General features: G+C 36.6%; 1 long non-coding RNA gene across 1 annotated transcript; it reads right to left on the bottom strand.

Annotated features, from left to right (window-relative positions):
* Positions 1-31,237: 31,237 nt before the first annotated feature.
* On the bottom strand, positions 31,238-44,644 carry LOC120135647. Its single transcript, XR_005517281.1, has 3 exons — positions 44,575-44,644; positions 36,863-36,866; positions 31,238-31,250 (listed from the first exon to the last, which is right to left on the bottom strand). It is a non-coding gene; the product is annotated as an uncharacterized LOC120135647 (long non-coding RNA).
* Positions 44,645-72,089: the final 27,445 nt, after the last annotated feature.

Raw genomic sequence — 72,089 nt, 5'->3', positions numbered from 1 at the left:
AGAAATTTTTTACTCAAGACTATATCGAGTAAATTTTACTTGTTTGGCGTCAGCTGCAAATGGGTTAGTAGGAATGGAAAGTAAAATATAATTGAAATGTGGCTTAGAAATAGAAAGAAGAGAATAAAGGGGTTATTTACACAAATCACTTTAAAACCTTCTATCACCACAATCAAATTTAAAGGCTTACTTGAATGGATTGATGATGAGAATTGTTGATGAGTGCTTCCAACTTTTCTTTCTTTCTTTTTCTTCTTTTCGAGTGCTTTCAATTTCTTCTTTTGAGTGCTTTTATTTTCTTTGCTGATTTTTCTTGCTTTCTTTCACTTTTGCACTTCACTTGCACTTCTTTTTGTATATTTTTTTTCTTTTGTGTTGTTGCACGTTGCTTCTTCCACCAAAGCTCTGATACCACTTGATGTAAGGTAATTATACCTTCTCGTTTGATTGTGGATCTAGGAAGGAAGCAAAACAACCTGCAAAGTGAATGGCTCAAAAATAGAAAGGTTAAGGTGGTAAACGTAAGGGTGAAGAGGTGGGCTGTTTAATAATTAAGAGATGGAAGCGGAAGTTGATGGATATGGCTATGGGTTTGGATATCGAAATAATGGAATGGATGTGAGGATAGTATCTTGAAGAATGCTCAAAGAAGAACCAATGCTATAGAGAGCAAAGACCCAATCTTTATATTGTTTCTTCAAGGGGTGGTGTTAAGTACTTTGACCCACTAGTTATATGAACTAGGAACCAGAAGTATCAAGATGAAAGAAGAGGGTTGACGCCAGAAGTATAAAATACTTGATAAGTCGATAAAAAAGTCACCAGGACTTAAGGAAGAGAATAATCTCACTTTGATTAATAAAAAATGGTCTCCTACAAATGAATTGTGATTTCCTCTTTATAGGAAATGGAGGGGCATGGCCGAATGGATACATGGTGGTTCGGCCAGCCCTTGTGCCTCTATAAAATGACATAATTAAATGCTAAATGACATAATGTTTTGGTCCTTTATTAAGGGAAATAATCATTGGCCGAATAGTCCTTGTGTCCCCTAAAGTTGGCGCCAAATTGAATGGGTAATGATGCTTGGCCGAATAGGGAGAGAGCTCTTCACCTTGGTGCCTAAATAAACCACATACAAGGCACATGGGGCTGTTCACATGCAAAACACATGGCTTGGCCGAATAGGGAGAGAACTCTTCATCTCGGTGCCTAAATGATTCTCATGCAAGGCACATGGGGGCTGGTCATATGCAAGGCACATGTGTGTTCTAGGAAACCTTGTGGTGCAGCCTTGTACATGGAATGATGGCTGGTCATGTGCTTTCTCTCTTGGGCGTGCATGTGTCTTCTTCAAGCTAGCTTGAGTTGTGAAGCTAGCTAGCAAGCATGGGTTGTTTGTGAACAAACTTCCTAGCTAAGTCCTTGTGAGCTCCTCAATATTATGTTCAGCTACATTCAACTACCTTTGACATCACTTTTGGCAACCCAGCTCCAAATAGTCCAACTAGCTAAGTTTAGCTAACCTTAAGCTCCTCCAACTGAACCGAGCTTCCCTTAGTGTTCCATGAGCTGCCTAGTACTTTGTAAGCTGATTGTGAGCTGCATATGAAGTCCAAATTATTCACCAAGCTATCTCAGCGTTTATTATGCTCCAATGTACCTACATGTGTAAGGAAACAAGGTAAGTCCATGGCATTGAGCTGATATGAGCTAAATACCTTGCTGCCATGCATGAATATGGTAATGTAAGCTAAGTTTGAATGTCATGAGCTAATTATATCCTCTCCTAATATGTGTAAGGTAAGATATAAAGCCTAAGAGCTAATATGAATGCAAATGAACTAATAAAATGCATTATAAGTATGCTGCCTTGATGTATATGTTATAATCATGCATAATATAATTATATAGCTATCCTAACATGCTTAACATAACAAAATAACAATGTGCAAGATGTATTCATACTAAGTTATTCTTTATCTATTAAAACATTATATAACTTAACAAAGGAGGGCGTTAAGTTATCAATTGAATCAAAAGCTTCTAAACACTTAGTTAAGAGAACTTCCCTGAATTGTTTGGCTCTTGATCTAGTAATGGGTCCATGTGGCATGACTTCCGGATCTGGTGTAGGTGTGATTATATCATGAAGGGCTATGTCTCTCCCGTTCAAAGGACATGTGATGATATCCAAACATTGTGTCCTCCCATCAAAGGACGTGAAGTTACCAGATTTGAAGCTAAGATGTTGAACATATCGTGTGAATCATCTATTGGAGGAAAACATAAGGATTCAATCCTTCATACATCAAGAAGTTCTTCAATGAGAAACTACTTTAATTTGAGGACAAATCGCCTAAAAGAAGGAGAGGATGATACGATCCAAACTAGCTCCAACTTTCTCCATGACTTGAACACACCATGGATGTTCTTCAAAGCTGTTTCTAAGGGAGTTCTTCATTACCCTATCTGATACTATATCATTTATACATTTTATTCTATCATAAGCATGCATTCACATGTTAGTATAAATTATCATATTATTATTTCCATCCTATGCTTATTTGATCATGATTTTCATATTATTCAAATATATGCTATGATTACATATCATTTCTTAGGATATTATTATTACATGTTTCCATTTATCATTTATGAATACCATGTTATATGATATTCATGCATACAACACATACCCATATCTTTATGATTGATACACAATGTTATAAGCATGTTAGGATAGTCTTATAATCATATTAAGCATGATTATCATATATACATCAAGGCAACATCATTATAAATCATTTCATTAGTTCATATGCATTCATATTAGCTCTTATGCTTTATGCATTATCTTACACATATTTTGAGATGATATAATTAGCTCATAACCTTCAAACATAGCTCACATCACCATAATCATACATGGCAGCAAGGTATTTAGCTCATAACATCTCAATATCATGGACTTACCTTGTTTCCTTGCACATATAGGTACATTGGAGTGTGATGCACGATGAGGCAGCTCAGTGGATTATTTGGACATCAAATGCAGCTCACAAATAGCTCACATGGAATATGGCAGCACGTGGAACACTAAGGAAAGCTCAACTTAGGTGGAGGAGCTAGCATGTAGCTGAACTTAGCTAAAGGAGAGTTTTGGACCAAAGTGCTGAAAAGTGGACTAAAGGTGGCTGGAAGTAGCTGGGAGAGTAGCTGAGGAGCTGAGAAGACCAAAGCTAACTAGCTTGAGTTTACCAAGCTATAACTCACCTAGTTAGCTACCAAGACACTCATCTAGCTTACCTTGAAACTAGTTCATCTCTAGGCTGCCCATTAGATGCCATGTCATCTAGATACACGTTGGAAGCTAATTCACGGCTAGTTGTTGCCTATTTTCATTCCATGGACTTCAAGACCTCATCCTATGGTTGCAACCTCATCAAATCATAGCAAGAAGACCCATGTGCATTCATGTAGGCTGCCATGTGCATCATTCAAGCATGTGCACTTCATGTGACATCAAATTGGTGCCAAAACACCAATGGATGCTTTCTATTCGGCCAAAGACTCTTTCCTTTTCATTTTGGCGCCCAAATAACTTCCAAATGCATTTAAATCATCTTTAGGGCCGAACCAACACATAACCATTCGGCCAAGAGCATGTAGTTTCATTAAAGTCTTGTTTTTTCATTAAAAATCATGTCATTCTATGAAGGTACAAGGGCTGGCCGAACCAACATGTACCTATTCGGCCAAGTCCCTTCAAAAACTATAAATAAGCCATTATATTTCATTTGTAATCAGACCTTTATTTTAATTAAAGTGAGATTATTCTCTTCCTTAAGTCCTGGTGACTTTTATCGACTTATCAAGTATAATTTATACTTGTGGAGTCAACCCCTTCTCTTTCACCTTGATACTTCTGGTTCCTAGTTCTCTATAACTAGTGGGTCAAAGTACTTCATACCACCCCTTATAGAAGCAATATAAAGTTTGGGTCTTTGCTCTATATAGCATTGGTTCTTCTTTGAGTCTTTTTTAAGATATTATCCTCACAACCATCCCTTTGTTACATAAACCATAACCATAGCCATATCAACCATCTTCTGCTTCCATCTCTCAATGAAACAGCCCACCTAATTATCCATACGTTTACCACCTTAGCCATCTCTTTGAGCCATTCACTTATGCAGGTTGTTTTGCTTCCTTCCTAGATCCACAATCAATTTGTTAAGGCGTCATAAGAGCCTTACATCAAGCTACTTCCCATGTGTTTGAGCTGAAGGTGAGCTGGCCATAAATGAAATACATGAAGATGAGTCTTAGGACAACTCCTTATGAAAGGGCACTTCTCGGATTGGCAACTCTTCGCGAAAAGGTACGAATTTGCAAAATTTGACCTAAACCATATTTGTTGTGCTCTTTGTGGTGAAGATGATGGTGAAACTCTCCAGCTAAAATGAGGTCTCTAGCTAGCTTAAAAGTCCAGCTCAAGTGAGCTATGAGCTCAGAGGTCAGCTGACAACTTTGTCTCAAAATGTCCTTGAGCTGTCCCGGAGTTGTCCTAGTCAAGTTTCCTTAGCTCAATAAGTCCAATTCTAACTTTAACTTAGCTCTAATGATTTGGTCGAACATGTACCTATAAAAGAAAGCATATAATAAGCTAAATAATATAAGATATAATCATGTAAATATGTGGTTCATAGATTATATTATATGTTAACACAAAATATAATATATAATCTATTGTTTGGGGATGCATTTCTAAATGATTCAAAGGTTTTAATGCATCTGGTTGTAAGAGCTTGCCTGAAAAGTTTGGCTCTTGATCGAGTGATTGGTCCTTGTGGCATTACTTTTGATGTAAAACTCTTCTGATGCCTTAACAATTGATTGTGGATCTAGGAAGGAAGCAAAACAACCTGCAAAGTGAATGGCTCAAAACAGAATGGTTAAGGGTGGTAAATGTATGGGTGATTAGGTGGGCTGTTTAATTGAGAGATGGAAGCGGAAGATGGTTGATATGGCTATGGTTATGGTTTATGAAACAAAGGGATGGTTGTGAGGATAGTATCTTAAAGAAGACTCAAAGAAGAACCAATGCTATATAGAGCAAAGACCCAGACTTTATATTGCTTCTTTAAGGGGTGGTATGAAGTACTTTGACCCACTAGTTATAAAGAACTAGGAACCAAAAGTATCAAGATGAAAAGAAAGGGGTTGATGCCACAAGTATAAATTATACTTGATAAGTCGATAAAAGTCACCAGGACTTAAGGAAAAGAATAATCTCACTTTTTAATTAAACAAAAGGTCTGATTACAAATGATGAATGCTTTCCTATTTATAGGAAATGGAGAGACATGGCCGAATAATTACAAGGAGATTCGACCAGCCTTGTGCCTTCCTAATATGACATAATTTAATGCATAAATAACTTGAATAAATAGGTGTTGGTTCGGTTGAAGTGTAGGGGTATGTCTCATGGCTGAATAGCTCTTGAAACCCTTCAAGTTGGTGCCAAATTGGAAGAGTAATGGTGTTTGGCCGAATGGATAGATGGCCATTCATCTTAGCGCCTAAATAAACCATATGCAAGGCACATGGGGGCTGATCACATGCAAAACACATGGCTTGGCCGAATAGGGAGAGAACTCTTCATCTTGGCACCTAAATGATCCACATGCAAGGCACATGGGAGTTGGTCATATGCAAGGCACATGAGTGTTCTATGAAGCCTTGTGGTGCAGCCTTGTGCATGGAATGATGGCTGGTCATGCTCTCTCTCTCTCTCTTGGGCGTGCATGTGTCTCCTTCAAGCTAGCTTGAGTTGTGGAGCTAGCTAGCAAACATGGGCTGTTTGTGAACAAGCTTCCTAGCTAAGTCCTTGTGAGCTCCTTAACATTATGTTCAGCTACATTCAGCTACCTTTGACATCACTTTTGGCAACTCAGCTCCAAATAGTCCAACTAGCTAAGTTTGGCTAGCCTTAAGCTCCTCCAGCTAAATCGAGCTTCCCTTAGTGTTCCATGAGCTGCCTTGTACTTTGTAAGCTGCTTATGAGCTGCATATGATGTCCAAATCATTCACCAAGCTACCTCAACGTGCATCATGCTCCAATGTACGTACATGTGCAAGGAAACAAGGTAAGTTCATGATATTGAGCTAAGACGAGCTAAATGCCTTGTTGTCATGTTTGATTATGGTAATGTGAGCTAAGTTTGAAGGCCATGAGCTAATTATATCATCTCATAATATGTGTAAGATTATGCATGAGGCTTAAGAGTTAATATGAATGCATATGAACTAACGAAATGCATTATAAGTATGCTGCCTTGATGTATAAATAATAATTATGCTTAATATGTTTATAAAGCTATCCTAACATGCTTAACATATTAAAATAACAATGTGCAAGATGTATTCATACTAAGTTATTCTTTAACTTCATAACTAATATCCTTAGCATGATATGTATTATAATAGTATATATTATAAAGCTAGTATAAAGTGAATGCATTATAAAGATGTTTAAGAATACTCCCTTTATAGTTGAAAACGTGCTTGTATCTCCCCCCTTCTTTAGGGCGATTTGTCCTCAAATCGAGTTAATTCTGTCCTTGCATAGTGTCACGTATTTTTGCTAAAAGAAAACATCCTTTGAACGATTGTGTCTTTCCATTAGATTCCCTTTCGTAAGATTTCCCTTTAGGTCTTTCTTTGGAATATGATTTACCAACAGGTACCTTTTGGGAATGATATTTATCTAGGGATATCCCTTTTGGAAGTGACCTTTCACGTGATTTGTCCTGAAAAGTGAGGAGAGAAAAGGTTTCATATGAAAGGGTACTTACCTTTTGAAGATTAAAACCATTGGTGAAGAGTTGTGACTTTAAGTCCCAATCATCACCACTTTTCATAGGAGACCCTTCATTTTCCAGAATTGAACCATCATGTTTCTTTATGAAGAAGTTTGGTTTCTTGTTTAGTTCCTCTTCATTTTTTGTTGGGGTTTTGTCTTTGCGCCATGCTTGTACACTCTTTCGTATATGCAATTGATCTTGTTGTACTTCTTTAGGCGTTAAAGGAATCAAGGTCACCTTGCATCCATTATGCTTAAAAGTGTATTGATTGTGAAAACAATCATGAATGGCCCTTTTGTCATACTGCCATGGTCTCCCAAGTAGAATGTGGCTAGCATGCATAGGGACAATGTCACAAAGCACCTCGTCCTTGTACCTTCCAACTGAAAAAGGAATTAGAACTTGTTTGGTAACATTTAAATCACCTCCTTCATTAAGCCATTGAAGTTTATATGGCGTAGGATGCTTTGACGTTGCCAATCCATGTTTTTCAACCATAAGAGTGCTGGCTACGTTTGTGAAACTTCCTCCATCGATGATCATTGTGCAAGCCTTATCCATAACATGGCACCTTGTATGAAAGATATTGTTTCTTTGAATATCATCTTGGGATGTTTATGATTGTAGGCACCTCTTTGAAACAAGCATCTCACCATGATCTGCATTTTCTTCTGCTTCTTCTTCTTGTATTGTTTCAGGTTCCTCGTCAAAAATAGGCTCATCAAAATCCGATACTGATGTGATCCTGTCTAGCTCCAAATTTCTCCATGATTTGATCACACCATGGAGGTTATTCAAATCTGGTTCTAAGGGAGTTCTACCTTACTTTATCTTATATTTACTTATTTATGCACTATATATTATTATAAGCATACAATTTCATATTAGATTATGCTTGAATTATCATAACATGTGATTCATTCATTATGTCCTATGGTTTGCATCATTGATTGATATTCATGCATATAATCTATAGTTGTAATAATAATATTCATTCATTATCGTATGATGCATGAGTTATTATTATAACCTATAATTCACATCTTTATAATATGCACATTCTTATTACTTTATAATAATTCATATACTTAGCTTATATTATGCTTTCTTTTGTAGGTGCATGTTCGGCCACATGTTGGGAGCTGATTTAAAGCTAGCATGGGAGTTAATGAGCTAGGAAAACTTCCATAAGATGACTCGGGAGATCATGAAGAACAAATGATGAAAAGTTGTCAGCTGACCTCCGAGATCATAGCTTACTTGAGCTGGATTTTTGAGCTAGCTAGAGACTTCTTTTCTGCTGGAGAGTTGCACCATCATCTTCACCACATAGAGCACTACAAATATGGTCTAGGTCGAATTTTGTGAATTCGTACCTTTTCGCGAAGAGTTTCCAATCCGAGAAGTGCCCTTTCACAAGGAGCTGTCCTAAGACTCATTGACATGTATTGCATCTATGGCCAGCTCATCTTCAGCTCAAACACTTGTAAAGTAGCTCCAATAATGAAAGGTTACCTTCCACATAATGTGACCTTTCATGACAGGTTGCTGCACATTGAAGGCCATGACACCTAGATGCATGTTGGAAGCCAAGTCACGCCTAGTTGCTGCCATATTCATTCCATGGACTTCAAGACACCATCCTATGGTTGTAACATCACCAAAGCCTTGCAAGAAGACCCATGTGCGTTCAAGTAGGCTGCTATGTGCATCATTCAAGCATGTGCACTCCATGTGACATCAAATTGGCGCCAAAACACCAAGGGATTCATCCTATTCGGCCAAAGACTCTTTCCTCTTCATTTTGGCACCCAATTAACTTCCAAATGCATTCAAATCAACCTTAGGGCCGAACCAACACGTAACCATTCGGCCAAGAGCATGTATCTTCATTTAAATAATGTATTTTCATCAAAAATCATGTATTTTCAAAGGGGTTTCAACCTTGGCCGAACCATCAAGTATCTATTCGGTCTAAACCCTTTGAAAACTATAAATAGGCTATTTCATTTCATTTGTAACTCAACCCTTTGATCAATTAAAAACTCATTGTGAGATATTTCTCTCTTCAAGTTCTTTTTAGAACTATATCGATTAAGCAAGCTTTCTAAAGTTTGTGGCGTCATTCCTTCCCTTGATACTTCTGGTTCATATCTCCTATAGATAGAGGGTCAAAGTCCTTAATACCATCCCTTATAATGACTTATAAGAAACGGGTCTTTGCTCCTTTATAGCATTGGTTCCTTCTTAGTCTTATAAGATACTATCTATTCATTACCACCTTCCATCATCACTATCACGCCAACTCCATTCCATTAATATTTCCATCACCATTATCCATATCCCTTCACACCCATATAATCATCCTTCATCATCAACAAGGCATTCGTCCATTTACCACCATTGGAGGCCGAATCCATCATCACTTGAAGGATCATTCTACAACACTTCCGCAGCCCTTCTTTGATAACTATTCTATCCATTTCAATTCTTTCCATTTTGATGTGATCCAATTCAGCATCATGATTATCATGGCTATTCCACCCTTACAAGGGAAGAAACTTTCTAACTTTACAGACATATATGTTTATTTCATAATTATTTTCATACATATAATATCTATGGTTATTATAATAACTTAATCATTAATATATGAGATATAAGTTATTATATACTATAGTCCACATTATTATATAATACATTGTATAAGTTCATTTACTTAGTTTATTTCTTTATATTATGCATGTAGGCACATTCGGACAATACTTGGGAGCTACATTGGAGCTAAATGGAGCATGCAAAAGCAAGGATACTTACATGGGAACGATCAGGGGAGCTTAAGGAGCAATTTGGTGAAAAGTTGTTTTGAGGCCGTGAGCTCATAGCTGGATTGAGCTGAAGATTTGAGCTACAAGATGAATTTATTTCAGCTGGGGAGTTGCACCATCATCATCACCACTTAGGACACTTCAAATATGTCCTAAGTCAAAATTTGTGAAATCGTACCTTTTCGCGAATAGTTGCCATCTCAAGAGGTACCTTTTCACAAGGAGCTGCCCAAACGTTCATCATGTTACAAGTCATCTAAGGTCAGCTCACCACCAGCTCATTCACACCCGAAGTACATCAAACATGAAGGGTTACCTTTCTCAAACATTGTGACCTTTCATGAATGATGCTGCCCATGAAGATGCCTTTTCAACAAGGAACACATCGGTGAAGAGATCACGCCTATTGGATGCTTAAATCATCAAGAAACATGAGCTAGAGGCTCCATGCCTATTCGGCCACATCACATGCCATACACATGAGAGCCTTTGGCGCCAAGCATGAAGAGACACACCACCATTCGGCCAAAGGGAGAAAATGGCGCCAAGATGAACCAACATACATATTCGGCCAAGGGAGATGTCTTCCCATCCTTAGCCAAATCATTAAGGCCTTTCATGAAGAGTTAGCCGAACCATCACAAGCCCAAAGGACTTATTCATTCATCTCAAGCATTATGTATTTTCCTAGAGACATGTATCTAGCCGAAACAACTTGTAATCATTCGGCCAAGCCCTCTCATTTCCTATAAATAGAGTGGCTTGCCATCATTTGTAGTCATCTCATCTCATATATAAAATTACTCTTGTGAGTTATTTCTCTTCAAAGTTCTTTGTGAACTTTATCGATTAAACAAGTGTAGTTCCTATACTTGTGGCGTCATTCCTTCCATTTTGATTCCTAAATTCCTAGATTGTTATCTAGTGGGTTGAAGACACGATCACCACCCCTCAAGCAAGTTTGTAAAGACCGGGATTGTGCTTCATAGCATAGTTTCCTCTTTGGCGTGTTTGGGATACTATCACCACCATCTCCATTTCGTCATTTCCATCATCAACAACACCCATCAATCCATCAATTCCGCAGCCATCTCTATTCTTATTCTTTCATTCCATTACTTATATTATTATTCATTTCTTAAACCCATTATTAATCATATTTCTGTCTTATTATTTTGCAGCCCAAGCTTATTAATTCAAGGACATCAGTACTTGTCAATCCTAGATCGGGACACAATAAGGCTATCTACTCTTCTCACCAAAGTGTGTAGATTCGCCTTACGTCAAGCGGGTATCAGAGCATAGTTGGATTGACAACAAAAGTGTCATTTGGCGTGCAAAGCAAAAAAAATAAGTTCAAAAGAGAAAAAGACTCCTTCAACAAAATTGGAGTGCAAAAAAAGAAAGAAAAAGACAAAAAGAAGAAGAAAAGAAGAAAAGAAAAGAAAAAGAATTCAAAAAGAAAGCAAAGCCAAGGAAAGTGCTCTACCATTGCAAAGTACATCAACGAGGCCTATCTACACTAAGAGAAGATAACCTTATTGTTTCTTGAGAAAGGTTGCAGTAAGTGTTGTTTCTTGAATTGTAAGTCACCTCTTCCTTTTCTATCCTTTCATTTTCCTTGTCTTCAACCATTTTTATTTTTTAATACCTTTAAATCCTTTCTTATACTTTACATTTCTTCTATTCTTTCTACCCTAACCTATTTGCAGCCGACGCACACAAAGGAAGGAATTAACTTGTTATAATCTTGAGTAAGTTCTTCGAAGGACTTAGCAAGAGAAATTTGAGTGGAAAAAGGCTATTGAGATAGTGAGATCGAAGGGGAATTGTTAAAAGCCAAATATATATTCCCGAGAGTAAATACGAGTGTTGAGTGGAGTGATCTTATTTTTTTCTTTGGAGTGAACTTGTGAGACTTTGTGAGTGTGCTGGTAAGGTTTATTTTTGTTTTATTTACTAACCATGTCTCAAAGTCCTAAAGGAAATGCAGGTCAACCCAACTTGCAAATGCAAGCACTGATTGGAGAAATGATAAGGATGTTTCGAACAGAATTTGATGCTCTCCATGAGAAACTAGACCAAAGACGAGATCAACCACAAACCAGAAACAATGATACTCCTCGGAGGCAACAACCTCTTCCAGAAGATGATGTCCCAAATCCTTACGATGAAGAAGAACCAGCATTGATACAAGGACCTAGGCGTGCCAATGTTGATGATAATATGAGCAACATCAAAATCAAAATTCCTCAATTCCAAGGAAAGACTGATCCAGAAGCCTATCTTGAATGGGAAAGCAAGGTGGAACATGTGTTTAGTTGCCATAACTATTCCGAACTCAAGAAAGTAAGATTGGCAGCTATGGAATTTGTTGATTATGCTTTGATATGGTGGGATCAACTTACTATTACTCGGAGAAGGAATGGAGAGAGACCAATTTCAACATGGCTCGAAATGAAAGGTATCATGCGTAAACGTTTCATTCCTACTCATTATCATCGGGATATGTTTCAGAAATTGTAGAACCTAAAGCAAGGCCAAAGGAGTGTAGAGGATTACTATAAGGAAATGGAAGTGGCAATGATCTGAGTCAATATTGAGGAGGATCGCGAAGCAACCATGGCTAGATTTCTTGCTGGACTCAATCCTGAGATTGCCAACACACTAGAATTGTATCATTACATCGAACTTGATGAAATGGTGCAAATGGCTATGAAAATAGAAAGGCAACTTCGGAGAAGACCTATCTCTCGTACTTCAGTGCCTACATCTTCAAGATGTAGTCCAAACAATAGTTTGAGGAAGTCTACCCCTATTCCTACCAAAGAGAAGGCTGAATCGTCAAATGCTTCCCAAATTAATAAAGAGAATCGAGGAAAAGAGATCCCTGAACGAACAAGAGACATACGTTGCTTTAAGTGTCTTGGGAGGGGACATATATCCACACAATGTCCCAACCGAAACACCATGTTATTACTTGGAAATGGTGAGATTGAATCTGACCATGAAGAAGAAGAAGCTGCACCGACACCAACAGAAATTGAGGAAGAAACCGAAATTGGTGCTCCGGTAGAAGGTGAAGCCCTAGTGGTCAAGAGAAGTCTAAGTGCTCAAATAGTAGAAGACAATGCACAAAGGGAAAACATCTTTCATACCCGCTGCCATGTGAAAGAAAAGGTGTGTTTCATGATCATAGACGGTGGAAGTTGTACTAATGTTGCAAGTACCATCATGGTGGAGAAATTGGGATTGCAAACGTTGAAACATCCAAATCCCTACAAATTACAATGGTTAAATGAACGAGGAGAACTTAATGTCAACAAACAGGTGATGGTTCCTTTCTCCATTGGCAAGTACAAGGACGAGGTTATGTGCGATGTTGTTCCTATGCATGCTAGTCATTTACTCCTTTGGAAGACCATGGCAATATGATAGGAGGACCATTCATGATTGTTTTACTAATCAGTATTCATTCAACGATGGAGGGAAGAAGATCATCCTAACACCTTTGACGCCTAAACAAGTCCAAGTTGATCAAATCAAGATGAAACAAAGTGTTGAGGCCATGAGGAAAGGAAAATCAAAGTTAAACCAGGAAGAAAACATTCCAAAAACAAGTGCTTATACCTCTAAGTGCTTGTCACAAAGATGCCTATTAACAAGATGCAAAGTTGATGCTGATTTTTCTAACCTTAACCAAACAAAAGTTTCCTTTGATTTGCATGATGAACCAAGCAACACAATCCATCAATTTGGTAAACTAAACGATGTGATCTTTCAAGAACCAAAAGGTGCGACTATTGAAGAGCAAAGAATGGTAACTCTTCATCCAAAGGACGTGACCCATCAAGAATCAAAAGACATGCCTATTGAAAACCAAAGGGAAATGATTTTTCATCCAAAGGGCGTGACTTATGAGGACATCACCATTCCAAGAGTCATCACCTTTCATGAATTAATGCAACTATCTATGGAAAGGGGCATGAATTTTGGAATACAAAAGGACATCAACATTCAAAGCCAAATGTCTTCAATAGACATGAACTTTGAATCTACATCTTTCAGGAAGTATTTCTTAACTTTAATTTTGTTTGATCACATTCATACTAATGAAAGTTTTATTTCTTTCCAGATCAAGAACTCACAAGGCATTCTTTCAAAAGATATGAATCTTTTTATAAAGGTACTTATCAAATGGAATGACTCAAGGAAAGGAAGATCTTTCGATTTGAGGACAAATCGATTAAAAGAAGGGGAGGATGATGTGATCCAATTCAGCATCATGATTATCATGGCTATTCCACCCTTACAAGGGAAGAAACTTTCTAACTTTACAGACATATATGTTTATTTCATAATTATTTTCATACATATAATATCTATGGTTATTATAATAACTTAATCATTATATATGAGATATAAGTTATTATATACTATAGTCCACATTATATAATACATTGTATAAGTTCATTTACTTAGTTTATTTCTTTATATTATGCATGTAGGCACATTCGACCAATACTTGGGAGCTACATTGGAGCTAAATAGAGCATGCAAAAGCAAGGATACTTACATGGGAACGATCAGGGGAGCTTAAGGAGCAATTTGGTGAAAAGTTGTTTTGAGGCCGTGAGCTCATAGCTGGATTGAGCTGAAGATTTGAGCTACAAGATGAATTTATTTCAGCTGGGGAGTTGCACCATCATCATCACCACTTAGGACACTTCAAATATGTCCTAAGTCAAAATTTGTGAAATCGTACCTTTTCGCGAATAGTTGCCATCTCAAGAGGTACCTTTTCACAAGGAGCTGCCCAAACGTTCATCATGTTACAAGTCATCTAAGGTCAGCTCACCACCAGCTCATTCACACCCGAAGTACATCAAACATGAAGGGTTACCTTTCTCAAACATTGTGACCTTTCATGAATGATGCTGCCCATGAAGATGCCTTTTCAACAAGGAACACATCGGTGAAGAGATCACGCCTATTGGATGCTTAAATCATCAAGAAACATGAGCTAGAGGCTCCATGCCTATTCGGCCACATCACATGCCATACACATGAGAGCCTTTGGCGCCAAGCATGAAGAGACACACCACCATTCGGCCAAAGGGAGAAAATGGCGCCAAGATGAACCAACATACATATTCGGCCAAGGGAGATGTCTTCCCATCCTTAGCCGAATCATTAAGGCCTTTCATGAAGAGTTAGCCGAACCATCACAAGCCCAAAGGACTTATTCATTCATCTCAGGCATTATGTATTTTCCTAGAGACATGTATCTAGCCGAAACAACTTGTAATCATTCGGCCAAGCCCTCTCATTTCCTATAAATAGAGTGGCTTGCCATCATTTGTAGTCATCTCATCTCATATATAAAATTACTCTTGTGAGTTATTTCTCTTCAAAGTTCTTTGTGAACTTTATCGATTAAACAAGTGTAGTTCCTATACTTGTGGCGTCATTCCTTCCATTTTGATTCCTAAATTCCTATATTGTTATCTAGTGGGTTGAAGACACGATCACCACCCCTCAAGCAAGTTTGTAAAGACCGGGATTGTGCTTCATAGCATAGTTTCCTCTTTGGCGTGTTTGGGATACTATCACCACCATCTCCATTTCGTCATTTCCATCATCAACAACACCCATCAATCCATCAATTTCGCAGCCATCTCTATTCTTATTCTTTCATTCCATTACTTATATTATTATTCATTTCTTAAACCCATTATTAATCATATTTCTGTCTTATTATTTTGCAGCCCAAGCTTATTAATTCAAGGACATCAGTACTTGTCAATCCTAGATCGGGACACAATAAGGCTATCTACTCTTCTCACCAAAGTGTGTAGATTCGCCTTACGTCACATTTCCTTTCTTAATTATTCATTTACTTAACCAATTATTCTTCTTTTGTGCAGATTACTTTTCAATTCAAGGTGTAGCATTTGGTGTCTCTCCTAGATCGGGAAGTAACAAGGTTGCCATCTTCTCCATTATTGAAGAAGCATGGTTAGCCTTACATCAAGCGGTAATCATAGCTTTGGTGGATTGACATTCAAAGTGCTACAACAAAAAGCAACGAGAAAGAATAAAAGAAAAGAAAAAGAAAAGAAAAAACTCCTACAACAAATTTGGATTGCAAAAGAAAGAAAATAAAAGAAGAAAATTCAAAGCAAAAGAAAAAGTGAAGCAAAGTTGCAAAGTACACTCAAATAGAAGCATATTACAATCTGCCCAACATCAAACTTGAAGGAGGTATCCTTGTTGTTTCTTGTGAAGGAAGATAGTAAGTGTTGCAACTTGAGTTATAAGTTATCTTCATTTTTTTTATCATTTCATTTCTTTATTCTTTCATCTTTTCTTATTTCAATACCATATTTTTTTCTAAACCTTTTTCTATACTACCCTTATCATAACCATTTTCTATTCCTAACCATTCTAAACCGACGCACAAACTAAAGAAACTTGCTTAATCTTGAGTTAGTTCTTAAAAAGGACCCACAAGAGAGAATTGAGCGGTAAAAGGCAAACGAGAGGGTGAAATCAGAAGGGGGATCAGAAAAAGCCAAGAATATATCCCTGAGTGCAAACACGAGTGTGAGTGGAGTGACATTTTAATTTCTTTGGAGTGTTACTGTAAGGTTTTGCGAGAGTGTTCTTGGTAAGGTCCTTTTACACATTTTCATTCTTTATTGCACTGACAATTTTTCAACTTTTCAATGAAGTATGAACAGCAAAAAATGAATGCATTTCACACTCGTTGCCATGTAGATGGTAAAGTGTGTCTTGTAGCTATTGACGGAGGAAGTTGTGCAAATCTTGCAAGCACATACATGGTCACGAAGTTGGGACTTACAACATTCAAACATCCCAGTCCATATGTTTTGCAAGGATTAAATGAAGATGAAGAGTTAGAAGTCACAAAGTAAGTTGTCATCCCGTTTTCAATCGGCAAATATCAAGATGAAGTTCTTTGTGATGTTGTACCAATCGATGTTGGACATATACTTTTGGGAATACCGTGGCAATTCGATAGACGAGCAATCCATGATGGGTTTACAAACAGATTTTCTATAACCCATAATGGCAAGAAATTCACTTTGACGCCACTTTCTCCTAGTCAAGTGAATGAAGAGCAGCACCATTTGAAGAAAAGAATGGAATAATTCAAAAACATTGAAATTAATGAGAATCAAAGAGTAGATGAAGAAAACATTGGAGTTGAAAATGAGAAAGATAAATTTGGAGAAAAAGAGGAGAGTGAAGAACAAATTTTATCTAACCTTTCTTCTTTCTATTTTGCAGGGCAATTTCAGAGACGTATCTTTTCAAGGTGATGATTCAAGAATCATGGCTTTTGGAGGACTAAAAGATGTGACTTTTGAAGAACAAATAGTTATTACTTTTGGTGGTCAACGAATCATATCTCTTGATGTTTCAAAGATAACGTCGTTTGAAGTTCCAAGAGAAGCGTCACTTGAAGTGCCAAGAGTTGTGTTCGTTGAAATTCCAAGTGCATTTCCAATTATGAAAAGAATTCAGCAACCAACTCCCATTAAACATCCGCCCTGGTTTCATATGTCCATTCATCTTGTCAATAGTTTTTCATTTACTTATTTTGATTCATTTTGCAGCAATTCAATTCATGTCTGTGGCATTATCTTATCAATTTGTGATGACAAGGATGATTCAAAAGACACAATTTGTCAAGGGAAAGAGCCAAGAGACATGAATCATAAAGGCTTAATGGACGTGACCCTTCCAGAGAATAAAATCGAGAATTTTCGTGATCCAATGGACATGACTTTTGGGATGCCAAGGAACATGATCATTCAAAGCAACATGTCTTCAACAGACATAATTTTTAACCAACCATCAAACACCAACATGAAGTACAATTTTCCTTTATTTGTATTTAATCATGTTTTTACTTATGAGAGTTATCTTTCTTTTCAGGTCATGTACGTTCAAAGCACTTATTCAAAGGATATGACTTATGAAAACAATCATTTCATAAAGATCCATGTTGCATATATCGAATGGGAGGACACTAAGGAGAAGTCACCTTTCGATTTGAGGACAAATCGCTCAAAAGAAGGGGAGGATGATGTGATTCTGTCTAGCTCCAAATTTCTCCATGATTTGATCACACCATGGAGGTTATTCAAATATGGTTCTAAGGGAGTTCTACCATACTTTATCTTATATTTACTTATTTACGCACTATATATTATTATAAGCATACAATTTCATATTATACTATGCTTGAATTATCATAACATGTGCATTCATTCATTATGTCCTATAGTTTGCATCATTGATTGATATTCATGCATATAATCTATAGTTGTAATAATAATATTCATTCATTATCGTATGATGCATGAGTTATTATTATAACCTATAGTTCACATCTTTATAATATGCACATTCTTATTACTTTATAATAATTCATATACTTAGCTTATATTATGCTTTCTTTTGTAGGTGCATGTTCGGCCACATGTTGGGAGCTGATTTAAAGCTAGCATGGGAGTCAATGAGCTAGGAAAACTTCCATAAGATGACTCGGGAGATCATGAAGAACAAATGATGAAAAGTTATCAGCTGACCTCCGAGCTCATAGCTTACTTGAGCTGGATTTTTGAGCTAGCTAGAGACTTCTTTTCAGCTGGAGAGTTGCACCATCATCTTCAACACATAGAGCACTGCAAATATGGTCTAGGTTGAATTTTGTGAATTCGTACCTTTTCGCGAAGAGTTTCCAATACGAGAAGTGCCCTTTCACAAGGAGCTGTCCTAAGACTCATTGACATGTATTGCATCTATGGCCAGCTCATCTTCAGCTCAAACACTTGTAAAGTAGCTCAAATGATGAAAGGTTACCTTCCACATAATGTGACCTTTCATGACAAGTTGCTGCACATTGAAGGCCATGACACCTAGATGCATGTTGGAAGCCAAGTCACGCCTAATTGCTGCCATATTCATTCCATGGACTTCAAGACACCATCCTATGGTTGTAACATCACCAAAGCCTTGCAAGAAGACCCATGTGCGTTCAAGTAGGCTGCCATGTGCATCATTCAAGCATGTGCACTCCATGTGACATCAAATTGGTGCCAAAACACCAAGGGATACTTCCTATTAGGCCAAAGACTCTTTCCTCTTCATTTTGGCGCCCAAATAACTTCCAAATGCATTCAAATCAACCTTAGGGCCGAACCAACACATAACCATTCGGCCAAGAGCATGTATCTTCATTTAAATCATGTATTTTCATCAAAAATCATGTATTTTCAAAGGGGTTTCAACCTTGGCCGAACCATCAAGTATCTATTCGGCCTAAACCCTTTGAAAACTATAAATAGGCTATTGCATTTCATTTGTAACTCAACCCTTTGATCAATTAAAATCTCATTGTGAGATATTTATCTCTTCAAGTTCTTTTTAGAACTATATCGATTAAGCAAGCTTTCTAAAGTTTGTGGCGTCATTCCTTCCCTTTATACCTCTGGTTCCTATCTCCTATAGATAGAGGGTCAAAGTCCTTAATACCATCCCTTATAATGACTTATAAGAAACGGGTCTTTGCTCCTTTATAGCATTGGTTCCTTCTTAGTCTTATAAGATACTATCTATTCATTACCACCTTCCATCATCAGTATCACGCCAACTCCATTCTATTAATATTTCCATCACCATTATCCATATCCCTTCACACCCATATAATCATCCTTCATCATCAACAAGGCATTCGTCCATTTACCACCATTGGAGGCCGAATCCATCATCACTTGAAGGATCATTCTACAACACTTCCGCAACCCTTCTTTGATAACTATTCTATCCATTTCAATTCTTTCCATTTCCTTTCTTAATTATTCATTTACTTAACCAAATATTCTTCTTTTGTGTAGATTACTTTTCAATTCAAGGCGTAGCATTTGGTGTCTCTCCTAGATCGGGAAATAACAAGGTTGTTATCTTCTCCAATATTGAAGAAGCCTGGTTAGCCTTACATCAAGCGGTAATCAGAGCTTTGGTGGATTGACATTCAAAGTGCTACAACAAAAAGCAACGAGAAAGAATAAAAGAAAAGAAAAGACTCCTACAATAAATTTGGAGTGCAAAAGAAAGAAAAGAAAAGAAGAAAATTCAAAGCAAAAGAAAAAGTGAAGCAAAGTTGCAAAGTACACTCAAAGAGAAGCATATTATAATCTGCCCAACATCAAACTTGAAGGAGGTATCCTTGTTGTTTCTTGTGAAAGAAGATAGTAAGTGTTGCAACTTGAGTTGTAAGTTTTCTTCATTTTTTTTTATCATTTCACATCTTTATTCTTTCATCTTTTCTTATTTCATTACCATATTTTTTTCTAAACCTTTTTATATACTACCCTTATCATAACCATTTTCTATTCCTAACCATTCTAAACCGACGCACAAACTAAAGAAACTTGCTTAATTTTGAGTTAGTTCTTAAAAAGGACCCACAAGAGAGAATTGAGCGGTAAAAGTCAAACGAGAGGGTGAAATCAGAAGGGGGATCAGAAAAAGCCAAGAATATATCCCTGAGTGCAAACACGAGTGTGAGTGAGTGACATTTTAATTTCTTTGGAGTGTTACTGTGAGGTTTTGTGAGAGTGTTCTTGGTAAGGTCCTTTTACACATTTTCATTCTTTATTGCACTGACAATTTCTCAACTTTTCAATGAAGTATGAATAGCAAAGAATGAATGCATTTCACACTCGTTGCCATGTAGATGGTAAAGTGTGTCTTGTAGCTATTGACGGAGGAAGTTGTGCAAATCTTGCAAGCACATACATGGTCACGAAGTTGGGACTTACAACATTCAAACATCCCAGTCCATATGTTTTGCAAGGATTAAATGAAGATGAAGAGTTAGAAGTCACAAAGCAAGTTGTCATCCCGTTTTCAATCGGCAAATATCAAGATGAAGTTCTTTGTGATGTTGTACCAACGGATGTTGGACATATACTTTTGGGAAGACCGTGGTAATTCAATAGATGAGCAATCCATGATGGGTTTACAAACAGATTTTCTATAACCCATAATGGCAAGAAATTCACTTTGACGCCACTTTCTCCTAGTCAAGTGAATGAAGAGCAGCACCATTTGAAGAAAAGAATGGAATCATTCAAAAACGTTGAAATTAATGAGAATCAAAGAGTAGATGAAGAAAACATTGGAGTTGAAAATGAGAAAGATAAATTTGGAGAAAAAGTGGAGAGTGAAGAACAAATTTTATCTAACCTTTCTTCTTTCTATTTTCAGGGCAATTTCAGAGACGTATCTTTTCAAGGTGATGATTCAAGAATCATGGCTTTTGGAGGACTAAAAGATGTGACTTTTAAAGAACAAATAGTTGTTACTTTTGGTGGTCAACAAAACATATCTCTTGATGTTTGAAAGATAACGTCGTTTGAAGTTTCAAGAGAAGCGTCACTTGAAGTGCCAAGAGTTGTGTTCGTTGAAATTCCAAGTGCATTGCCAATTATGAAAAGAATTCAGCAACCAACAACCATTAAACATCCGCCCTGGTTTGATATGTCCATTCATCTTGTCAATAGTTTTTCATTTACTTATTTTGATTCATTTTGCAGCAATTCAATTCATGTCTGTGGCATTATCTTATCAATTTGTGATGACAAGGATGATTCAAAAGACACAATTTGTCAAGGGAAAGAGCCAAGAGACATGAATCATAAAGGCTTAATGGTTAATGGGCGTGACCCTTCAAGAGCATAAAATCGTGAATTTTCATGATCCAATGGACATGACTTTTGGGATGCCAAGGAACATGATCATTCAAAGCAACATGTCTTCAACAGACATGATTTTTAACCAACCATCAAACACCAACATGAAGTACAATTTTCCTTTATTTGTATTTAATCATGTTTTTACAATTTCTCCATGATTTGATCACACCATGGAGGTTATTCAAATCTGGTTCTAAGAGAGTTCTACCATACTTTATCTTATATTTACTTATTTATGCACTATATATTATTATAAGGATACAATTTCATATTATACTATGCTTGAATTATCATAACATGTGCATTCATTCATTATGTCCTATAGTTTGCATCATTGATTGATATTCATGCATATAATCTATAGTTGTAATAATAATATTCATTCATTATCGTATGATGCATGAGTTATTATTATAACCTATAGTTCACATCTTTATAATATGCACATTCTTATTACTTTATAATAATTCATATACTTAGCTTATATTATGCTTTCTTTTGTAGGTGCATGTTCGGCCACATGTTGGGAGCTGATTTAAAGCTAGCATGGGAGTCAATGAGCTAGGAAAACTTCCATAAGATGACTCGGTAGATCATGGAGAACAAATGATGAAAAGTTGTCAGCTGACCTCCGAGCTCATAGCTTACTTGAGTTGGATTTTTGAGCTAGCTAGAGACTTCTTTTCAGCTGGAGAGTTGCGCCATCATCTTCAACACATAGAGCACTACAAATATGGTCTAGGTTGAATTTTGTGAATTCGTACCTTTTCGCGAAGAGTTTCCAATACGAGAAGTGCTCTTTCACAAGGAGTTGTCCTAAGACTCATTGACATGTATTGTATCTATGGCCAGCTCATCTTCAGCTCAAACACTTGTAAAGTAGCTCAAATGATGAAAGGTTACCTTCCACAAAATGTGACCTTTCATGACAAGTTGCTGCACATTGAAGGCCATGACACCTAGATGCATGTTGGAAGCCAAGTCATGCCTAGTTGCTGCCATATTCATTCCATGGACTTCAAGACACCATCCTATGGTTGTAACATCACCAAAGCGTTGTAAGAAGACCCATGTGCGTTCAAGTAGGCTGCCATGTGCATCATTCAAGCATGTGCACTCCATGTGACATCAAATTGGCGCCAAAACACCAAGGGATACTTCCTATTAGGCCAAAGACTCTTTCCTCTTCATTTTGGCGCCCAAATAACTTCCAAATGCATTCAAATCAACCTTAGGGCCGAACCAACACATAACCATTCGGCCAAGAGCATGTATCTTCATTTAAATCATGTATTTTCATCAAAAATCATGTATTTTCAAAGGGGTTTCAACCTTGGCCGAACCATCAAGTATCTATTCGGCCTAAACCCTTTGAAAACTATAAATAGGCTATTGCATTTCATTTGTAACTCAACCCTTTGATCAATTAAAATCTCATTGTGAGATATTTCTCTCTTCAAGTTCTTTTTAGAACTATATCGATTAAGCAAGCTTTCTAATGTTTGTGGCGTCATTCCTTCCCTTGATACCTCTGGTTCCTATCTCCTATAGATAGAGGGTCAAAGTCCTTAATACCATCCCTTATAACGACTTATAAGAATTGGGCCTTTGCTCCTTTATAGCATTGGTTCCTTCTTAGTCTTATAAGATACTATCTATTCATTACCACCTTCCATCATCACTATCACGCCAACTCCATTCCATTAATATTTCTATCACCATTATCCATATCCCTTCACACCCATATAATCATCCTTCATCATCAACAAGGCATTCGTCCATTTACCACCATTGGAGGCCGAATCCATCATCACTTGAAGGATCATTCTACAACACTTTCGCAGCCCTTCTTTGATAACTATTCTATCCATTTCAATTCTTTCCATTTCCTTTCTTAATTATTCATTTACTTAACCAATTATTCTTCTTTTGTGCAGATTACTTTTCAATTCAAGGCGTAGCATTTGGTGTCTCTCCTAGATCGGGAAATAACAAGGTTGTCATCTTCTCCAATATTGAAGAAGCCTGGTTAGCCTTACATCAAGCGGTAATCAGAGCTTTGGTGCATTGACATTCAAAGTGCTACAACAAAAAGCAACGAGAAAGAATAAAAAAAAAGAAAAGACTCCTACAATAAATTTGGAGTGCAAAAGAAAGAAAAGAAAAGAAGAAAATTCAAAGCAAAAGAAAAAGTGAAGCAAAGTTGCAAAGTACACTCAAAGAGAAGCATATTACAATCTGCCCAACATCAAACTTGAAGGAGGTATCCTTGTTGTTTCTTGTGAAAGAAGATAGTAAGTGTTGCAACTTGAGTTGTAAGTTATCTTCATTTTTTTTATCATTTCACATCTTTATTCTTTCATCTTTTCTTATTTCATTACCATATTTTTTTCTAAACCTTTTTCTATACTACCCTTATCATAACCATTTTCTATTCCTAACCATTCTAAACCGATGCACAAACTAAAAAACTTGCTTAATCTTGAGTTAGTTCTTAAAAAGGACCCATAAGAGAGAATTGAGTGGTAAAAGGAAAATGAGAGGGTGAAATCAGAAGGGGGATCAGAAAAGCCAAGAATATATCCCTGAGTGCTAACACGAGTGTGAGTGAGTGACATTTTAATTTCTTTGGAGTGTTACTGTGAGGTTTTGTGAGAGTGTTCTTGGTAAGGTCCTTTTACACATTTTCATTCTTTATTGCACTGACAATTTCTCAACTTTTCAATGACGTATGAATAGCAAAGAATGAATACATTTCACACTCGTTGCCATGTAGATGGTAAAGTGTGTCTTGTAGCTATTGACGGAGGAAGTTATGCAAATCTTGCAAGCACATACATGGTCACGAAGTTGGGACTTACAACATTCAAACATCCCAGTCCATATGATTTGCAAGGATTAAATGAAGATGAAGAGTTAGAAGTCACAAAGCAAGTTGTCATCCCGTTTTCAATCTACAAATATCAAGATGAAGTTCTTTGTGATGTTGTACCAATGGATGCTGGACATATACTTTTGGGAAGACCGTGGCAATTCGATAGACGAGCAATCCATGATGGGTTTACAAACAGATTTTCTATAACCCATAATGGCAAGAAATTCACTTTGACGCCACTTTCTCCTAGTCAAGTGAATGAAGAGCAGCACCATTTGAAGAAAAGAATGGAATCATTCAAAAACGTTGAAATTAATGAGAATCAAAGAGTAGATGAAGAAAACATTGGAGTTGAAAATGAGAAAGATAAATTTGGGGAAAAAGAGGAGAGTGAAGAACAAATTTTATCTAACCTTTCTTCTTTCTATTTTGCAGGGCAATTTCAGAGACGTATCTTTTCAAGGTGATGATTCAAGAATCATGTCTTTTGGAGGACTAAAAGATGTGACTTTTGAAGAACAAATAGTTGTTACTTTTGGTGGTCAACGAATCATATCTCTTGATGTTTCAAAGATAACGTCGTTTGAAGTTCCAAGAGAAGCGTCACTTGAAGTGCCAAGAGTTGTGTTCATTGAAATTCCAAGTGCATTGCCAATTATGAAAAGAATTCAGCAACCAACTCCCATTAAACATCCGCCCTGGTTTGATATGTCCATTCATCTTGTCAATAGTTTTTCATTTACTTATTTTGATTCATTTTGCAGCAATTCAATTCATGTCTGTGGCATTATCTTATCAATTTGTGATGACAAGGATGATTCAAAAGACACAAATTGTCAAGGGAAAGAGCCAAGGGACATGAATCATAAAGGCTTAATGGACGTGACCCTTCAAGAGCATAAAATCGTGAATTTTCATGATCCAATGGACATGACTTTTGGGATGCCAAGGAACATGATCATTCAAAGCAACATGTCTTCAACAAACATGATTTTTAACCAACCATCAAACACCAACATGAAGTAAAATTTTCCTTTATTTGTATTTAATCATGTTTTTACTTATGAGAGTTATATTTCTTTTCAGGTCATGTACGTTCAAAGCACTTATTCAAAGGATATGCCTTATGAAAAGAATCATTTCATAAAGATCCATGTTGCATATATCGAATGGGAGGACACTAAGGAGAAGTTACCTTTCGATTTGAGGACAAATCGTCAAAAGAAGGGGAGGATGATGTGATCCTGTCTAGCTCCAAATTTCTCCATGATTTGATCACACCATGGAGGCTATTCGAATCTGGTTCTAAGGGAGTTCTACCATACTTTATCTTATATTTACTTATTTATGCACTATATATTATTATAAGCATACAATTTCATATTATACTATGCTTGAATTATCATAACATGTGCATTCATTCATTATGTCATATGGTTTGCATCATTGATTGATATTCATGCATATAATCTATAGTTGTAATAATAATATTCATTCATTATCGTTTGATGCATGAGTTATTATTATAACCTATAGTTCACATCTTTATAATATTCACATTCTTATTACTTTATAATAATTCATATACTTAGCTTATATTATGCTTTCTTTTGTAGGTGCATGTTCGGCCACATGTTGGGAGCTGATTTAAAGCTAGCATGGGAGTCAATGAGCTAGGAAAACTTCCATAAGATGACTCGGGAGATCATGGAGAACAAATGATGAAAAGTTGTCAGCTGACCTCCGAGCTCATAGCTTACTTGAGCTGGATTTTTGAGCTAGCTAGAGACTTCTTTTCAGCTTGAGAGTTGCACCGTCATCTTCAACACATAGAGCACTACAAATATGGTCTAGGTTGAATTTTGCGAATTCGTACCTTTTCGCGAAGAGTTTCCAATACGAGAAGTGCTCTTTCACAAGGAGCTGTCCTAAGACTCATTGACATGTATTGCATCTATGGCCAGCTCATCTTCAGCTCAAACACTTGTAAAGTGGCTCAAATGATGAAAGGTTACCTTCCACATAATGTGACCTTTCATGACAAGTTGCTACACATTGAAGGCCATGACACCTAGATGCATGTTGGAAGCCAAGTCACGCCTAGTTGCTGCCATATTCATTCCATGGACTTCAAGACACCATCCTATGGTTGTAACATAACCAAAGCCTTGCAAGAAGACCCATGTGCGTTCAAGTAGGCTGCCATGTGCATCATTCAAGCATGTGCACTCCATGTGACATCAAATTGGCGCCAAAACACCAAGGGATACTTCCTATTAGGCCAAAGACTCTTTACTCTTCATTTTGGAGCCCAAATAACTTCCAAATGCATTCAAATCAACCTTAGGGACAAACCAACACATAACCATTCGGCCAAGAGCATGTATCTTCATTTAAATCATGTATTTTTATCAAAAATCATGTATTTTCAAAGGGGTTTCAACCTTGGCCGAACCATCAAGTATCTATTCGGCCTAAACCCTTTGAAAACTACAAATAGGCTATTGCATTTCATTTGTAACTCAACCCTTTGATCAATTAAAATCTCATTGTGAGATATTTCTCTCTTCAAGTTCTTTTTAGAACTATATCGATTAAGCAAGCTTTCTAAAGTTTGTGGCGTCATTCCTTCCCTTGATACCTCTAGTTCCTATCTCCTATAGATAGAGGGTCAAAGTCCTTAATACCATCCCTTATAACGACTTATAAGAAACGGGTCTTTGCTCCTTTATAGCATTGGTTCCTTCTTAGTCTTATAAGATACTATCTATTCATTACCACCTTCCATCATCACTATCATGCCAACTCCATTCCATTAATATTTCCATCACCATTATCCATATCCATTCACACCCATATAATCATCCTTCATCATCAACAAGGCATTCGTCCATTTACCACCATTGGAGGCCGAATCCATCATCACTTGAAGGATCATTCTACAACACTTCCGCAGCCCTTCTTTGATAACTATTCTATCCATTTCAATTCTTTCCATTTCCTTTCTTAATTATTCATTTACTTAACCAATTATTCTTCTTTTGTGCAGATTACTTTTCAATTCAAGGCGTAGCATTTGGTGTCTCTCCTAGATCGGGAAATAACAAGGTTGTCATCTTCTCCAATATTGAAGAAGCCTGGTTAGCCTTACATCAAGCGGTAATCAGAGCTTTGGTGGATTGACATTCAAAGTGCTACAACAAAAAGCAACGAGAAAGAATAAAAGAAAAGAAAAGACTCCTACAATAAATTTGGAGTGCAAAAGAAAGAAAAGAAAAGAAGAAAATTCAAAGCAAAAGAAAAAGTGAAGCAAAGTTGCAAAGTACACTCAAAGAGAAGCATATTACAATCTGCCCAACATCAAACTTAAAGGAGGTATCCTTGTTGTTTCTTGTGAAATAAGATAGTAAGTGTTGCAACTTGAGTTGTAAGTTATCTTCATTTTTTTATCATTTCATTTCTTTATTCTTTCATCTTTTCTTATTTCATTACCATATTTTTTTCTAAACCTTTTTCTATACTACCCTTATCATAACCATTTTCTATTCCTAACCATTCTAAACCGACGCACAAACTAAAGAAACTTGCTTAATCTTGAGTTAGTTCTTAAGAAGGACCCACAAGAGAGAATTGAGCGGTAAAAGGCAAACGAGAGGGTGAAATCAGAAGGGGGATCAGAAAAGCCAAGAATATATCCCTGAGTGCAAACACGAGTATGAGTGAGTGACATTTTAATTTCTTTGGAGTGTTACTGTGAGGTTTTGTGAGAGTGTTCTTGGTAAGGTCCTTTTACACATTTTCATTCTTTATTGCACTGACAATTTCTCAACTTTTCAATAACGTATGAATAGCAAAGAATGAATGCATTTCACACTCGTTGCCATATAGATGGTAAACTGTGTCTTGTAGCTATTGACGGAGGAAGTTGTGCAAATCTTGCAAGCACATACATGGTCACGAAATTGGGACTTACAACATTCAAACATCCCAGTCCATATGATTTGCAAGGATTAAATGAAGATGAAGAGTTAGAAGTCACAAAGCAAGTTGTCATCCCGTTTTCAATCGACAAATATCAAGATGAAGTTCTTTGTGATGTTGTACCAATGGATGCTGGACATATACTTTTGGGAAGACCGTGGCAATTCGATAGACGAGCAATCCATGATGGGTTTACAAACAGATTTTCTATAACCCATAATGGCAAGAAATTCACTTTGACGCCACTTTCTCCTAGTCAAGTGAATGAAGAGCAACACCATTTGAAGAAAAGAAGGGAATCATTCAAAACGTTGAAATTAATGAGAATCAAAGAGTAGATGAAGAAAACATTGGAGTTGAAAATGAGAAAGATAAATTTGGGGAAAAAGAGGAGAGTGAAGAACAAATTTTATCTAACCTTTCTTCTTTCTATTTTGCAGGGCAATTTCAGAGACGTATCTTTTCAAGGTGATGATTCAAGAATCATGGCTTTTGGAGGACTAAAAGATGTGACTTTTGAAGAACAAATAGTTGTTACTTTTGGTGGTCAACAAAACATATCTCTTGATGTTTCAAAGATAACGTCGTTTGAAGTTCCAAGAGAAGCGTCACTTGAAGTGCCAAGAGTTGTGTTCGTTGAAATTCCAAGTGCATTGCCAATTATGAAAAGAATTCAGCAACCAACTCCCATTAAACATCCGCCCTGGTTTGATATGTCCATTCATCTTGTCAATAGTTTTTCATTTACTTATTTTGATTCATTTTGCAGCAATTCAATTCATATCTGTGGCATTATCTTATCAATTTGTGATGACAAGGATGATTCAAAAGACACAATTTGTCAAGGGAAAGAGTCAAGAGACGTGAATCATAAAGGCTTAATGGACGTGACCCTTCAAGAGCATAAAATCATGAATTTTCATGATCCAATGGACATGACTTTTGGGATGCCAAGGAACATGATCATTCAAAGCAACATGTCTTCAACATACATGATTTTTAACCAACCATCAAACACCAACATGAAGTACAATTTTCCTTTATTTGTATTTAATCATGTTTTTACTTATGAGAGTTATCTTTCTTTTCAGGTCATGTACGTTCAAAGCACTTATTCAAAGGATATGACTTATGAAAACAATCATTTCATAAAGATCCATGTTGCATATATCGAATGGGAGGACACTAAGGAGAAGTCACCTTTCGATTTGAGGACAAATCGCTCAAAAGAAGGGGAGGATGATGTGATCCTGTCTAGCTCCAAATTTCTCCATGATTTGATCACACCATGGAGGCTATTCGAATCTGGTTCTAAGGGAGTTCTACCATACTTTATCTTATATTTACTTGTTTATGCACTATATATTATTATAAGCATACAATTTCATATTATACTATGCTTGAATTATCATAACATGTGCATTCATTCATTATGTCCTATAGTTTGCATCATTGATTGATATTCATGCATATAATCTATAGTTGTAATAATAATATTCATTCATTATCGTATGATGCATGAGTTATTATTATAACCTATAGTTCACATCTTTATAATATGCACATTCTTATTACTTTATGTGCTTTCTTTTGTAGGTGCATGTTCAGCCACATGTTGGGAGCTGATTTAAAGTTAGCATGGGAGTCAATGAGCTAGGAAAACTTCCATAAGATGACAAGGGAAATCATGAAGAACAAATGATGAAAAGTTGTCAGCTGACCTCCGAGCTCATAGCTTACTTGAGCTGGATTTTTGAGCTAGCTAGAGACTTCTTTTCAGCTGGAGAGTTGCACCATCATCTTCACCACATAGAGCACTATAAATATGGTCTAGGTCGAATTTTGTGACTTCGTACCTTTTCGTGAAGAGTTTCCAATCCGAGAAGTGCCCTTTCACAAGGAGCTGTCTTTAGACTCATTGACATGTATTGCATCTATGGCCAGCTCATCTTCAGCTCAAACACTTGTAAAGTAGCTCAAATGATGAAAGGTTACCTTCCACAAAATGTGACCTTTCATGACAAGTTTCTGCACATTGAAGGCCATGACACCTAGATGCATGTTGGAAGCCAAGTCACGCCTAGTTGCTACCATATTCATTCCATGGACTTCAAGACACCATCCTATGGTTGTAACATCACCAAAGCCTTGCAAGAAGACCCATGTGCGTTCAAGTAGGCTGCCATGTGCATCATTCAAGCATGTGCACTCCATGTGACATGAAATTGGCGCCAAAACACCAAGGGATACTTCCTATTAGGCCAAAGACTATTTCCTCTTCGTTTTGGCGCCCAAATAACTTCCAAATGCATTCAAATCAACCTTAGGGCCGAACCAACACATAACCATTCGGCCAAGAGCATGTATCTTCTTTTAAATCATGTATTTTCATCAAAAATCATGTATTTTCAAAGGGGCTTCAACCTTGGCCGAACCATCAAGTATCTATTCGGCCTAAACCCTTTGAAAACTATATTTAGGCTATTGCATTTCATTTGTAACTCAACCCTTTGATCAATTAAAAACTCTTTGTGAGATATTTCTCTCTTCAAGTTCTTTTTAGAACTATATCGATTAAGCAAGCTTTTTAAAGTTTGTGGCGTCATTCCTTCCCTTGATACTTCTGGTTCCTATCTCCTATAGATAGAGGGTCAAAGTCCTTAATACCATCCCTTATAACGACTTATAAGAAACGGGTCTTTGATCCTTTATAGCATTGGTTCCTTCTTACTCTTATAAGATACTATCTATTCATTACCACCTTCCATCATCACTATCACGCCAACTCCATTCCATTAATATTTCCATCACCATTATCCATATCCTTTCACACCCATATAATCATCCTTCATCATCAACAAGGCATTCGTCCATTTACCACCATTGGATGCTGAATCCATCATCACTTGATGGATCATTCTACAACACTTCCGCAGCCCTTCTTTGATAACTATTCTATCCATTTCAATTCTTTCCATTTCCTTTCTTAATTATTTACGTAACCACTTATTCTTCTTTTGTGAAGATTACTTTTCAATTCAAGGCGTAGTATTTGGTGTCTCTCCTAGATCGGGAAATAACAAGGTTGCCATCTTCTCCATTATTGAAGAAGCCTGGTTAGCCTTACATCAGATACAATATCTCCATTGTCAAGCAACATCATGGCATTTCGGTTGGGACATTGACTAGCAACATGCCCTTTTCAAAAACACTTGAAACATTTGATATCTCTTGATCTCTCGAAAGTGCTGGTTTACTTTTCTTTACCCTTGCTAGATTTGCCCATTTGTATAATTTTGGGTACCTCTGTATGATCCTTTGATTGGACTGGAGTTTGTTTTCGGAAGGTAATAGGCTCTTGCTTCTATTTGGTGGTCGAATTTGGACTGCTCTGATTGTAGGTTTTCCTCTTAAGTTGTCGTTCAATTTTCAGTTCTACATGCACCATCTCTTCAATCTCTACATAATGCTGAAGTTCAACAAGGTAAGCAATATCAATATTTAGGCCAGATAAGAACCTTGCCATTGTTGCTTCTCTATCTTCATCCACATTGGCTCGGATCATAGCTATCTCCATTTCTTTGAAATAATCTTCAACGCTCTTGCTTCCTTGTTTCAAGTTTTGTAGTTTATGATAAAGATCTCGGTGATAGTGAGTAGGCACGAACCTTTTCCTCATAATGGATTTCATTTCTTCCCATGTAGTGATGGGGCGTTCACCATTTCATATTCTTGAACTTACCAATTGATCCCACCAAACTAAGGCATAATCCACGAATTCCATAGCAGTAAGCCTGACCTTCTTTTGTTCCGTATAATTTTGACATTCGAAAATGTGTTCGATTTTGATTACCCAGTCTAGATAGGCTTCAGGATCTGTTCATCCTTGAAATGGAGGAATGGTCACTTTAATGTTGTTGAAGTTGTCATTCTGATTTCTATGAACATCTCTTCTTGCTACTGATGTTACTTCAGCCTCCTCCTCTTCTAATTCTTCTTCCATTCTAGGGCGGTTTACTCTCCGGTTGCCTAAGGATGCTTCTAATTGATCCATATGATCTTGCAAAGGCTCCAATTCTAATTTCAGTAATCTTGCCATTTCATGCATAATGGCTTGGGTTTGCAAGTTAGGGGCTTCTCTTTCTGGTGATCGTCCTGAACTCCGAGACATGGTTAGCAAATAAGAAAAGAAAAAGATTTGTAAAAGACCTTACCAGAATATACTCTCACAAAGCCTCACGAGTCACTCCAAGAAAAATTGATGTCACTCAATCAACTCGTGTTTTCACTCTAGGACTTTAATGGCTTTTACTTGTCCTCTTCTGATCTCACACACTTTCCAGCCTTTTTCCTCTCGATTCTCTTGTCTCAAGTTCTAGAGAACTTTACTCAAGACTATATCAAGTAAATTTTACTTGTTTGGCGTCGGCTGCAAAAGAGTTAGTAGGAAGGGAAAAATAAATATAATGAAAGGGTGGCTTAGAAATAGAAAGAAGAGAAACAAAAGGGTTACTTACACAAGTCACTTCACAACCTTCTATCACCACAATCAATTTAAACGGCTTACTTGACTTGCTTGGTGATGAGAATTGTTAATGAGTGCTTCAACTTTCTTTATTTTCTTTTCTTTTCTTTTCTTTGTTTTTCTTCTTTTTGAATGTTGAATTTCTTTCTTTCTTTTGGAGTGCTTCAATTTCTTTTCTGATTTTCTTTGTCTTTGACTTTGCACTTCACTTGCACTTTTTTTTTTGTATTTTTCTTTTTGTTGTTGTTGCACGTTGCTTCTTCCACCAAAGCTCTGATTACCGCTTGATGTAAGACTCTTCTGATGCCTTAATAATTGATTGTGGATCTAGGAAGGAAGCAAAACAACCTGCAAAGTGAATGGCTCAAAACATAATGGTTAAGGGTGGTAAATGTATGGGTGATTAGGTGGACTATTTAATTGAGAGATGGAAGCGGAAGATGGTTGATATGGCTATGGTTATGGTTTATGAAACAAATGGATGGTTGCGAGGATAGTATCTTAAAGAAGACTCAAAGAAGAACCAATGCTATATAGAGCAATGACCCATACTTTATATTGCTTCTTTAAGGGGTGGTATGAAGTACTTTGACCCACTAGTTATAAAGAACTAGGAACCAGAAGTATCAAGATAAAAAGAAAGGGGTTGACGCCACAAGTATAAATTATACTTGATAAATCGATAAAGTCACCAGGACTTAAAGAAGAGAATAATCTCACTTTTTAATTAAACAAAAGGTCTGATTACAAATCATGAATGCTTTCCTATTTATAGGAAATGGAGAGACATGGACGAATAATTACAAGGAGATTCAGCCAGCCTTGTTCCTTCATAAAATGACAATTTAATTCATAAATAACTTGAATAAATAGGTGCTGGTTCAGTTGAAGTGTAGGGGTATGTCTCATGGCCGAATAGCTCTTGAAACCCTTCAAGTTAGCGCCTAAATGAACCATATGCAAGGCACATGGGGGCTGATCACATGCAAAACACATGGCTTGGCCGAATAGGGAGAGAACTCTTCATCTTGGCGCCTAAATGATCCACATGCAAGGCACATGGGGGCTGGTCATATGCAAGGCACATGGGTGTTCTAGGAAGCCTTGTGGTGCAGCCTTGTGCATGGAATGATGGCTTGTCATGCTCTCTCTCTCTCTTGGGCGTGCATGTGTCTCCTTCAAGCTAGCTTGAGTTGTGGAGCTAGCTAGCAAACATGGGCTGTTTGTGAAAAAGCTTCCTAGCTAAGTCCTTATGAGCTCCTCAACATTATGTTCAGCTACATTCAGCTACCTTTGACATCACTTTTGGCAACTCAGCTCCAAATAGTCCAACTAGCTAAGTTTAGCTAGCCTTAAGCTCCTCCAGCTGAATCGAGCTTCCCTTAGTGTTCCATGAGCTGCCTTGTACTTTGTAAGCTGCTTGTGAGCTGCATATGACGTCCAAATCATTCACCAAGCTACCTCAACGTGCATCATGCTCCAATGTACCTACATGTGCAAGGAAACAAGGTAAGTCCATGATATTGAGCTAAGACGAGCTAAATACCTTGCTTCCATGTTTGATTATGGTAATGTGACCTAAGTTTGAAGGCCATGAGCTAATTATATCATCTCATAATATGTGTAAGATTATGCATGAGGCTTAAGAGTTAATATGAATGCATATGAACTAACGAAATGCATTATAAGTATGTTGCCTTGATGTATAAATAATAATTATGCTTAATATGTTTATAAAGCTATCCTAACATGCTTAATTATTCTTTAACTTCATAACTGATATCCTTAGAATGATATGTATTATAATAGTATATATTATAAAGCTAGTATAAAGTGAATGCATTATAAAGATGTTCAAGAATACTCCCTTTATAGTTGAAAACGTGCTTGTATCAACTTCCATATCCTTTGAAGATGGCATTGGTGTGCTCACATCAATTTGACCCACTAGTTATATGAACTAGGAACCAGAAGTATCAAGGAAGGGATTGACACCACAAACTTTAGAAAAGCTTGCTTAATCGATATAGTTCTAAAAAGAACTTGAAGAGAGAATAATCTCATAAGATTTTTAATTTATCAAAGGGTTGAGATTTACAAATGAATGCCAAAGCCTATTTATAGATTTGTGTAAGCTTCGTCGAATATATGCATGCCTTTTTGGCGAAGTACATAATTTAAATTGAAAATGCATGATGTTCGGGTGAAAGGAAATATCCTTGGCCGAATGGTCTTCTTATGGTTCATCTTGGTGCCAACTTTGAAGCAATGCCTTACTTTGGCAGAATAGGGAGAAACCTCTTCACTTTGGCGCCCATTTCATCCACACGTATGCACATGTGTGGACTGGTCATGAGGCACTCACATGGGTGGTGTAGGATGCTTAAGGTGTGGACTCCTCCATGGCGTGAAGATGAGCAGCAAGTTAGGCTTGACTTGGCATCAAACATGTGTCTAAATGACGCGTCATCAATTGGGCAGCAACTAATTATGAAAGGTCACATTTGTGGAAGGTAACCTTTCATCATTTAAGATAGTTTCCAAGTGTTTGAGCTGGTCATCGATGAAGGACATGTGTATAAGTCTTAGGGCAGCTCCTTGTGAAAAGGCACTTATCGGAATGGTAACTCTTCGCGAAAAGGTACAAATCCACAAAATTTGTCCTAGACCATATTTGTAGTGCTCTGTGTGGTGAAGATGATGGTGCAACTCTTCAGCTGAATTGAGGTCTCTATCTAGCTCAAAAATCCAACTCAAGTGAGCTATGAGCTCGGGGTCAGCTGGCAACTTTGTCCCAAAATGATCTTGAGCTAACCCGAAGTTGTCCTAGTCAAGTTTCCATAGCTCTTGGACTCCAATGCTAGCTTTAAGTTAGCTCCCATCATGTGGTCACCTATGCACCTACAAAAGAAAGTATAATATAAGCTAAGTATTAAAAGTAAATAACTTATATTATAAAGATGTGAACTATGATTATAATAATAACTCATGCATCATATGATAATAAATGAATATTATTATTATAACTATAGATTATATGCTTGAATATCAATCAATGATGTAAACCATAGGACATAATGATTCAATGCACATGTTATGATAATTCAAGTATAGTATAATATGCCAATGTATGCTCATAATAATAGATAATGCATAAATGAGTAAATATAAGATAAAATAAGGTAGAACTCCCTTAGAACCAGCTTTGAATAACATCCATGGTGTGATCAAGTCATGGAGAAAATTGGAGCTAGATAGGATCACATCATCCTCCCCTTCTTTTAGGCGATTTGTCCTCAAATTGAAGTAGCTTCTCATTGAAGACCTTCTTGACGTAGGAAGGATGGAATCATTATGTTCTCCTCGAGAAGATTCTCCCAATGAAATGTTCAACCTCATTGTTCCATCTCGTTTGTGTTACTCTTGGAGTCCTCCTTGATGTTCTTTGAAAAAATCATATCCTTCACCGATGAAGAATGTCTTTTGGTTAATCTTTTTTGATGTGATCCTACCGACCACCAAGTTCAAACAAAACATGCTCACAACTTTGAAGTTCTTCCAAGTTGATTCTAAGGGAGTTCTTCCATATTTTATTATTTATTTACTCATTTATGCTTTATATGTGTTATAAGCATGTTTTTACGTTCTAAACTATCCTTGAATATTCATATATTATCCTATATTTGGATCCTATATGATATCCATGCATGTTACATCTTTAATTAGCTTGTTTCATGCATATGTTACACATTCCTTACTTATGTTATCATATAAATTGCATTATTATTTTAGCCATGGCATCATGTGTTACATTAGAATGTTACTTATTTCATATTCATTACCTTGAGCACTGTAACTTATATACATTTTGTATTTAGTACAAGGTGCATTCAAGGCAATCCAATGGACAGATTCACGTCACTCATAGAGATCGCCATTTTTTTTGACATGTTCCAAGCATCTTTGGGTGATGAAGTCTTCTTAACATTTACTCCCCTATCTCTTATCTTTCCAACGCACTCTAAATCGTATCAATCCAATATTGGTAGCTCAATATATGCCCAGATTAATTAAGACAATGCAGGCTGGAAATAAGTACGAGATTTACAACCAAATGAAGACCCCTGTTCACACCTGATGTATTTCCACCTTCCTGAATACATTTATGACGTGTACAATCATACAATGAGGCTAAAGGACTTGTTAACATTCAAGGGAGATGGATGCATTATTTTCAAACTCATTCACCAAATCGAAGTGCATGAAGGGAGCCTATGAGTCACGTTCACACTTGGTGCATACATTCCGAAGGGGGCCGAACATACAATGAAACATTCCTCCAAATTCATGTAAGGAAATGAACCAACATGTTCACATCAAGAGAGGATGAATTTGGCTATGAAGATGTATTCACTTAAATGGATGAACATTCATTTATTTTATTAGTCCATGAACTTGCATAGGGGACGTATATTGTATCTATTTAAGGATGAACATTCATCCATGAATGTTCAATTATTAAATCTTGTATGTACATCCTAGACATATCTTAGGCCTATAAATAGCTTCCCATTTCATTTGTAAGAACGAATTCACTTTGTTTAATCAAATATTTGTGAGAGTTTCTCTCTTTAGTTCTTAAGTGAACTTTATCGACTTATCAAGCTTATGCTTGTGGCGTCACCCCTATCTATGTTACCCTGATACTTCTAGTTCCTATCTCTTTATAGATAGTGAGTCAAAGTCCTTGTTTAACACCCCTTAAAGAAGCAATATAAAGTCTGGGTCTTTGTTCTTTAACATTGGTTCTTCTTTGAGACTTCTTTGAGATACTACTTTTCATATTCATCTCCATCACCTTCATTCTACTTCCATTACCATATTTCATCATTTCCTTTAAACATATCACCAACTTATATATATTTTCCGCTGCCATATTTATCTTTCCATTTCATTACTTCCATTTAACTATTTTTTAGCTTTCCTGTTTGTGCAGGATCCTTGTTGCTTTCCTAGATTGAAACAATCAAAGGTACAACCTTGACTTCACCATCCACCCAAGTGAGGCTAGGTTGAACAACATCAAATGGTAATCAGAGCTAAGGTGGGTTGCAACAAGAACAAGCAAAAGCAACATCCTACCATTCAATAAAAAGAAAATCAAAAAGAGAAGTGCAAAAAATAATCAGCAAGTTAATCCAAACATCAACAAGGGATTCCAAGTGAAGAAAAACTAAAGAAATGAAACAAAGAAAGAAAAATGCAAAGAAGTGCCAAAGGTGACAAGTAACATCATCATTCCAACCGATCATAAAGAAGTCTTCAAGACCTTTGATTGTTTCTTCTAGGAAGGTGGTGAGTATCTTTGCATAGTAAGTGAACCTTTCTTTATTTTTCTTCCTTTTATAAGACCACCCTTCATTATTTAATCTTTCTACCTTTCTATTTTTTTCCTCTACACTAACAAATTTTTCAGCCCACGTCCATAGCACTTGAAAGGTCTCGAGTTAGTTTTTTAAGAACTTTACAAGAGAAGAAAGAGTGGTAAAAGGCTAATTGAGTGTGTGAGATCAGAAGGGGAATTGCAAAAGGCAATTTATATTCCCAAGTACAAACACGAGCGTTGAGTGGAGCATCATCATTTTTTTTGAGTGATCGTGAGGATTTGTGAGTGATTATTGGTAAGGTCCTTTCATCTTATTCAACTATTAATTTTTCACTAACAATTCTCCCATCTTTCGAATGGAATACGAACAGCAAATGAGGAATCCATTTCATACTCGTTTTCATGTGAATGATAAAGTATGCCTTGTAGCCATTGATGGTGGAAGTTGTGCAAATCTTGCAAGCACATACATGGTTGAGAAGTTGGGGCTTATAACATCCAAACATCCCAGTCCATATGTTTTGCAAGGATTAAATAAAGATGAAGAGTTAGAAGTCATAGAGCAAGTACTTATGTCATTTTCAATTAGGAGATATGAAGATGAGGTCTTGTGTGATGTTGTTTCCATGAATTCAAGCCATCTTCTCCTCGGACGTCCTTGGCAGTTTGATAAACGAGCATTGTATGATGGGTTCTCCAACAAATATTCATTCAAACACCAAGGGAGAAAGATCGCGTTGGTTCCAATGTGTCCAAATCAAGTCCATGAATGCCAAGTTATCGTCAAATCACGTATAGAGGAATGGAAGAAAACTAAAGCCATGAAGAAATTTGAAAGAGAAGTTTCACGTGAGAAACAAAGTACAGTGGAGGAAGATAAGAATGAAAATGAGGAAATTATTGTGAGAAACGTTGGAGTCGAAAATGAGAAAGTTGAAAAGATTGAATTTGGGAGCAAAGGGGGAAGTGCGTGTAGAAGAGAAAATGAAAAGATTCCAAGTGAGGTTGTGGTTAAAAGATATGGTGGAGTTGAACATGCATAAATGAGAGTGTGATTTTGCATGAGAAAGCCATTGGAGTAATTGAAAATGAGAGTAAGAGCATTGAGAGTGAAGATGAGTGTGTTGAAAAACATGAGCATGAAAGAAAAGAATGTGAGGAGAAGGAAGTTTTGTTTTATACTAATCAATTTTTTTTGTCTATTCATTCTTTGAATTTGCAGGTTATTCCAAGGGACATTCAAGATTATTCAAACATCATTTCTTTTGAAATTCCAAAAGATGTGTCACTTGAAAGTATAAAGAACACATTTATTAACCTTCAAAGTACATTCACCTCATACTCAAGATCGAATGAACCTTATGAAAGGGAAGATTCAATGAACATAACCATGGAGAACATTAAGAGTCCAAAATCATTCATTCATGAATTTAATCATTTCCTTTTCTTTGATTCTAAGTTATCTACTTTTAACTTTGTTTTATTTTTCAGGTTGTTGATTCAAAACAAAAGACTTGAACATGTGAAGCATTTTGAGCAAAGAAAATGGTGTAAGATGAGAATAAAAAACTTTCCATTCAAACGAATATCAAAGTTGTTCCCTTATGTACCAAGCATCAATTTGAGGACAAATCGCCTTAAAGAAGGAGGAATGATGTGATCCTACCAACCACCAAGTTCAAACAAAACATGTTCACAACTTTAATGTTCTTCCAAGATGATTCTCAGGGAGTTCTTCCATATTTTATTATTTATTTACTCATTCATGCTTTATATGTGTTATAAGCATGTTTTTACATTCTAAACTAAGCTTGAATATTCATATATTGTCCTATCTTTCTTAAGTCCTTGTGACTTTTTATCGACTTATCAAGTATTTTATACTTGTGGCATCAACCCCTTCTTTTCACCTTGATACTTTTGGTTCCTAGTTCTTTATAACTAGTGGGTCAAAGTACTTTTAAACCACCCCTTAAAGAAGCAATATAAAGTCTGGGTCTCTGCTCTCTATAGCATTGGTTCATCTTTAAGCCTTCTTTAAGATACTATCCTCTCATCCATATCATTGTTTCGATAACCAAACCCATAGCCATATCCATCAACTTCCGCTTCCATCTCTTAATTATTAAACAGCCCACCTATTCACCCTTACGTTTACCGTCTTGACCTTTCTATTTTTGAGCTATTCATTTTGCAGGTTATTTTGCTTCCTTCCTAGATCCACAATCAAACGAGAAGGTAGAATTACCTTATATCAAAAGCTCTGATTACCGCTTGATTTAAGGCTAACCAGGATTCTTCAATAATGGAGAATTTGGCAACCTTCTTGTTTCCCGATCTAGGAGAGACACCAAATGCTACACTTTGAATTGTTAAGTAATCTGCAAAATTAAAAAAGAAATGATTAAAATGGAAATGTGAAATAAGAAATGGAAGAAAAATGGAAATGATAAGAAAGGAAATGGAAAGAAATGTATCAAAGTATGATGCGGAAGAGTTGAATAATTATCCTTCAAGTGTTGATGAATTCGGCCACCAAATAATGTTGCTGGACGTATGCCTTGTTAATGATTAAAGGATGATTGAAGGATGATTCAAGGATGAAGAAATGAAAATAGTAATAGAATGGTGATAGAGTTTGGCGTGAAGGTGATGAACTATGTTTAAGGATTGATGGTGATGGAAAGATGGTGATGGAAATAGTATCTTATAAAACTAAGAAGGAACCAATGTTATAAAGAACAAAGACCCGTTTCTTATAAGTTTTATAAGGGATGGTAGCAAGGAATTTGACCCACTAGTTATATGAACTAGGAACCAGAAGTATCAAGGAAGGGATTGACGCCACAAACTTTAGAAAAGCTTGCTTAATCGATATAGTTCTAAAAAGAACTTGAAGACAGAATAATGTCACAAGAGTTTTAATTTATCAAAGGGTTGAGTTCTATAAATGAATGCCAAAGCCTATTTATAGATTTGCATAGCCTTGGCCGAATAGATGCATGCTTTTTCGGAAAAGTACATAATTTAAATTGAAAATGTATGATGTTTGGATGAAAGGAAATGTCCTTGGTCGAATGGTCTTCTTATGGTTCATCTTGGCGCCAACTTTGAAGCAATGCCTTGCATTTGGCCGAATAGGGAGAAACCTCTTCACTTTGGTGCCCAATTCATCTACACGTATGGCACATGTGTGGGCTGGTCATGAGGCACTCACATGGTTGGTGTAGAATGCTTAAGGTGTTGATTAGAGTCAGCCCGTCGATTGAGGACCTCTTCGATTGTACAGGATCTAGAATGAAGTAAACAATTCCTCTGCAGCAAACTTACTTGGAAGTAAGGGTGATGGTGGGGTTGTATGATTAAGGTGATTAACGAAATGTATAAGAAAAGGATGAAGAAAGGATAAAGAAATAAAGAATTAAGATGCTGGAATTTTTAGAAAGGCAAAAATGAAAGATAAATACTTGGTGAAAATAATAATGGTGAAATACAAATCTGGAAATTTAGACAACAATAAGGAACAAGGAAGAACTTATACTAAAGAGTATAAACACGAACCTTATACGTTCAATGTTCAAGGACTTGGACCCGTTAGATAGTAATCTAAGAACCCGGAGTATCAGAAAATTAACACAACAAGATCAGACTTGAAATGTTAAGAAAATAGTTCTAAGAAGAACCAATTTGAGAGAAAACCTCACAATGTTTTAATTCATAAAATTCTGATTACAAATGAAATAACAAAGCTTATTTAAAGGTTTGAAAGTGTATTGGCTGATTGATAACAGCTTGTAATGTGCCAGCCTTGCTCCTTCCTAAAGACATGATTTAACACATAATTAATATGAAATAATAGGTGTTGTTTCGGTGGAAATGTAGGAGGCATGTATCATGGCCGAAATGCAATTGTTCTTCTTGAAGTTGATGCTTAAGTGGAATCACACAAGTTGCACATGGTGTGCTGGCACGCACATGGGTGTTGTTTTGTTCCAAATCACGCACATGTGATGTAAGGTAATTCTACATTCTCGTTTGATTGTGGATCTAGGAAGGAGGCAAAACAACTTGCACAAGTGAATGGCTCAAAACATAATGGATAAGGGTGGTAAGTGTATTGATTAGGTAGGCTATTTAATAAATGAGAGATGGAAGTGGAAGATGATTTAAATGGTTATGGTTATGGCAATGAAACAAAAGGATGGTTGTGATGATAGTATCTTGAAGAACGCTCAAAGAAGAACCAATGATATAGAGAGCAAAGACCCAATCTTTATATTGTTTCTTCAAGGGGTAGTGCTAAGTACTTTGACCCACTAGTTATATGAACTAGGAACCAGAAGTATCAAGATGAAAGAAGAGGGTTGATGCTACAAGTACAAATTATACTTGATAAGTCGATAAAAAGTCACCATGATTTAAAGGAAGAGAATAATCTCACTTTGATTAATAAAAATAGTCTGATTACAAATGATGAATGCTTTCCTATTTATAGGAAATGGAGGGCATGGTGGAATAGAGACATAATGGTTCGGCCAGCCCATGTATCTCCCTATAAAGACATAATTTAAATGCTAAAAGAGATGATGGTTCAGCCCTTGATGGAGGGAAATGATCCTTGGCCGAATAACACTTGTATCCCTTCAAATTGGCGCCAAATGGGAGAGGAGATTATGCTTGGCCGAATGGTTAAATGGCTTTTCATCTTGGTGCCTAAATGAGATCATATGCACGGCACATGGGGGCTGGTCATATGGAACCCACATGGGTGTTCTAGGGAGCCTTATGGTACAGCCTTGTGCATGGGATGATGGCTGGTCATGTTCTCTCTCTTGGGCGTGCATGTGTCTCCTCCAAGCTAGATTGAGTTATGGAGCTAGCTAGCAAACATGGGCTGTTTGTGAACAAGCTTCCTAGCTAAGTCCTTGTGAGCTACTTAACATTATTTTCAGCTTCATTCAGCTACCTCTGACATCACTTTTGGCAACTCAGCTCCAAATAGTCCAACTAGCTAAGTTTAGCTAGCCTTAAGCTCCTCCAGCTGAATCGAGCTTCCCTTAGTGTTCCATGAGCTGCCTTTTACTTTGTAAGCTATTTGTGAGCTGTATATGACGTCCAAATCATTCACCAAGCTACCTCAACATTCATTATGCTCCAATGTACGTACATGTGCAAGGAAACAAGGTAATTCCATGGTATTGAGCTAATATGAGCTAATTACCTTGCTGTCATGTTTGATTATGGTAATGTGAGCTATAGGCCTGTAAACGAACCGAACGTACACGAACGGAGGTATGTTCATGTTCGTTCATTTAAAAAATAAATGAACATAAATGAACAAAAAAAAATTTGTTCATGTTCGTTTATTAAGGAATATAACTTGTTCATGTTCGTTCATTTAATAAATAAACGAACATAAACGAACACGAATATAAACAAACACGAACATAAATGAACACGAACATAAACGGACATAAACATTGGAGACCCTACTTAGGGGTGTAAACGAGCCGAGTCGAGCTTGCGTATTGCTGAGCTCGACTCGAGCTCGAAAACTTTCAAAGTTAACTCGACTCGAAAACTCGCGAGCTTAAAATTATCAAGCTCTATTTGAACTCAAAATATAATATTGAAACTCGACTCGAACTCGAAAAGGCTCGAACTCAAAAAAATTTAAGAGCTCGATTAAAACTCGAGACTCGAGCTCGATTCAATCTCGATTCAATCTCGATTTTGAGCTCGATTCAAGCTCGACATTACCCCAAGCACAAAGATGCTTAAACATATTCTCCCCCATCTTCTTTTATATAAGTTACCAACCCCGAGCTGCTTGTTTGCTATTGATGTGGGATTGCATAACGTTCCTCCACTTTCTTTCTTCCTCTCTCCTTCAACAACAGTCGAGATGAACACAGATTGTGTTTCATGTGATTGCCGACCTTAATCCTTGGGATCAAACAAACATGTCCTTAGCTTCATGCTATGTAGAAGTTGAAAATTGGGAGATGAGAGAAGTAGGTTGGTTTATTGTTCACACCAACTCATACATCAAAAACCATTCTTTCTCGGCTGGCTAAACTTCCATATCCAGATGGCACACAAAATTTGTTTGATGAAACGCGTTAAAGAACTTCTCAACCTATGGAATAAGGCCTCACCATTATTGGGTTCTTGAGTTCAAAGTAAGCTGACTTGAGTTGCTGGTTGATCAGTATTTACTTGTAAATTCGAATACTCCATTATATATGAAAGAAAATAAGATTATTTGAGTAGAAGAAACGGTGTTTAATACTTAACATCCCTTCTGGAATCCATCACCTTTGGATTTGGTTTCAAAAGCAACCGGTTTCTGGGACTCTTCTTTGCTCATCGGATAACCAGCTGGTGGCGCAGTCATATAGGGTTTCAGCGCAGTGGATGTTGACGGTGTTGGGTATGCAGCTTATGGATCATTCTAAAAGAACTAAACCATGTTAATATTATTGAGTTTTCCAAATAAAATTGGGTTAATTATGGAGTTGGTCATCAAAATATCAGATTAATTAATATTTTTAAGATACTTACAAACTGGTCACCAAAATTGATTTAAGAAGATTGGTTAAACATAAATGAATGAACATAAACGAGCATAACCGAACAAACATAAACGAACGAACATAACTGAACGTTCACGAACGTAAATGAACGAACGAGACATATGTTCATGTTCGTTCATTTAATTAAACGAACACAAAATATTGTTCATGTTCGTTCATTTAATAAATAAACGCACATAAATGAACTTCCCGCCGCACGGTTCATGAACAGTTCGCTGAACGTTCAGTTTATTTACAGGCCTAGTGAGCTAAGTTTGAATGTCATGAGCTAATTATATCATCTCCTAATATGTGTAAGATTATGCATGAGGCTTAAGAGTTAATATGAATGCATATGAACTAACGAAATGCATTATAAGTATGCTGCCTTGATGTATATGTTATAATCATGCATAATATAATTATATAGCTATCCTAACATGCTTAAAATATTAAAATAACAATGTGTAAGATGTATTCATACTAAGTTATTCTTTAACTTCATAACTAATATCCTTAGCATGATATGTAATACAATAGTATATATTATAAGGTTATTATAAAGTAAATGCATTAAAAGGATGTTCAAGAGTACTCCCTTTATAGTTGAAAACGTGCTTGCATCATCCCCTTCTTTAGGACAATTTGTCCTCAAATCGAGTTTATTCTATCCTTGCATAGCTTCACGCCTCTTTGCTAAAAGAAAGTATCCTTTGAACGTTTATGTTCTTCCATTAGATACCCTTTTGTAAGATTTCCCTTTAGGCCTTTCTTTGGAATATGATTTACCAACAAGTACCTTTTGGGAATGATCTTTATCTAGGGATATCCCTTTTGGAAGTGACCTTTCACGTGATTTGTCCTGAAAAGTGAGGAGAGAAAAGGTTTCATATGAAGGGGTACTTACCTTTTGTAGATTAAAATCATTGGCGAAGAGTTGTGACTTTAATTCCCAAACATCACCACTTTTCGTAGGTGACCCTTCATTTTCCAGCATTGAACCATCATGTATTTCTATGAAGAAGTTTGGTTTCTTGTTTAGTTCCTCTTCATTTTTGGTCGGAGTTTTGTCTTTGCGCCATGCTTGTACACTCTTTCGCATATGCAATTGATCTTGTTGTACTTCTTTTGGCGTTAAAGGCATCAAGGTCACCTTGCGTCCATCATGCTTAAAAGTGTATTGATTGTGAAAACAATCATGAATGGCCCTTTTGTCATACTGCCATGGTCTCCCAAGTAAGATGTGGCTAGAATGCATAGGGACAATGTCAAAAAGCACCTCGTCCTTGTACCTACCAACTGAGAAAGGAATTAGAACCTGTTTGGTAACATTTAACTCACCTCCTTCATTGAGCCATTGGAGTTTATATGGAGTAGGATGTTTTGACGTTGCCAATCCAAGTTTTTCAACCATAAGACTGCTGGCTACGTTTGTGCAACTTCCTCCATCGATGATCATTGTGCAAATCGTATCCTTGACATGGCACCTTGTATGAAAGATATTGTTTCTCTGAATATCATCTTGGGATGTTTGTGATTGTAGGCACCTCTTTGAAACAAACATCTCACCATGATCTGCATTTTCTTCCATTTCTTCTTCTTGTATTGTTTCAGGTTCCTCGTCAAAAATCGGCTCATCAGAATCTAATACAATATCTCCATTGTCAAGCACCATCATGGTATTTCGGTTGGGACATTGACTAGCAATATGTCCTTTTCCAAAACACTTGAAACATTTGATGTCTCTTGATCTTTCAAAAGTGTTGGTTTGCTTTTCTTTACCCTTGCTAGATTCGCCCACTTGTGTAGTTTTAGGTACCTCTGTACGATCCTTTGTTTGGACTGGAGTTTTCTTTCGGAAAGTAATAGGTTATTGCTTCCATTTGGTGGCCGAATTTGGACTGCTCCTAGTGTAGGATTTCCTTTTGAGTTGTCTTTCAATTTTTATGGCCACATGCACCATTTCTTCAATCTCTACATAATGCTGAAGTTCAACAAGGTTAGCAATATCAATATTTAGGCCATATAAGAATCTTGCCATTGTTGCTTCTCTATCTTCATCCACATTGGCTCGGATCATGGCAATTTCCATTTCTTTGAAATAATCTTCAACGTTCTTGCTTCCTTGTTTCAAATTTTGTAATTTATGATAAAGATCTCGGTGATAGTGAGTAGGAACAAACCTTTTCCTTATAATGGCCTTCATTTCATCCCATGTTGTGATGGGGCATTCACCATTTCGTCTTCTTGAACTCACCAATTGGTCCCACCAAACTAAGGCATAGTCCACGAATTCCATAGTAGCAAGCCTAACCTTCTTTTGCTCTGTATAGTTTTGGCATTCAAAAATGTGTTCAATTTTGATTACCCAATCCAGATAGGCTTCTGGATCAGTTCGTCCTTGAAATGGAGGAATAGTCACTTTGATGTTGCTGAAGTTGTCATTTTGATTTCAATGAACATCTCTCCTTGCTACTGATGTTACTTCAGCATCTTCCTCTTCTAAGTCTTCTTCTATTCTAGGGCAGTTTACTCTCCGGTTGCCTAAAGATGCTTCTAATTGATCCACACAATCTTGCAAAGGCTCCAATTCTAATTTCAACAATCTTGCCATTTCGTGCATAATAGCTTGTGTCTGTAAGTTATGGGCTTCTCTTTCTGGGGATCGTCTTGAACTCCGAGACATGGTTAATGAAATAAGAAAAGAATAAGATGTGTAAAAGACCTTACCAGAATATACTCTCACAAAGCCTCACGAATCACTCCAAGAAAATTTGATGTCACTCAATCCGCTCGTGTTTGCACTCTAGGACTTTAATGGCTTTTACATGTCCTCTTCTGATCTTACACATGCTCCAGCCTTTTTCCTCTCAATTCTCTTGTCTCAAGTTCTAGAAAACTTTTACTCAAGACTATATCGAGTAAATTTTACTTGTTTGGCGTTGGCTGCAAATGGGTTAGTAGGAATGGAAAGCAAAATATAATTGAAAGGGTGGCTTAGAAACAATAGAAAGAAGAGAATAAAGGGGTTACTTACACAAGTCACTTTACAACCTTCTATCACCACAATCAAATTTAAAGGCTTACTTGAATGGCTTGGTGATAAGAATTGTTGATGAGTGCTTCCAACTTTTTTTTTTTTGAGTGCTTTCAATTTCTTCTTTTTGAGTGCTTCTTTTCTGATTTTTTCTTGCTTTCTTTAACTTTGCACTTCACTTTGCACTTCTTCTTTTTGTATTTTTGTTTTTGTTGCACATTGCTTCTTCGACCAAAGCTCTAATTACCGCTTGATGTAAGGTAATTCTACCTTCTCGTTTGATTGTGGATCTAGGAAGGAAGCAAAACAACCTACAGAAGTGAATGGCTCAAAACAGAATGGATAAGGGTGGTAAGTGTATGGTTTAATAGGTAGGCTATTTAATAAATGAGAGATGGAAGTGGAAGATGATTAAAATGGTTATGGTTATGGCGATGAAACAAAAGGATGGTTGTGAGGATAGTATCTTGAAGAACGCTCAAAGAAGAACCAATGCTATAGAGAGCAAAGACCCAATCTTTATATTGTTTCTTCAAGGGGAGGTGTTAAGTACTTTGACCCACTAGTTATATGAACTAGGAACCATAAACATCAAGATGAAAGAAGAGGGTTGATGCCACAAGTATAAATTATACTTGATAAGTCAATAAAAAGTCACCAGGACTTAAGGAAGAGAATAATCTCACTTTGATTAATAAAAATGGTCTGATTACAAATGATGAATGTTTTCCTATTTATAGGAAATGGAGGGCATGGCCGAATAGAGACATAATGGTTTGGCTAGCCCATGTATCTCCCTATAAAGACATAATTTAAATGCTAAAAGAGATGATGGTTCGGCCCTTGATGGAGGGAAATGATCCTTGGCCAAATAACACTTGTATCCCTTCAAATTGGCGCCAAATGGGAGAGGAGATGATGCTTGGCCGAATGGTTAAATGGCTTTTCATCTTGGCGCCTAAATGAGATCATATGCACGGTACATGGGGTCTGGTCATATGGCACGCACATGGGTGTTCTAGGGAGCCTTGTGGTGTAGCCTTGTGCATGGGATGATGGCTGGTCATGTTCTCTCTCTTGGGCGTGCATGTGTCTCCTCCAAGCTAGCTTGAGTTGTGGAGCTAGCTAGCAAACATGGGCTATTTGTGAACAAGCTTCCTAGCTAAGTCCTTGTGAGCTCCTTAACATTATGTTCATCTACAGTCAGCTACCTTTGACATCACTTTTGGCAACTCAGCTCCAAATAGTCCAACTAGCTAAGTTTAGCTAGCCTTAAGCTCCTCCAGCTGAATCGAGCTTCCTTTAGTGTTCCATGAGCTGCCTTTTACTTTGTAAGCTGTTTGTGAGCTGCATATGACGTCCAAATCATTCACCAAGCTACCTCAACGTTCATTATGCTCCAATGTACCTACATCAAGTAAACAAGGTAATTCCATGGTATTGATCTAATATGAGCTAATTACCTTGCTGCCATGTTTGATTATGGTAATGTGAGCTAAGTTTGAATGTCATGAGCTAATTATATCATCTCCTAATATGTGTAAGGTAAGGTATAAAGCCTAAGAGCTAATATGAATGCAAATGAACTAATGAAATGCATTATAAGTATGCTGCCTTGATGTATATGTTATAATCATGCATAATATAATTATATAGCTATCCTAACATGCTTAACATATTAAAATAACAATGTCTAAGATGTATTCATACTAAGTTATTCTTTAACTTCATAACTAATATCCTTAGCATGATATGTAATATAATAGTAAATATTATAAGGATATTATAAAGTAAATGCATTAAAAGGATGTTCAAGAGTACTCCATTTATAGTTGAAAACGTGCTTGCATCAACATGGGTGTTGTTTTGTTCCAAATGGTGAGTTACACTCCTTCACGTGATTTGCTGGCCATATGGCTTCACATGGGTGTCCTTAGAAAATCTGGTAGTGATTGCTTGTGTACAGAATGTGTGCTGGCCATGTGCAGCAGTTTAAGTGTTCTAGAGAATCTGGAAAAGCTGTTTTGTGTTCTTCACTTGCTGTTTTATGTCTCCCAACGTGTTTCATGCTGTAAAGAAGTGGATATGTCTTTATAATGCTTATCCAAGCTGTTATATACGTGTACCATGTTCCCATAAACTTTGTTTCCATGTTTTGTGAGCTGTGTGTTTTCCAAGTGCTCAAAAATTGTCCAGCATGTGCGTCAGCCTCCAAAAATACTTGAACAGATTGATATCATCGTGTCCCATGCTCTACTGATTGGTGTGCTTCTTTATAATGCTCCAACAACATGTACCATGTTGTTTTGACGTGCCTACTTGTGCTAAGAAGATGATAAACAAGTAATTAAATGAAATGTGCTGGAATGATTCACTACCCTTACTGCCGTGCATGTGTGTTCCATATTGAGCCATGAATGCATTATATAATAACTAGAAATATTTAAATCCTAAAACTCAAATGAGTGCACATGAGTGATAATTATAATTAAATGAAAAACATGCTGTTATGTGAATGTGAGTGCACGTAAATTAACAAAACAAATGATAAATTTGCTGTTATGTGAATGTGAGTGCACGTGAATTAAAAAAACAAATGATAGACATGCTGTTATGAATGTGAATGCACGTGAAATTAACAAAACAAATGAATTCAAATATGCTAACATGATATGTTAATGAAATGCATATGTTTCCTTAGCATAACTAAGGTGGCGCTACACATCAGTATGTAACATATTAAGAAGCTTCGTTTCTAAGGCATAACCATTATGAATTGATTTAGTAACTTGCAAACACTTAAGAGAAAGAACTTCCCTGAATTGTTTTGCCTTAGAACGTGTGATAGGTCCTATTGGTAAGACCTCTAGATCAATTTCCTTTGTTGACATAGACGTGCTCACATCATCCTCCCCTTCTTGAAAAAAATTTGTCCTCAAATCTGCAGAAACATCATAAGGGGATAAATCAGAAACGTTAAATGTAGCACTTACATTGAATTCACCCGGCAAGATGTAAGGCTGACCAGGCTTCTTCAATAATGGAGAAGATGGCAACCTTGTTATTTCCCGATCTAGGAGAGACACCAAATGCTACACCTTGAATTGAAAGTAATCTGCACAAAAGAAGAAGAATTGATTAAGTAATATGATAATTAAAAAATGAAATAGAAATGGAAAGAATTGAAATGGATATAATAGTTATCAAAGAAGGGTTGCGGAAGTGTTGTAGAATGATCCTGGAAGTGTTGTAGAATGATCCTTCAAGTGATGATGGATTCGGCCTCCAATGATGATGATGGACGAATGCCTTGTTGAGGATGAAGGATAATTCAAAGATGAAGAAATGGAAATTTATAAGTTGGTGATAATATAGGCGTGATAATGGTGGTGGAATATGGTGATGATATAGGCGTGATAATGGAGATGGACTATAGTGATGATAAAGGCGTGATAATGGTGATGGACTATAGTGATGATAAAGGCGTGATAATGGTGATGGACTATGGTGATGATATAGGCGTGATAATGGAGATGGAAGATGGTGTTGGACAGATTGTATCTTATAAAACTAAGAAGGAACCAATGCTATAAAGGAGCAAAGACCCGTTTCTTATAAGTTCTATAAGGGATGGTATGAAAGGACTTTGACCCACTAGTTATTTAAACTAGGAACCAGAAGTATCAATGAGGGAATGACGCCACAAGCTTTAGAAAAGGCTTGCTTAATCGATATAGTTCTAAAAAGAACTTGAAGAGAGAATAATCTCACAAAGGATTTTTAATATCAAAGGGTTCTGTTACAAATGAAATGCAATAGCCTATTTATAGTTTTCAAAGGGTTTAGGCCGAATAGATACTTGATGGTTCGGCCAAGGTTGAAATCCCTTTGAAAATACATGATTTTTGATGAAAATACATGATTTAAATGAAGATACATGCTCTTGGCCGAATGGTTATGTGTTGGTTCGGCCCTAAGGTTGATTTGAATGCATTTGGAAGTTATTTGGGCGCCAAAATGAAGAGGAAAGAGTCTTTGGTCGAATAGGAAGCATCCCTTGGTGTTTTGGCACCAATTTGATGTCACATGGAGTGCACATGCTTGAATGATGCACATGAAAGCCTACTTGAACGCACATGGGTCTTCTTGCAAGGCTTTGGTGATGTTACAACCATAGGATGGTGTCTTGAAGTCCATGGAATGAATATGGCAGCAACTAGGCGTGACTTGGCTTCCAACATGCATCTAGGTGTCATGGCCTTCAATGTGCAACAACTTGTCATGAAAGGTCACATTATGTGGAAGGTAACCTTTCATCATTTGAGCTACTTTACAAGTGTTTGAGCTGAAGATGAGCTGGCCATAGATGAATTACATGAAGATGAGTCATAGGTCAACTCCTTGTGAAAAGGCACCTTTTGGAATGACAACTATTCGCGAAAAGGTACGAATCCACAAAAATTTACATATACCATATTTGAAGTGTTCTGTGTGGTGAAGATGAAGGTGCAACTCTCCAGCTGAAATGAGGTCTCTAGCTAGCTCAAAAGTCCAGCTCAAGTGAGCTATGAGCTCGGGGGTCAGCTAGCAACTTTGTCCCAAAATGTTCTTCAGTTGTCCCGGAGTTGTCCTAGTTAAGTTTCCATAGCTCTTGGACTCCAATGCTAGCTTTAAGTCAGCTCCCATCATATGGCCGAACATGCACCTACAAAAGAAAGCATAATATAAGCTAAGTATATGAATTATTATAAAGTAATAAGAATGTGCATATTATAAAGATGTGAACTATAGGTTATAATAATAACTCATGCATCATACGATAATGAATGAATATTATTATTACAACTATAGATTATATGCATGAATATCAATCAATGATGCAAACCATAGGGCATAATGAATGAATGCACATGTTATGATAATTCAAGCATAGTCTAATATGAAATTGTATGCTTATAATAATATATAGTGCATAAATAAGTAAATATAAGATAAAGTAAGGTAGAACTCCCTTAGAACCAGATTTGAATAACCTTCATGGTGTGATCAAATCATGGAGAAATTTAGAGCTAGACAGGATCACATCATCCTCCCCTTCTTTTGAGCGATTTGTCCTCAAATCGAAATGTGACTTCTCCTTAGTGTCCTCCCATCCGGTATATGCAACGGGGATCTTTATGAAATGTTTCTTTTCATAAGTCATGTCCTTTGAATAAGTGCTTTGAATGTACATGACCTGAAAAGAAATATAACTCTCATAAGTAAAAACCCGATTAAATACAAATAAAGGAAAATTGTACTTCCTGTTGGTGTTTGATGGTTGGTTAAAAATCATGTCTGTTGAAGACATGTTGCTTTGAATGATCATGTCCCTTGGCATCCCAAAAGTCATGTCCATTGGATCATGAAAATTCACGATTTTATGCTCTTGAAGGGTCACATCCATTAAGCCTTTATGATTCACGTCTCTTGGCTCTTTCCCTTGACAAATTGTGTCTTTTGAATCATCCTTGTCATCACAAATTGATAAGATAATGCCACAGACATGAATTGAATTGCTGCAAAATGAATCAAAATAAGTAAATGAAAAACTATTGACAAGATGAATAGACATATCAAACCAGGGTGGATGTTTAATGGGAGTTGGTTGCTGAATTCTTTTCATAATTGGCAATGTACTTGGAATGTCAACGGCTGCTACTCTAGGTATTTCAAGTGACACTTCCTTTGAAATATCAAGAGACATGTTTTGTGGATCACCAAAAGTCACATCTTTTAGTCCTCCAACAGCCATGATTCTTGATTCATCTCCTTGAAAAGATATGTCCCTTAAATGGTCCTGGAAAACAAAAGGAATGATAGGGGAAGAAAGGTTAGATAAAATTTGTTATTCACTCTCCTCTTTTTCTCCAAAATCATTCTTCTCATTTTCAACTCCAACGTTTTCTACATCCGCTCTCTTTTGTTCAACTTCAAAAAGCTTTTCTTCATTTGATTCTTCCTCCAAACGTTCTCCTTCAGTTATATTATCTTTAAGTTGCTTGTTCATTGCTTCAATTCTCATTTTCAAATGAGTTTGATCTTCACTCACTCGGCTAGGAGATAATGGAGTCAAAATGAATTTTCTTTCATTGTGGATGATTAAGTATCGATTTGAGAATCCATCATGGACAGCCCGTTTGTCAAATAGCCATGGTCGTCCAAACAGCAAATGACTCGTATTCATAGGCACCACGTCACATAGAATCTCGTCTTTGTACCTTCCAATTGAGAATGGCACAAGTACTTGTTCAGTGACCATCAACTCTTCCTCGTCATTAAACCATTGCAATTCATATGGGCTGGAATGTTTAATCGTTGAAAGCCCCAATTTGTTCACCGTGTATGTGCTTGCAATGTTTGTACAACTTCTTCCGTCAATAGCTACAAGACACACTTTACCATCTACATGGCAACGAGTGTGAAATGTGTTTGTTCTTTGTTGTTCGTCCTCTAATGTTTGGAAAGATGGAAGATCACAAGGCATTGTTAGTAGAAAAAAAAATTAAACCTTACCAGCGCACTCACAAAGCCTCACTTGGTCACTCCAAAGAAAGTTCAGATTCCACTCACACTCGTGTTTGCACTCGGGGATATGTTCTTGGCTTTTTTTTATCCCCCTTCTGATCTCACCCTCTCGTTTGCCTTTTACTGCTCAATTCTCTCTTGTGGGTCCTTTAAAGAACTAACTCAAGATTGAGCAAGTTTCTTAGTTTATGCGTTGGTTTAAAACAATATGGTTAGGGTATAGAAATGGTTATGGTAAAGGTAGGATAGAAAAGGTTAAGAAAAGGATAAAGTAATGAAATAAGAAAATATGAAAGAAAAGGAAATAAAATAGTAAGAAAGTGAAGATAACTTACAACTCAAGTTGCAACACTTACTATCTTCCTTCACAAGAAACAACAAGGATACCTCCTTCAAGTTTGATGTTGGGGCAGATTGTATTGTGCTTCTCTTTGAGGGTATTTGCAGATTTGCTTCACTTTTTCTTTACTTTTTTTTATTCTTCTTTTTCTTTTCTTTCTTTTGCACTCCAAATTTGTTGTAGGAGTCTTTTCTTTTCTTTTTCTTTTCTTTTTTCTCGTTGCTTTTTGTTGTAGCACTTTGAATGTCAATCCACCAAAGCTCTGATTACCGCTTGATGTAAGGCTGACCAGGCTTCTTCAATAATGGAGAAGATGGCAACCTTGTTATTTCCCGATCTAGGAGAGACACCAAATGCTACACCTTGAATTGAAAGTAATCTGCACAAAAGAAGAAGAATTGATTAAGTAATATAATAATTAAGAAATGAAATAGAAATGGAAAGAATTGAAATGGATATAATAGTTATCAAAGAAGGGTTGCGGAAGTGTTGTAGAATGATCCTTCAAGTGATGATGGATTCGGCCTCCAATGATGATGATGGACGAATGCCTTGTTGAGGATGAAGGATAATTCAAAGATGAAGAAATGGAAATTTATAAGTTGGTGATAATATAGGCGTGATAATGGTGGTGGAATATGGTGATGATATAGGCGTGATAATGGAGATGGACTATAGTGATGATAAAGGCGTGATAATAGTGATGGACTATAGTGATGATAAAGGCGTGATAATGGTGATGGACTATGGTGATGATATAGGCGTGATAATAGAGATGGAAGATGGTGTTGGACAGATTGTATCTTATAAAACTAAGAAGGAACCAATGCTATAAAGGAGCAAAGACCCGTTTCTTATAAGTTCTATAAGGGATGGTATGAAAGGACTTTGACCCACTAGTTATTTAAACTAGGAACCAGAAGTATCAATGAGGGAATGACGCCACAAGCTTTAGAAAAGGCTTGCTTAATCGATATAGTTCTAAAAAGAACTTGAAGAGAGAATAATCTCACAAAGGATTTTTAATATCAAAGGGTTCTGTTACAAATGAAATGCAATAGCCTATTTATAGTTTTCAAAGGGTTTAGGCCGAATAGATACTTGATGGCTCGGCCACGGTTGAAATCCCTTTGAAAATACATGATTTTTGATGAAAATACATGATTTAAATGAAGATACATGCTCTTGGCCGAATGGTTATGTGTTGGTTCGGCCCTAAGGTTGATTTGAATGCATTTGGAAGTTATTTGGGCGCCAAAATGAAGAGGAAAGAGTCTTTGGCCGAATAGGAAGCATCCCTTGGGGTTTTGGCGCCAATTTGATGTCACATGGAGTGCACATGCTTGAATGATGCACATGGCAGCCTACTTGAACGCACATGGGTCTTCTTGCAAGGCTTTGGTGATGTTACAACCATAGGATGGTGTCTTGAAGTCCATGGAATGAATATGGCAGCAACTAGGCGTGACTTGGCTTCCAACATGCATCTAGGTGTCATGGCCTTCAATGTGCAGCAACTTGTCATGAAAGGTCACATTATGTGGAAGGTAACCTTTCATCATTTGAGCTACTTTACAAGTGTTTGAGCTGAAGATGAGCTGGCCATAGATGAATTACATGAAGATGAGTCATAGGTCAGCTCCTTGTGAAAAGGGACCTTTTGGAATGACAACTATTCGCGAAAAGGTACGAATCCACAAAAATTGACATAGACCATATTTGAAGTGTTCTGTGTGGTGAAGATGACGGTGCAACTCTCCAGCTGAAATGAGATCTCTAGCTTGCTCAAAAGTCCAGCTCAAGTGAGCTATGAGCTCGGGGGTCAGCTGGCAACTTTGTCCCAAAATGTTCTTGAGCTGTCCCGGAGTTGTCCTAGTTAAGTTTCCATAGCTCTTGGACTCCAATGCTAGCTTTAAGTCAGCTCCCATCATATGGCCGAACATGCACCTACAAAAGAAAGCATAATATAAGCTAAGTATATGAATTATTATAAAGTAATAAGAATGTGCATATTATAAAGATGTGAACTATAGGTTATAATAATAACTCATGCATCATACGATAATGAATGAATATTATTATTACAACTATAGATTACATGCATGAATATCAATCAATTATGCAAACCATAGGACATAATGAATGAATGCACATGTTATGATAATTCAAGCATAGTCTAATATGAAATTGTATGCTTATAATAATATATAGTGCATAAATAAGTAAATATAAGATAAAGTAAGGTAGAACTCCCTTAGAACCAGATTTGAATAACCTCCATGGTGTGATCAAATCATGGAGAAATTTGGAGCTAGACAGGATCACATCACGGCAAGTCCAACTTATAAGCGTTTTCGTTCACTTTCTCCAATACTTGAAAAGAACCATCTCCTTGTGGTAACAACTTGGAACGTCGTTGGGGTGGAAAACGTTCTTTTCGAAAATGAACCCAAACCCAATCTCCGACATCGAAGGAAACTCGCTTACGACCTCTATTTGCTTGCTTCTCGTACTGTTGAGTCCTCCGTTCTAGATTGTCCTTAACCTGTTGATGCAACTTTCTTACATAGTCTGCCTTAGACTTTCCGTCTTTGTTCATAACATGTTCTTGAGGTAATGGCAACAAATCCATGGGAGTTAAAGGGTTAAAGCCATAAATAATCTCGAATGGTGAAAACTTAGTGATGTAAGGCTCTTCTGATGCCTTAACAATTGATTGTGGATCTAGGAATGAAGCAAACAACCTACATAAGTGAATGGCTCAAAAAGAGAGGGTTAAGGGTGGTAAACGTACGAGGGAATAGGAGTGCTATTTGAAATGAGAGATGGAAGCGAAAGATGGTTGATATGGCTATGGTTATGGCGTATGAAACAAAGGGGTGTTTGTGAGGTAGTGTCTTAAAGAAGTCTCAAAGAAGAACCAATGCTATAGAGAGCAAAGACCCAGACTTTATATTGCTTCTTTAAGGGGTGGTATTAAGTAGTTTGACCCACTATCTATAAAGAGATAGGAACCAGAAGTATCAAGGTGAAAGAAAGGGGTTGACGCTACAAGTATTAAAAATACTTGATAAGTCGATAAAAGTCACTAGGACTTAAGGAAGAGAATAATCTCACTTATATTAATCAAAATGGTTTGATTACAAATGAAATATAATGGCCTATTTATAGTTTTTGATGGGACTTGGCCGAATAGGTACATGTTGGTTCGGCCAGCCCTTGTACCTTCCTAAAATAACATGATTTTTAATGAAAAAATAAGACTTTAATGAAAATACATGCTCTTGGCCAAATGGTTATGTGTTGGTTCGGTCCTAAGGTTGATTTGAATGCATTTGGAAGTTATTTGGGCGCCAAAATGAAGAGGAAAGAGTCTTTGGCCGAATAGGAAGCATCCCTTGGTGTTTTGGCGCCAATTTGATGTCACATGGAGTGGACATGCTTGAATGATGCACATGGCAGCCTACTTGAATGTACATGGGTGATCTAGGGAGCCTTGTGGTGCAGCCTTGTGCATGGAATGATGGCTGGTCATGTGCTCCATCTTGGGCGTGCATGTGTCTCCTCCTAGCTAGCTTAGCAAGCATGGGGCTGTTTGTGAACAAGCTTCCTAGCTGAGTCCTTGTGAGCTCCATAACAGCATGTTCTATAACAGCATGTTCAGCTATATTCAGCTACCATTGATATCATTTTTGACAACTCAACTCCAAATAGTCCAACTAGCTGAGTTTAGCTAGCCTTGAGCTCCTCCAACTGAATTGAGCTTTCCTTAGTGTCCCACGAGCTACCATGTTCCTTGTGAGCTATTTGTGAGCTACAATTGATGTCCAAATAATCCACCAAGCTACCCCAACATGTTCCATGATCCAATGTACCTACATATGCAAGGAAATAAGGTAAGTCCATGGCATTGAGCCGATATGAGCTAAATACCTTGCTATCATGCATGAATATGGTAATGTGACCTATGATTGAAGGTCATGAGCTAAATATATCATCTTATAATATGTATGAACTAATGCATAAAGCCTAAGTGCTAAAATGAATGCATAGGAGCTGATAAAATGAATGATAATTATGCTGGCTTGATGTATATGTGATAATCATGCTTAAATGAATGCAAAACGAATATTAAACAATAACATGCTTAAATGGATGTAAGATTAATCTAACATACTTATAACATTGTATCAATCATAAAGATATGGGTATATGTTGTATGCATATCATATAACATGGTATGCATAAATGATAAATGGAAACATGTAATAATAATATCCTAAGAAATGATATGTAATCATAACATATATTTGAATGATATGAAAGACTTGATCAACTAAGCATAGGATGGAAATAATAATATGATAACTTATACTAACATATGAATGCATGCTTATGATAGAATATAATGTATAAATGATATAATATAAGATAGGGTAAGAAATAACTCCCTTAGAATCAGCAATGAAAAACATCCATGGTGTGATTAAGTCATGGAGAAAATTGGAGCTAGTTTGGATCGTATCATCCTCCCCTTCTTTTAGGTGATTTGTCCTCAAATCGAAGTAGTTTCTCATTGAAGACCTTCTTGATATTAGAAGAATTGAATCCTTATGTTTTCCTCCAATAGATGTTGCACACGAAATGTTGAAACTCTTGGCTTCAATTCTGATAACTTCACATCCTTTTATGGGAGGACATAATGTTTGGGAACCATCATATGTCCTTTGAACGGGAGAGACATATCCTTTGGTGAATATAATAACTCCTTGGTGCTGATTTAAATCATCATGTCTATTTGGAAATTCGTCACCCTTAGTGAAAGGACATAATATTTGGATGTTTTCCTTTGAACCATCATGTGCCCTTTGATGAATCTCCAACTCTTCAAGGGAATCATCTCCTTTGTGGGTGAATAATCTTACCTTTTTACTTGAAACAACACATTCGATTGAAAAGACACAAGTACACTGAGATCCCTCTTTGGAAGCGTGATGTCCTTTTAGAATAGAACTTGCCTTTTGGATCACTCCTTTAAACTTTGTACCTTTCCAAATGATAGCTTTTGAGCTGATGGATAGTGTTCGATTCATCTCTTCGAATTGTTCAACACATGTGAAAATAACTCCATAGATATGAGTCATTTCACTTCAAAATAAACAAAAGTTAGAAACTGAATAAACAAGATGAATGGAAATAGCAAACCATGGAGGATGTTTAATGGGTGCTGGTTGCTTGATGATGAAACATTCCATTGGTTGTTGAAATCTCTTCAATAGTTGTAATGTACTTGGAGCCTCAATGATCACAACTTGTGTGATACATGCATCACAAGGTTCACATCAAAGGAAGAAGTAATAACTCTTCCAAATGATCCACTCGTCCAAGCTTTGGAAAAGAAGATCAGAACAGCAGCAGACTTGCGACGACTTTTTGAATGGGATCCTGATATTATTTGGTCGACATGTCTTCTGGAGATACAACCTTATTTTCCTTATCTTTCCAAAGGTTCTTGAATCGCATCAATCCGATATCGGGAACTCAAGATATAGCCATTTTACTGAAGACGGTGCATGCAGAAAATCCTATACGGAATTAATACGGGATTTTGTAAATATTACGAATTTTCAATATTTTTATTGATTATTTGTAATATAAATTAATATAGGATGATGCATTATCTTTTAGGATTAGATTTATTATTTTATTAGGAATTAAGTTTGGGTTAAAATATTATCTTTAGTTATTATTATATTTTTTTAGGAATTATAGTTAAAACATGTTTAGTTTATTATTATTTTATTCATTAGTTATCTAGGACCTTTAGAACTCAGTCCCTATATAAAGGAGGCTTCATTCAACTTTGTAATTCAGATTTCTTTGATTAATAATACAATGAGAGTTCGTTTTTGCATGTGCTGATTGCCTTGTGCCTTCGAAGCTTCTTCTCATGGAGTTCTTTCAAGTTCTTGTGAGGGAGATTAATCTTCACACTCCAATTTGCCTTTTCATTATGACTAGGAGGGTTGGTTAGAGCCATATTATCGTGTTTGCCTTTTCATTGCGACTAGGAGGGCTCGATAGGACATTATCCATCGATTTTCCACATATCCATCCACGCCATCAATCATCTTTACCGTTCACCTTCATAAGGGAGATCTTTTGATTTCTTGGTTATCTTATTTTATTTGTAATTCCTTTATCTTTTCTCTATCTTGTTTTAATCTTGTTTCTTACCTTGTTTCCAACACTTAAAATAAACTCTAAGAACCCTACTTGCTACCGCCACCTTCCCCTATTTGTTCCCTTTGTTCTTAATGGAGTCTAGAGCTTTCTAGGTTTGATTCTTCAACAAGAGCAACGTTCATTAACCCGCCACCGCTTCCCTATCAATTGGTATAAGATTTGGGCCGACTTCTGGAAAGAAGCAAGCAATCTTGCTTGTTCTTGCACACAAAACCGTCAAGGTACCCAAACATAGCTAGTTCAGAGAAGATTCATCGTTTCAGGTTATTGCTATTTAATTTTATTTAAATTCAAATACTTCTTGTTAGTTTGTTATATTTTTCAAAAAACAAAAAAAACAAAAAAGCCAAAATTTCAAAAAAAAATTGCAAACGAAGGTATTTAGGGCTAATTTTCTGCAGATATCATATCCATCTTAATTTTAATTTCCATTCCAAAATTCACTTCAATCAGAGTTCATTAGAGTATTCAAATACATCATTCAAGTTTTATCAGTAGATTCGGTCTAGAATATTGTCAAATTTCTTGAAAATTATACAGGAGGAATTTTGTGGTGAAAATTTCCAGATTGAAACTTCATATATTGGATATCATTCACACAAAATATCAGAATTTTTGGAGATAAAGAACAACTTCGAAAAAAGCGATCAAGAAAAACAGATTGTTTGAGGACTCACTGTTCAACAGAGTCTACTGGATACTACTGAAGGTATTTGGTTCTGAAATTTTACAGGTGGTTTCTTGACGCATCGAAAGTCATTAAAGAATTTTTCTAGAATTTTTGGACACCGGTAACCTCCTCAAAAACGTTTCTCAAGTTGATCCAGCGTTTTCTAGGTTTTCTGGTTTAGTCCCTTTTTCTTTGACTCTTAGTGCTTTAGGTTCTTTTGTTTTCCCTTGCTATTGTTATTTTGCATTATCTAACACATTATCTTCCTTTTTTAGTAGGACTAAAGAGTTTGCATACTTCTTCCTTCTTTGCATTCTCGTTCTCTTGGAGTCTAACATTTGTTTGGCCTCTTAGAGCTTTTAGGTTTTTCTTATCGCCTTTGCTAGTAATCAAACTTCGATACGAACTGTGAAAGACTACTTGGTAAAGTGAGTTTTAAAGAGTACAAGATTGGCTTACTTGCCTCTTGTTGTGTTACTTTCTTGGAGTGACTTGTGAGGTTTCTTGCTTTGTTGAATTTTCTTTATTTTACTTTTAAATTTTTTTTTTCGAGTGTTATGATTTCAGGATGGGCGACAATAACAACAATACACTTACGGCTATCTTAGCAGCACTTGCATGACTCACGACTCAAGTTGAAAGATTTGATGAACTTACCAATACCGTGAGAGAACGACAAGAACCACAACTGGATCTACCAAACCAGAATCCAAGACCAAACAATATTGAACTTTTGGTACCCAGGCGAGAACAACCACGTTTCCAAGCACCCGAACTCTTTGCAAAACCAAAGTTCATGATCCCTTCTTTCAAAGGAGACAATGATCCGGAAAGGTACATCGATTGGGAAGAAAAAGTTGATCTCATCTTCGCATACCATGACTACCCCCAAGGTAAACAAGTTCCCCTCATCACCATGCAATTCGAAGGATATGCTCGAACTTGGTGGATGCAAACAAGGAAAAAGATCCAGAACTTTCAAATTCCAACAATCACTTCTTGGACCGACCTCAAACAAATCATGAGGAAGCGATTTCTACCGACACATTATACACGAGAATTTAAACTACGACTACACCGACTTCGACAAGGTAGAAGTTCAGTTGAAGACTACTACAAGGAGATGCAGTCCTTACTCAATAGGGCTAACATAACCGAAAAAGAAGAGGTCACCGTGTGAAGATTCGTCGTCGGCTTGAACTCAAACATCACTGATCTTCTTGACCTCCATGGGTACGAAAACCTTGAAGATACACTAAAGAAAGCAATGACAATCGAAGCACAAATCCAGAGGAGATTTCGAGAACATTACCAAGGTACTTCATCCTCTTACCAAGGTAATCATGCAAATCCTTCCTCAACTTCTGCTCCATCTTCTCTAAAAAAGCCAAGAGATGACAAACCTGACAATGAGAAAGAACGACCAGCAAAGAATGACACACTTTCAGCCCCTAAAGATCAAATTTGTGAGGAGGTAGGGAAATCAAAAAAAGAAAAAGTTGAGAAAGAGGCAAAAGAAAAAGAAGTCACTAGTTTCAAAAACCAAAAGAATAATGACCCATGGGAGGTAAGTGAACCTAATTGTGAGAAGAAAAGAGTGACTCAAAATCTATGTGTGAGCACAAAAGAATTGAGAGAGAACCTTCTTTACAAACAACCTTCCATCCTTGTTCACTCTAGGGAATCAATTGTTTTGATTTCTAACATTAACAAGTATTTGCCTAGTGTGTTTTCATCTTTGTTACAGGATTTTCGAGAAGTGTTAGGTGATCCACCTAACGAATTACCACCGAAAAGAGGAAAATAACACCAAACCAATCTAATTCAAGGTTGCATCATACCTCGTCAAATATACAATCTCGAAGAAACCAAAGAGTTAGATTTGTTACAAAAAGGCTACATCCAGGAAAGCCTTAGTCGTGACGTCATCTTAATGACGAAACATGACTTGAACAACTCCACATGCTTTATAGTTCATGCACAGAGAATCCATGTAAATAATGAGAAAGTAAAAGCAACACGAGACTGGACCACACCATCTTCCATCGCCAAGAGTTATCGAATAGTGCTAGGTGACCCTCCTGACGGGTTACCACCTGAAAGCCCTAATCACTATGCCATATCAATTAAGAGTCACGATTTACAGGAGTCCAAAGACCGAGGTAAACAAAACACAATAGACGATGCACTACCACGAAGGTATACTCTTACCTATCAAACGCATACTATTATTCCGAGAATTGAACATATCAAAGATGTATATCACAATAACTCGGATATTTCTGATAATTCTACCTATACTTTTAAAAGTGCTTCTAATGAGCTTTACCTTGTATATGAGTTTCCTTGCCAACTAAACAGGTTATACAGTCCACAAATCTCCTCCTGGGAATCATTAATTCATGAACCACACTTAGGAGACTTAAGGGATTACGTTAACAAACCAGTTGACATGGTTTTTAAACACTCATTCTCGCCACACACGAATAAAACCATGGAGAAATTATCTGAAATAATCATACAGAAAGCCAACAGTGATCGGTGCCATGTTGAAATTCAACCAAAACATCAGATTACAAGACTTGTATGCAAAAGAGGATTTCAAGACTACAAGAAATCAGTTCCTACAAAGAAGAAACCTCGACTAAAATGCATAAAGACACATCACATTGATCCTGGTAAATGTTTCACAAGTTTTTATTTCAACACATCTAATTCTCTTTCTTTTGGATTTTCAGATTCGAGGACGAATCCTTTTGAGGAGTGGGGGAATGATACATGCACCAGAGTCCATAATACATGCTTCTTTGGACTAATGTTTCTACTCGAACCTATTAGAAGAACAAAGTCTCGAAGATTCAAAGCATATCTATTCGGTAAGCATAATGTGAATGAATTATTAAACTATTCTAATGTTGCTCCCTTTAATGTTTCAGATTCGAGGTCGAATCTTTTTGAAGAAAGGGAGGATGATACATGCATCACAAGGTTCACATCAAAGGAAGAAGTAATAACTCTTCCAAATGATCCACTCGTCCAAGCTTTGGAAAAGAAGATCAGAACATCAGCAGAATTGTGACGACTTTTTGAATGGGATCCTGATCTTATTTGGTCGACATGTCTTCTGGAGATACAACTTTCTTTTACTTATCTTTGCAACAGTTCTTGAATCTAATCAATCCGATATCGGAAACTCAATATATAGCCATTTTACTGAAGACGGTGCATGCAGAAAATCCTATACGGGATTAATACGGGATTTTGTAAATATTACGAATTTTCAATATTTTTATTGATTATTTGTAATATAACTTAATATAGGATGATGCATTATCTTTTAGGATTAGTTTTATTATTTTATTAGGAATTAAGGTTGGGTTAAAATATTATCTTTAGTTATTATTATTTTATTAGAAATTAGAGTTAAAACATGTTTAGTTTATTATTATTTTATTCATTAGTTATCTAGGACCTTTAGAACTCAGTCCCTATATAAAGGAGGCTTCATTCAACTTTGTAATTCAGATTTCTTTGATTAATAATACAACGAGAGTTCGTTTTTATAAGTGCTGATTGCCTTGTGCCTTCGAAGCTTCTTCTCCTGGAGTTCTTTCAAGTTCTTGTGAGGGAGATTAATCTTCACACTCCAATTTGCCTTTTCATTACGACTAGGAGGGTTGGTTAGAGCAATATTATCGTGTTTGCCTTTTCATTGCGACTAGGAGGGCTCGATAGGACATTATCCATCGATTTTCCACATATCCATCCACGCCATCAATCATCTTTACCGTTCACCTTTATAAGGGAGATCTTTTGATTTCTTGGTTATCTTATTTTATTTGCAATTCCTTTATCTTTTCTCTATTTATTTTAATCTTGTTTCTTACCTTGTTTCCAACACTTAAAATAAACTCTAAGAACCCTACTTGCTACCTCCACCTTCCCCTATTCGTTCCCTTTGTTCTTAATCGAGTCTAGAGCTTTCTAGGTTTGATTCTTCAACAAGAGCAATGTTCATTAACCCGCCACCGCTTCCCTATCATTGTGGCACTTCAATTGGCACATTCTTTTGAATTTCAAGAGGTACATCCTTTGAAATGTCAAAGGACATGTCTTGTGGATCACCAAAAGTCACATCTATTGATTCTTCAAAAAACATGTTTCTTGAATCTTCAACTTGAAGTGACATGTCTATTGGATTGTCCTGCACGTCAAAAGAAAGAATAGGAGTAGGATTAGATAAAATATGTTCTTCACCCTCATTTTCCTTTTCCTCTTTGCTCCCATATTCAATCCTTTCATTTTGTTCATTTTCAACTATCTCCACTCTTCTCATGCAAAAATTCTCTTTCAACTTTCTTCATGGCTTTAACTTTCTCCCATTCCTCTATACATGATTTGAGGGTAACCTGACATTCATGGACTTGATTTGTAAGCATAGGTGCCAATATGATTTTCTTTCCTTGATGTTGGAAAGAGTACTTGTTAGAAAATCCATCATGGGTAGCCTTCTTGTCAAACTGCCAAGGACGTCCTAATATAATGTGACTTGCACTCATGGGTACCACGTCACAAAGGACTTCATCATTTTATCTCCCAATTGAGAAAGGTATAACAACTTGTTTGGTTACCTTGGCTTCACCCACATCGTTGAGCCACTGAAGTTTGTAAGAATGAGGATGCTTGGAAGTCTTGAAACCCAACTTTTCCACCATGTGAGTACTTTCTACGTTTGTACAACTTTCTCCATCAATGATCACCACACAAACTTTATCCCCAACGTGACATTTTGTATGGACGATATTCTCTCTTTGTTCATCTTCTTGACTTTGAATGTTCAAAGTCCTTTTGACTACAAGGATGTTGGATGGAAGATACATGTTAGAAAATAAGGAAAAAAATGAAATGTGTGTAGGACCTTACCAGAATATACTCTCACAAAGCCTCACAAGTCACTCCAAGGAAAACTTGAATGTCACTCAATCCGCTCGTGTTTGTACTCTAGGACTTTAATGACTTTTACTTGTCCTCTTCTGATCTCACACACTCTCTAGCCTTTTTCTTCTTGATTCTCTTGTCTCAAGTTCTAGAGAACTTTACTCAAGACTATATCAAATAATTTTTTACTTGTTTGGCGTCGGCTGCAAAAGGGTTAGTAGGAAGGAAAAACAAATATAATGAAAGGGTGGCTTAGAAATAGAAAGAAGATTATGTGATCTTGTTTAGCACCAACTTTATGCATGACATACTCACATCATTGAAGAACCATCAAACTCAATATAAGGGAGTTCTACCATACTTTATATTATATCTACTTATTTATGCACTATATATATTATTATGAGCATACATTTGCATATTAGACTATACTTGAATTATCATAGTATGTGCATTCATTCATTATATCCTATGGTTTGCATCATTGATTGATATTCATGTATATAATCTATAGTTATAATATTAATATTCATTCGTTATCATATGATGCATGAATTATTATTATAACATATAGTTCACATCTTTATAATATGCACATCATTACATTATATGCATTATATAGTTTATATACTTAGTTTATTTATTTATGTTATGCATGTAGGCATATTCGGCCAACACTTGGGAGATACATTTGAGCTTAACTAATGATAAGGAGCTAGGAAAACTTACATAGGATGACTCGGGAGATCATTAAGAACAAATGATGAAAAGTTGTCAGCTGACCCCCGAGCTCATAGCTCACTTGAGCTGGACTTTTGAGCTAGCTAGAGACCTCATTTCAGCTGGAGAGTTGCACCATCATCACCACCACACAGATTACTTCAAACATGGTCTAAGTCAATTTTTGTGGATTCGTATCTTTTCGCGAAGAGTTACCATTCCAAGAGGTGCTTTTTCACAAGGAGCTGGCCAAAGACTCATCTTCATGTAATTCACCTATGACCAGCTCATCTTCAGCTCATACACATGGGAAGTAGCTCAAATGATGAAAGGTTACCTTCCACAAATGTGACCTTTCATGATAAGTTGCTGCCCATTGAAGACCATGACACCTAGATGCATGTTGGAAGCCAAGTCACGCCTAGTTGCTGCCATCTTCATTTCATGGACTTCAAGACATTATCCTATGGTTGTAACCTCACCAAAGCCTTACAAGAAGACCCATGTGCGTTCAAGTAGGCTGCCATGTGCATCATTCAAGCATGTGCACTCCATGTGACATCAAATAGGTGCCAAAACACCAAGGGATGCTTCCTATTCGGCCAAAGACTTATTCCTCTCCATTTTGGCGTCCAAATGACTCCAAAAGCATTCAAAACATCCATAAGCCGAACCAACACCTTACTATTCAGCCAAGAGCATGTATCTTCATTAAAATCATGTATTTTCATTTAAAAGTCATGTATTTTCAAAGGGGTTTCATGCATAGCCGAACCATCATGTACCTATTCGGCCTAAACCCTTTGAAAACTATAAATAGGCTTTGGTATTTCATTTTTAACTCATCTCATATCTTATATAAAACATAATCTTGTGAGTTATTTCTCTTCAAAGTTCTTTGTGAACTTTATCGATTAAGCAAGTATAATTCATATACTTGTGGCGTCATTCTTTCTATCTTGATTCCAAAATTCCTAGATTGATATCTAGTGGGTTGAAGACACTATCACCACCCCTCAAACAAGTTTGTGAAGACCGGGATTGTGCTCGTTAGCATTATTTCATCTTTGGCGAGTTCGAGATACAAATCAACACCATCTCCATTTCATCATTGCCATCATCAACAACATCCATCAATACCATCAATTCCGCAACCATCTCTATCCTATCTTTATTTCATTTCATTACTTATATTATTATTCCTTTATTTAAGTCCATTATTATTCATATTTTTCTTATCTTATTTTGCAGCCCAAACTTATAAATTCAAGGACATCAGTACTTGTCAATCCTAGATCAGGACACAACTATCTACTCTTTTCATCAAAGTGTGTAGATTCATCCTACATTAGAAGAGAACAAAAGGGGTTACTTACACAAGTCACTTCATAACCTTCTATCACCACAATCAATTAAAACGACTTACTTGAATTGCTTGGTGTTGGTTGATGAGTGCTTCAAATTCTTTCTTTTCTTTTCTTCTTTTTGAGTGCTGGATTTCTTTCTTTCTTTTGGAGTGCTTCAATTTCTTTTCTGATTTTCTTTTTCTTTGACTTTGTACTTCACTTACACTTCTTTTTTTGTATTTTTCTTTTTGTTGTTGTTGCACGTTGCTTTCTTCCACCAAAGCTCTGATTACCGCTTGATGTAAGGCTATTATGATGCCTTAACAATTGATTGTGGATCTAGGAAAGAAGCAAACAAACTGCACAAGTGAATGGCTCAAAAGAGAGGGTTAAGGGTGGTAAACATATGAGGGAATAGGAGGGCTGTTTGAAATGAGAGATGGAAGTGGAAAATGGTTGATATGGCTATGGTTATGGCGTATGAAACAAAGGGGTGTTTGTGAGGTAGTATCTTAAAGAAGTCTCAAAGAAGAACCAATGCTATAGAGAGCAAATACCCAGACTTTATATTGCTTCTTTAAGGTGTGGTATTAAGTACTTTGACCCACTATCTATAAAGAGATAGGAACCATAAGTATCAAGGTGAAAGAAAGGGGATGATGCCACAAGTATTAAAAATACTTGATAAGTCGATAAAAGTCACCAGGACTTAAGGAAGAGAATAATCTCACTTATATTAATCAAAATGATCTGATTACAAATGAAATATTATGGCCTATTTATAGTTTTTGAAGGGACTTGGCCGAATAGGTACAAGTTGGTTCGACCAGCCCTTGTACCTTCCTAAAATGACATGATTTTTAATGAAAAAACAATACTTTAATGAAAATACATGCTCTTGGACGAATGGTTATGTGTTGGTTCGGCCCTAATGATAGGGAAGCGGTGGCGGATTGATGAACGTTGCTCTTGTTGAAGAATCAAACCTAGAAAGCACTAGACTCGATGAAGAACAAAGGGGATGAATAGGGGAAGGTGGTGGCAATAGCTAGGATTCTTTAGGGTTTCTTTTATGTGCTGGAATCAAGGCAATAAGATTAGAATAAAATAAACAAAAGATAAATAAAACGGAAGATGAAATAAGATAATAAAGAAATCAGAAGATCTCCCTTATGAAGGTGAACGGTAAAGATGATTGATGGTGCGAATGGATTTGTGGATAATAGATGGATAAGTGTTCTATCGAGCCCTCCTAGTCGCAATGAAAAGGCAAACATGATAAATGGCTCTAACCAACCCTCCTAGCCGTGATGAAAAGGCAAATTGGAGTGTGAAGATTAATCTCCCTCACAAGAACTTGAAAGAACTCCAGGAGAAGAAGCTTCGAAGGCACAAGGCAATCAACACTTGCAAAAACAAACTCTCGTTGTATTATTGATCAAAGAAATATGATTTACAAAGTAGAATGAAGCCTCCTTTATATATGGGCTGAGTTCTAAAGGTCCTAAATAACTAATGAATAAAATAATAATAAACTAAACATGTCTTAACTCTAATTCCTAATAAAATAATAATAACTAAAGATAATATTTTAACCCAAACTTAATTCCTAATAAAATAATAAATCTAATCCTAAAAGATAATGCATCATCATATATTAAATTATATTACAAATAATCAATAAAAATATTGAAAATTCGTAATATTTACAAAATCCCGTATTAATCCCGTAAAGGATTTTTTGCATGCACTGTCTTCAGTAAAATGGCCATATATTGAGTTCTCGATATCAGATTGATACGATTCAAGAACTGTTGGAAAGATAAGAGACATACAGTTGTATCTTTAGAAGATATGTTGACCAAATAAGATCATGATACCATTCAAAAAGTCGTCTCAAGTCTGCTACTGTTCTGATCTTCTTTTCCAAAGCTTGGACGAGTGGATCATTTGGAAGAGTTATTACTTCTTCCTTTGATGTGAGCCTTGTGATGCATGTATCACCTAAGGTTGATTTGAATGCATTTGGAAGTTATTTGGGCACCAAAATGAAGAGGAAAGAGTCTTTGGCCAAATAGGAAGCATCCCTTGGTCTTTAGGCGCAAATTTGATGTCACATGGAGTGCACGTGCTTGAATGATGCACATGGCAGCCTACTTGAATGCAAATGGATGATCTAGGGAGCCTTTTGGTTCAGCCTTGTGCATGGAATGATGGCTGGTCATGTGCTCCATCTTGGGCGTGCATGTGTCTCCTCCTAGTTAGCTTGAATGTGGAGCTAGCTTAGCAAGCATGGGGCTGTTTGTGAACAAGCTTCCTATCTGAGTCCTTGTGAGCTCCATAACAACATGTTCAGCCATATTCAGCTACCATTGATATCATTTTTGACAACTCAGCTCCAAATAGTCCAATTAGCTGAGTTTAGCTAGCCTTGAGCTCCGCCAGCTGAATTGAGCTTTCCTTAGTGTTCCATGAGCTTCCATGTTCCTTGTGAGCTGTTTGTGAGCTACATTTGATGTCAAAATAATCCACCAAGCTACCCCAATGTGTTCCATGATCCAATATACCTACATGTGCAAGGAAACAATGTAAGTCCATGGCATTGAGCTGATATGAGCTAAATACCTTGCTGCCATGCATGAATATGGTAATGTGAGCTATGATTGAAGGTCATGAGCTAAATATATCATCTTGTAATATTTATGAACTAATGCATAAAGCCTAAGTGCTAAAATGAATGCATAGGAGCTGATAAAATAAATGATAATTATGCTGCCTTGATGTATATGTGATAATCATGCTTAAATGAATGCAAAACGAATATGAAACAATAACATGCTTAAATGGATGTAAGATTAATCTAACATACTTATAAAATTGTATCAATCATAAAGATGTGGGTATATGTTGTATGCATGAATATCATATAACATGGTATTTATAAATGATAAATGGAAACATGTAATAATAATATCCTAAGAAATGATATGTAATCATAACATATATTTGAATGATATGAAAGACTTGATCAACTAAGCATAGGATGGAAATAATAATATGATAACTTATACTAACATATAAACGCATGCTTATGATAGAATATAATGTATAAATGATATAATATAAGATAGGGTAAGAAAGAACTCCCTTAGAATCAGCAATGAAAAACATCCATGGTGTGATTAAGTCATGGAGAAAATTGGAGCTAGTTTGGATCGTATCACTTAGTAGAAGAATGAACATAATGGTTATAAGCAAACTCAACATGTGGTAAACAATCTTCCCATGTCTTAATGTTCTTTTTAATGATGGAACACAACAAAGTAGATAAAACTCGATTGACAACCTCAGTTTGTCCATCAGTTTGAGGATGACAAGTCGTGGAAAACATCAG

This window comes from Hibiscus syriacus, unplaced genomic scaffold, assembly GCF_006381635.1.
Source record: "Hibiscus syriacus cultivar Baekdansim isolate YM2019G1 unplaced genomic scaffold, ASM638163v2 tig00110610_pilon, whole genome shotgun sequence".
Lineage (NCBI taxonomy): Eukaryota > Viridiplantae > Streptophyta > Magnoliopsida > Malvales > Malvaceae > Hibiscus > Hibiscus syriacus.
The sequence above is the reverse complement of the archived record's forward strand: the minus strand, read 5'-3'. Positions and strand labels throughout refer to the sequence as shown.